We start from the raw sequence: 71,137 nt of genomic DNA, 5'->3' as shown, positions 1-71,137 counted from the left end.
CATCAACTGTCTTACTGGGTGTCCATCTCAGTAGATGAGAGAGAGAGAGAGAGAGAGAGAGAGAGAGAGAGAGAGAGAGAGAGAGAGAGAGAGAGAGAGAGAGAGAGAGAGAACATCTTCTATCTCTGTTTCCTCAGTGAACCCTGACTAACATCAGTGCTTGCTTAGAAAGACCTCCTAGCCCAGCGGTGGCAGAGGTAGGTGGATCTCTGTAAGTTCAAAGCCAGCCTGGTCTACAGAGCTAGTTCTAGGACAGTCAGGGCTGTAACACAGAGAAACTCTGTCTTGGGGGGAAAAAAAAGGAGAACTTCCTCTTTTGACTTTGCTAAAGTAACATTCTCTCCTCACTTCTTTTCATACCTGTGTTTTCAATAATTCAACACTCACTCATTTGCGATTTTAATTTACTTTATTTTTATTTGTGTGTGTGACCTTAGAGGCTAGAGGAAGATCTTGGATCCCCTGGAGTGGGAGTCACAGGTGGCTGTGAGCCACCCAGTGTGAGTTCTGGGAACAGAAGCACTCCTCTGGAAGAGCAGTGTGTGCTTTTAACTGCTGAGCCTTCTCCTCAGCCTCTGCTGATTTTTTGTTTTTTTAATGTTTTTTTTTTTATACATAACATATTAATAACATAACTTCTCAGTCTGGGAAATTTCTTCCCAGATTGAGAAATGCCATTTTGATTTGTAAATTTGGTAAATAAATAAATAAATAAATAAATAAATAAATAAATAAACAAAACAGACTCTTTTCATATGGTTTGTAAACTTGCTTCAAGAAGACTAAAAGCAATAGCTTAAAACCACTTTAGAGATTGCAAACATCTTTGGGGCAGTATTTTATTTCTCAGGGACTATTCGGAAGGACAAGATTCATTCAGAGTCTTAGAGTGTTTGCTTAGAACAGAAAACAAGAGCCGGAGAGACATCTCAGCAAGGAAAAGCACTTGCTGTATAATCCAGACACCTGAGCCGGATTCACAGAACCCACTTTGAAAAGGTGGATGTGCTGGTGCACATCTGTATCCTAGCTGGTGCACATCTGTAATCACAATGCTCCTGTGGTGAGACAGGAGATAAGGGAATCCGCCAGAGGCTTGCAAGGCAGCCAGGCTGGAGTTCACAGAACACCAGACACAGAGGAAATCTGCCTCAGCAACATGGAAAAGAAGGCAGGCCCCTGGATGCTTTCTATAGCCTCCACGTGTGCGCTGTGTCACACATCTGCACACCTACACATGTAATAGTGGATATTAAAATTGTAAAAAAGGAAAGAAAACCAGAAATGTAAGAGAATTGCTGTCCTGGCTAGTTTTACATCAACTTGACACAAGCTAGAGTCATCTGAAAGGAGGGAGCCCTAACTGAGGAAATGCCTCCATGAGATCTGGCCACCATGGGGTATTTTCTTAATTAGTTTTTGATGAGAGAAGGCCCAGCCCATTGTGGATGAGGCCATCCCTGGGCTGGTGGTCCTGTGATCTGTAAGAAAGCAGGCTGAGTCGGGCGGTGGCGCATGACTTTAATCCCAGCACTTGGAAGGCAGAGGCAGGTGGATCTCTGTGAGTTCGAAGCCAGCCTGGTCTACAGAGCAAGATCCAGGATAGCCAGGACTACACAGAGAAACCCTGTCTGCAAAATCTAAAAACCAAAACTGAAAGCAAAAAAAAAGAAAAAAGAAAAAAGAAAAAGAAAAGCAAGCAAGCAGGCTAAGCAAGCCCTGTTGAGCAAGCCAGTAAGCAGCACCCATCCATGACCTCTGCATCAGCTCCTGCCTCCGTTTCCTGCTCTTCTTGAGTTCCTGCCTTGGCTCCCCTTAATGGACTATGATTCTGGATATGTAAGCCACGTAAGCCCTTTCCTCCTCAACTTGCTTTTGGTCATGGTGTTTGTTCACAGCAATAATAATCCTAACTAGGACAGACACCTCATAGGTTAAGTGCACTGTCCTAATTAAATTCCTTAAAGGGCTCCTGTTCTCATCACTGATCTGGATGGGACTGGGGAAAGAATTTTGTCCATAAGCTTCAGGTATCACTGTGCAGCTTGTAATCTCTATTTTCTTGTTCTCCAGAGCAGTAAATCTATGGGTGGAACCAGCTGGGAACTTCACTGTCCATATTTAATTTTTTTCTCTTGCTTTATGAATCTTAACACATACAACAAAATGTCTTTCAGCAGCAACAGACTATAACCCACTGTGGTTGGGATCCACACGCTCTCTATAACCCACTGTGGTTGGGATCCACAGGCTCTCTATAACCCACTGTGGTTGGGATCTACACACTCTCTATAACCCACTGTGGTTGGGATCCACACACTCTATATAACCCACTGTGGTTGGGATCCACACTCTCTATAACCCATTGTGGTTGGGATCCACATGCTCTCTATAACCCACTGTGGTTGGGATCCACAAGCTCTCTATAACTCACTATGGTTGGGATCCACACGCTCTCTATAACCCACTGTCTGGTTAGGATCCACACGCTCTCTATAACCCACTGTGGTTGGGATCCACATGCTCTCTATAACCTACTGTGGTTGGGATCCACACACTCTCTATAACTCACTATGGTTGGGATCCACAAGCTCTCTATAACCCACTGTGGTTGGGATCCACATGCTCTCTATAACCTACTGTGGTTGGGATCCACAAGCTCTCTATAACCCACTGTGGTTGGGATCCACACTCTCTATAACCCACTGTGGTTGGGATCCACGAGCTGGGGTTTGAGGTGTGGTCTGTTCCCCATGTGAATTCTGCTGTCTTCAAGGTCTTTTGAAGACTGTGAATACTTAAACATTTGAACTGGTCTTCTTCACACCACAGAGTCCAAATAGGAGTCAAAATGGGTGAGAAACATCTCTCGCAGGCTCAGACATTTGACCACTTGGTCCGGTTGGTGGTGCTTTCGGGGAGCAGAGCAGCATTGCTGAGGAAGTACATCACTGTGGCAGCTTCTGAGAGTTCGTGGCCACACCCCACTTCCATTTGCTCTCTGCTCGGTGCTTGTGGTTGAGGATTGTGCTCTCAGCATCCTGCTCCAGCTGCCACGCCTCCCTACAATGGTGGACTCTTATCCCTCTGGAACTGTAAGCCAACAGAAACTCTTCTGTGAGTTGGTCATGGTGCTTTGTCACAGCAACAAAAAAGGAGCCAATCCAGAACCTAACTTTCCAGCCATGCCAAGAAGGGAGCATCAGAGCTTACAATAACTTACAGTAAGTTCATAGCAATTCAAAGTTAGTCTTTCTCAACAGGTATATATTCTCCACTAAACTAATGGATCAGGTCAAGCAAATTCTCAGACCATAAGAATTGAAAAAGAGTCAAATGTAAGCTGGATGTGGTGGTACACACCTTTAATTCCAGCACTCAGGAAGCAGAGGCAGGAGGATCTCTATGAGTTCGAGGCCAGCTTGGTATATGTAGTGAGTCACAGGACAAATGCTGTGGAATATTCCATTACACTGTGAGAATATATGTCGCTGTGATTGGTTTAATAAAGAAGGTGACTGACCAATGGCTGAACAGGATAAGGTTAGGCAGGAGAGCCAGGCTAGGAGAATGCTGGGAGGAAGAAGGGCAGAGTCTGGAGTTGCCAACTAGACACAGAGGGAGCAGAAGATGAACGTGCCATGCTAATAAAGGTACTACCATGTGGCAGAGTGTAAATAAGGAATATGGGTTAACTTCAAATGTAAGAGCTAGTTAGTAATAAGCTTGAGCTATTGGCTGGCATTTTTAATTATTATAAGCCTCTGTGTTTATCTGGGAGCTGCTGCTTCCATCTACAGACAACCAGTTCTACATATTAAGATCCTGTCTCAAAAAAAAGGAGAGATGGCTCAGTGGTAAGACCACTGGCTGCTCTTCCAGAGGACCCGAGTTTTATTCCCAGCGTCCACATGGCCTCTAACAACTGTCTGTAACTCGTTAGACAACCCTCACACACACAGACATGCAGGCAAAATACCAATCAATGTACATAAAATAAAAGTAAATAAAAGTAAATAAACAAATCATATTTTTTTAAAAAAGGAAAGAGAAGGAGCCAAATGTAGTTTGGACTGACTGAATAGAGCACATTTGCGAGAAGTGCCAGGTGTACAGAGTGAGCACTTTCGGTTTACAGTGGCTTGGCCCGTCATTTCAGTAAGACTTGGTGAGCGCACTCGTGTGTGTGTGTGTGTGTGTGTGTGTGTGTGTGTGTGTCTGTCTGTCTGTCTGTCTGTCTGTGTATCTGTGTGTGTGTCTGTCTGTCTGTGTATCTGTCTCTGTGTGTGTGTGTCTGTCTGTGTGTGTGTGTCTGTGTGTGTAGATGTAACCAACCATCTTATTAAATAAGAAACACAGAGCCGATTCAGAGAAGAAAGCCAAGCGATCAGAACTAAGAGCCTTACCCTTCCTGTTTCAGCCAAGAGAGCCCTCCGAAAAAAGGGGCCTACTTCCTGTGTGTATGTCTTTATATAGTCTAGCTGTTCTGCCTTCTCATTGGTTGTAAACCCAAACACGTGACTGCCTCGTCACTGCCTGTATGTACCGCCCTCCAGGTCCTTAAAGGCGTGCGCCACCGCCGCCACACACTTGCTATGGCTCTAATAGCTCTGACCCCCAGGCAACTTTATTTATTAACATACAATTAAAATCACATTTCAGTACAAGTAAAATACCACCACATGTGTGTGTATGTGTGTGTCTGTCTGTCTGTGTATCTGTCTGTGTGTGTGTCTGTCTGTCTATGTATCTGTCTGTGTGTGTGTGCGTGTGTGTGTGTCTGTCTGTCTGTCTGTGTATCTGTGTGTGTGTCTGTCTGTGTATCTGTCTCTGTGTGTGTGTGTCTGTCTGTCTGTGTGTGTCTGTGTGTGTGTATGTGTGCGTTTGTCTGTCTCTGTGTGTGTTTGTCTGTCTCTGTGTGTGTTTGTCTGTCTCTGTGTGTGTCTGTGTGTGTGTGTGTGTACGTGTGTGTGTCTGTCTGTGTGTGTCTGTCTGTGTGCATGTCTGTCTGTGTGTGTGTGTGTGTGTGTGTCTGTGTGTATGTGTGCACATGCACACAAGATAGCAAACCCAGAGCCTTGTGCTTTCGAGGTGAGCACTTCACGACTGAGTACACTCCTAGCCATTTATTTATATTTCTTTTTTAAGACAAGGTCTCACTAAGTGGCCAAGACCGGCCTTGAACTTTCAGTCCTCCTGCTCAGTAGTCAGTTCTATCTGCAGTGAAGTTTAGTGAGTACAGCACTATAAGAAAGTCTGAAAGGAGAGCTGGAGAGGAAGTGCTGGAGAGGTGGCCCAGTGGTTAGTGCACCAGCTGCTCTGGCAGAGGCCAGGGTTCAGTTCCCAGCACCACAACCATCTGTAACTCCAGTTCCAGGGGATCTGATGCCCTCTTATGGCTTCCTCAGACACTGCATGCAAGCAAGCACTCAGGCACAGAAATAAATACAATCTTTTTTAAAAGTCGATTTGAAAAACAGAGGGAGACTACATGCATGTAATTTCCAGTGTAGCATATTTTTAGTAAACTAACACATAGTATATGTTTACTGTTACAACTGTTCTGTCAGTCTGCTTAATTGATGAATTAAACTTTATCATAAGTATGTACTTAGAGTCAAATTGTAGTGTGTACAGAGTGCCGGACTATCTAGGCTCTCAGGTATCTACTAGGTGTCTCGGGTCACAGTCCTACCAATGAGGGTCCACTACTACTATTTCTTTCTTAACTAACATTTTACATGATAGAGTTTTTGAAGAAAAGGACTAGACATGTATCTAAACACCGAGGATCAAAGACTCTTGCCAGTCAGAAATAATCCCTGTTCGTGTGCGTAGAGCACTGTGTGCTTTCCTAAGAGATGGGCGCGTGCCGACAAGTTAGCCGGGTACTTCTGCATATGATGTGCATAGGCAGTCGGGCCATAGCTGGACTCTACTGTCTTGCCCCTCCTCTTTGGCATGTAAAACTGTAGCTATCTAACCAATATGTCAGCTCTTGAATGCATTTTTCAGGGTTTGCAATATCCTTGCATAATCCCTCCTCATAGATATTTCTAACTGTGCCTTGACAAATGCAAATTTCCTTTGCCTCACGTCTCTTTTATAGCCTTAGAAATGTGTTGTATTGTTACATGCGTTCCCTTCTTTAGAGGCTTCGGATGACTATTTTAAGCTTCTCCCACATAAAGAGCTCCGGGCTGATGTTTGTTTGGCTTTTCACTGCCTGTCTTTTCCGGTACAATTTCCCATTGCATCTTGTAGGAGGAGCTGTGCCTCCTCTCTCCCACCTGAGGATGTCGGGTGCTGACGGGAGGGAGTTCTACGATATACTTTAGATGGAGAGGAGAGGTTGGGGGTGCAGTTGGTTCAGTGGCAGACATTGGCTTCACATGGGCGAAGACATGGGCTTGATCCCAGCCCTGCAATCAGTGAATAAAGGAAATCGGAGCATGCTCACTCTGTGTCTAACCCACCTTTTCTGTTCAGTGGCATTTTAGCAACATTTTCCCATGTTACTCAAGATCTTTACCGTCACCTTGCTGTTCCAACCCACATTCCTGGTGTGCACCGAGCAGCATGCCTAGCTATATTAGGAAATAAAATTTTGTTGAAGAACACTGACCTAATTCAATGTTGAATCAGTCAAAACCACTAGATTTCTCTTGCCCCTGTTGAAACGTGGATGTTCAGGTTTCCTTTCTGTTGCTATGATAAAACACACTGACCAAAATCAACATAGGGGAGAAAAAGGCTTATCTGGCTTCCACCTTCAGATCATAACCTCCCTGGGGGAAGTCAGGGCAGGAACTTGAAGCAGAAACTGGAGGAACACTGCTTGCTGGCTCACTCACGGGTTTGTATTTAGCCAGCTTTCTTGTACAGCCCAGGACCGCCTGCCCAGGGAATGGTGCCACCAACAGTGGGCTGTGCTCTCTAAGATCAAGTAAGGATCAAGACAACCCCCACAGACAGCTCACAGGCCATCCAATGAGAGTATCCATCAGATGAGACTCCCTTCTCAGATAACCCTTGGTTGTGTTGACAGGTGACACTAACCAGGACAGTAAAGATGGTGGAGCTTGTGCTTGTCTACAGATCATGCTATGGTCCTATTAAAGATGGGATGGAGGAAGGCATGTAAGCATTCTACCAGAGAGAATGTGAGAGAATGCCTCAAGCTCTGATAAGATTAAGAATGAGACAGATGTCACAGAACGTTCACAGAGTCTTCGTCAGAGTCTTAGGGTGTCCTGGTTAGTTTTCTGTTCACTTGACTCAAACTAGAATCAAATGAAAAGAGCAGTATCAGTTGAGAAAACGCTCCCACCAGACTGGTATGCAAGCATGGGGGCATTTTTTGGATCTCTAATTGATAGGAGGGGGCCCAGCTCACTGTGGGAGGTGCCACCCCTGGGCAGGTGGGCCAGAAAGTGGGCTGAGAAAGCCATGAGGACCGAGCCAGTAAACGACACTCCTCCATGGCCTCTGCTCTCATTCCTGGACACGTTCCTTAAGTTCCTGGCCCGACCTCTCTCAGTGATGGAGTGTGATCAGGTCACATAAACTGAAAGAAACTCTTTCCTCCCCAGGTTACTTTTGGTCATGCTATTCTATCACAGCCCTAAGATGCCTATATTTAAAACATAATTTTAAAAGCCATATCCAATTATATTTGAAATTTCATCAATAGAAGATACATGGAAACCTATTCTCTTGCTATATTAATATATAAATGATATTCTCCAAGTTACCTATTGCCCAGTGTCTTAGTCCTGTGTCTATTACTGTGAAGAAACACCTTGTCCAAGGTAAATCTTATAAAAGAAAGCATTTAATTGGCTTACAGTTTCAGAGGGTGAATCCATTATCATCATGGCGAGTAGGCAAGGATGGTGCTGGAGCAGTAGCTGAGAGCTTTACAGCCTGATTCACGGACAGCAGACAGAGAAAGAGACGCTGGGCTTGGTGTGAGCTTCTGAAACCCCAAAACCCACCCCCAGCAATACGCCTCCTCTAACAAGGACCCACTGCCTAATCCTCCCCAAACAGTTCATCAACTGTGAACTGAGCATGTAAATGTATGAGCCTAGAGGGAATATTCTCGTTCAAACCACCACACCCAGTAATCAACAAATGGATCTCATGAAACTAAAATGCTTCTGTGTAGCAAAAGAAATTGTCAATCAAGTTAAGAGACAGCTTACAGAAGAGGGCACTATGTCTCACCCAGGTTTAGAACCTAGAATATACAAAAAATTCAAGAAACTACACATCAGGAAAACAAACAGCCCCATAAAGAGTGGGTTATGGGGCTGGAGAGATGACTCAGAGGTTGAGAGCACTGGCTGCTCTTCCTGAGGTCCTGAGTTCAATTCCTAGCAACCACATGGTGGTTCACAACCATCTGTAATGAGTTCTGGCGCCCTCTTCTGGCCTGCAGGCATATATGCAGGCAGAACACTACATACATAATAAATAAATAATTCAAAAAAAAAAAAAGAAAAGAGTGACTTATGGAACTCCACGGTGAGTTCTTTTTTTTTTTTTTCCTTAAGATTTATTTATTATGTATGCAGTGTTCTGCCTGCATGTTTGCCTACACACCAGAAGAGTCACTAGATCTCATAATAGATGGTTGTGAGCCACCATGTGGTTGCTGGGAACTGAACCCAGGTCCTCTGGAAGAGCAGCCTGTGCTCTTAACATCTGAGCCATCTCTCTAGCCCCCTACAGTGAGTTCTTAAGAGAACTACAAATAACTAATAAATATTTGAAAAGGTTTTTCAACAACATTGGCTATCAGGAAAATGCAGGTTACAGCTGCTTTGCGAATCCATCTCACCCAAGGTTAAATGGCTGTTGTAAAGAAAAAAAATGATAACAAATGCTGGAGAGGATGAGAAAGGGAATTGTTCAGCCACTGCTGGTGGACGCGCAAACGAGCACAGCCAATATGGAAACCAATGTGGAGGCTTCTAAAAATAGACCTACTATGCGGCCCAGCGTATCAGTTCCTTTCCTGTTGCTGTGATAAAACGCCATGACCAAAAGCAACTTAAGGAAGAGAGAGTTTGTTTTGGTTTATGGTTCCATCATGGCTAGGCAGGCACGGCATGAGCTGGAAGCTGACCAGTCACAGTTCATGGGCACACAGGAAGTAGAGAGGGAGAACAGGAAGTGGAGTGACACTATAAACCCTCAAAGCCCACCCCCAGTGACGTCCTTCCTCCAGCAAGGCTCCACCTCCTGAAGTTTCCGTAAACTTCCCACATGATGCCACCAATTGGAAATGAGTGTTCAAATACGTAAGCCTCTGAGGGACAGTTCTCATTCAAACTACCATGCCTAGCTGTACCACTCCTGGACACACACCCAAAGGATTCCATATCCCGCTGCAGAGATATTTACATATTCATGTTTGTAGCTGTTCTGCCCACAATAGCTAGGAAATGGACTAGATAACAGATAATGAAAAGGGGGTACATATATACAAAGGAATTTTATTCAACTAGAAGGAAAAATAAAATAATGAAAATTTCAGCAAATTCTGAATTTTTAAAAGAATGGGAAGTGGAAAATATTATACTAAGTGAGATAGCGCAGTCCCAGTCATGTTCTGTCGCTTCGGGTTTTTAGATTTTCGTGTTTAATTTGGAGTGTCTGTAGAGGTCAAGAAACTAGAAAGAACCATGTGGGAGCAAATGGAAGCCGTCTTATTGGGATGAAGGGACAGTAGAACTCAAGTGCTACAAAAGAAGGTGGGGAAACTCTGGGCTTTAAGTAGCGATGGGAGTGGGAGGGAGGAATGGGGGGTCGGATGGGTCAATCAAAACGGACTTATGGAAACTCACTGCTTTGTAAGCTAGTTAAAAAATATGTAGCTTGGGGCCAGTGAAATGGCTCAGCAGGTAAAGGCAGCTGCCAAGCCTGGCAGCCTGAACTTGATCCCCAGGACCTACACGATGGAAGGAGAGAACCGACTCCTACAAATTGTTTTCTGCTTTACACACACACACACACACACACACACACACACACACACACCACTAAATAAATGAAATTTAAGAAATAAAACACACAAATGTGTTGGTTAGGGAGGCCTCAGAGCCCCCAAGAAACACAGGCAATTGCTATTGCTTTTGGCTGCCCACCAGAACTAGATGGTAAGACACTGGTACTTAAGACCCAGCTAACTTGGTTTGCCAGACATAGAGAAATCAGGCTAGAACTGACCTGGAAACTTCCTGCTGGCTGGCCTCGATAGTGCAGGCCACTGATGGAGAGACATCGTCCGTCAGTGGCGGATCCTGGATGTACAGTATTGGCCTGTCTGCAAGACGTGTCCGTTGGTGTGATAGAGGCATGGCTCTTAGGGGTAACCAACTGTTTTATGCTTGGTCTCGGGGCCTGCTCCACAGGGGAGAATTCACGCCTGGTACGGTAAACCTAGCAAAAGACTATGAATGGAGAGGTCATAGGTCCTAGGGGACTGGATTGCCGTTGTTTTGCTGAGTGGAAATGTTGTCAAACTGCTTCCTAAGTATTTATGTTTACATCCATAAATTAGTTCTGTTCTCAGCGTCCATCCGAGTAGCTTCCTCTGCAGTGCGAGCATGCTGGCCAGAGGGCTAAGAATAAGGGACTTCTGAGTGCTCATCCCTCAAATGGAATAGCTACATAAACCTCTCACGCCTACCCCTACACCAAGACTTGGGGACTGTCATGGGAGGAGGGAGATCTAAGAAACAGAAGATGGAGAGGAGCCATGTGAAACGCTGTCTTCTGGACATGGACATGACATGGCCGTTATGTTCCTGAACTCACTTCAGCCATAGTTATTGGTACAGGCTCAAGCTAATCATCATCTCAGCATGGACAGGAGAGGGCTCATGAGGTTCCACCCCAAGCTGAGAAGCCGTTGACAGTTGGTGGCTGCTGGACAGGGGCGGCCATTTTTCTTTAGGGATGTGGCCACTGGTGAGTTGTCCACAGTCTGGGGGAGGATGGCCCATGCCCAGAGCATGCAGACAGCACTGACTGAATCCCGTGAATTATACAAAACAAATAAACGAACAAAGAAGGCAGAGGGCGTGGAGGTGGGCATCTGAAGGGCGTGGGAAGGTGGAGTTGAGTGGATATGGTCAAGATACTTTGTATACATTATAAAACTGTCAAAGGACAAATAAAAATACTCTTAAAAGAAAGACAGGGAGAAAGGAAGAATGAGAGTCCGACACAGAAAGCGGGTCTCTTGAGTTCTGAGTTCGAGTCCAGCTAGCTCTACAGAGCAAGTTCCAAGACAGCTAAGGTTTTATGGAGACATCTTGTCTCAAAAAAAAAAAAAAAAAAGGAAGGAAGGAAGGAAGGAAGGAAGAAAGAAAGAAAGAAAGAAAGAAAGAAAGAAAGAGGGAGAGAAGGGAGAGAAGGGAGAGAGGGGGAAGGAAAGAAGGAGAGAAAGAAAGAGGGGCAGAGGAAGGGAAGAAGAAGGGGAAAGACAAAATAGTAGTTCTAAAATAAGTGGAAGAGGGATTAGGTGCACTAGCAGATGTTAGCAGCTATCAGCGGGCATGTGTTGACAGACTGTGCCCATGCCCTGAGCTTGGCATTCCTGCCCTCCCTGACTCTCCAGACACTTCCTCTCCTGGTTCTCCCTACATCTGGTAATGGCCCTCCTTGATCCTGTCATGGGCTTTTCCTCTGCATCCACTATAATTCCCACAGTTACCCTCCCTGACTCCATCCTGATCCCTCCTCTCTTACCCCCGACCCCTCATCTCCCACCACTGCCCTCATCTTAGACAAACTCATTCACTCCAAAGTCTGGCTTCCAATCTTCCCCTAGGCTTCTGCTAAGTGTGCCCAGTGTCTCACACCTCAGCATGCTTCCTTCTGAATTCACCTAAAGCCTGGAGAAGAGCTTGGGGTGGGGAGTTCCTGGAGGGATCATTCTCCATGTCGAGGCTGCTAAGCACGGGTTCGGGGACAGGTGGGAACCTATCTGTCTGTTCCTTGTTGTATCTCTAGAGCTTTTTGGCGATTAACAAGGGCCAGATGCTAAAATTACTTCCTGAAAGGAAGAGAGAGAAAAGGAAAGGAAAGGAAAGGAAGAGAGAGAAAGGACAGGGACAAGAAGCTGACTTAAACCTCAGCTATTTACCAAACCAATGACCTTGAGCAAATAACTCAACCCTCCTGACTCCAATAGCCTCCTTGTCCTCAGATGCAGATCAAGGCATCCTCCCAGGGTCCTGAGGACTGAGCTGGACGACAGCTAAAAGCTTAGTTCAGGGTCTGGCCAGAAATGATGGCCCCTGTGTGGCACTGTCATTACCACTGAGAAGGACCATGGAGCCACTGAGGGGCAAGGGACAGGGCAGCTGAGACCTCTCACTCCGCCGCTGCTCCCACGGGTGGCCCTGTGTTTCCCCAGAAGCCCCCCTGGCACCCCAGGAGCTCCCAAGAAAGCACCCGTTTCTCCCCCTGAGGACTGCGACTCAGTTGCTGGAAGATGGCAGAAACCTCTTCAGCAGATTTCTGACACACACACACACACAGGAGCCAGCAGATCCATTAACACACGCGCAGTGTGTTCCGAACCTCCCGGAACTCAGCCTGAATCACCATCCTTGTCAACAGTGCCTCTCAGCAGCAGCGTCTGAAGATTCTGTCCTCAGCCTCGGGACCGACCGGCTTACTCAGGGGGCGGCAGGAAGCAGGAAGGAGCTTCGCTGCTGACCGAGCGTCCACTGTGTTAAGAACACTCAGTCACACAGATGGAGGGACACCAAAGACAGCTGATGGCAGCGTGTGGGACCGCTCAGACTTCAGGGGGAGGCTAGACATTTTAGCCTTAGCTCGAGACGCAGAGTGCTCGGTGGGCGGAGGGGCGGGGCAGGTGTCTCGGCTCGGCCGCTGTTAAGAAAGCATCATAGACTAGAGAGCTTAAATAATAGAACTTTTTCCTCCTATTTCTGGAGGCTGGGATGTCATTGATCAGATCATAAAGCAAATTTAGAATCTGGAGAGGGTCTGCTTCCTGGCTAATGGATGGTGCCTGCTATCTGTGTTCTCACGCGGCTGAAAGAGTGCTTCGAGACGGGGTGGTGATGCATGCCTGTAATCCCAGCACTCGGAGGTTGGAGAAGGAGGATGGTGACTTACTGAGTCTAGCTTGGACCACAGTAGCAAGACCCTGTACTATAATTTGAATATATAATGTCTCCCATAGGCTCATGATTTGAATACTTGGTCCTAACGGGGAGGAGGGGTCTAGATGAACTAAGAAGTTTCTTTGAGGCAGGTTCCAGGTGAGGGTACATTATCTCTGGTCACTTCCTGTCTCACTTCTGGCCCACCATGATGTGAGCCCAGCGTCTTTGCTGTATCTTGTCCATTGTGATGGACAGAACCCCCAAAACAGAGAGCCCAAATTGTTTCTCCCTTGTTGTTGACATGTATTTGGCTGTTGTGATTAAAAAGTAACTAATATTTGAGTGAGTGAGTAAGTGAGAGAGAGATTGCTCTCTGATGTTCTTTTATGAGACTAAAAATCCCTATATGAAGCCGAGAAGCGGTGGCGCACGCCTTTAATCCCAGCACTCAGGAGGCAGAGGCAGGAGGATCTCTGTGAGTTCCAGGCCAGCCTGGTCTACAGAGTGAGATCCAGGACAGGCACCAAAACTAGACAGAGAAACCCTGTCTCAAAAAAAACAAACAAACAAACAAAAATTCCTTCATGAGGGCCCCGTCCTATGGTCTCATCCAGTCTTAACCAGGTCTCAAAGCCCTCCCCTCCTGATGTCATCACACCAGGAAGTAGGGTTTGGTCCATGAGTTCAGGGTATGGAGGATACTGCAAGCTGCTGGGCACGTCTGTGTGTATGTGTGTGTGTGTGTGGGGGGGGGGGGGGTTCTTGATCAGATTATTTGTAGCACAAAGGCCCACCCTGAATGTGGGCAGTACAGAAGAAAGGACATGGAAGGAAGACATTTTGCTTTATTGCCTGCTTTTTTTTTTTTTTTTTTTTTTTTTTGTCTTGCTGGCAAGATCATCTATCCACTGCTGCAGCATTCCTTTGCCAGTATTAGAATCAGCTTCTTCAGACTTCCAGCGCAGACTGAAGACCAGCAGCTCTCCCGGGATCCTCCAGGGTCAGAGTGGGCCTGCTGAGCCATCCAGCCTCATGGACTGAGCAGCCGCTGCGTTCTCAGCCTCTCCAGTGTGAGACGGACGTTGTTGGACCATTCAGACCACGTCCTGTAAACCACTCTAGTTGTGCGTGCGTGCGTGCGTGCGTGCGTGCGTGCGTGTGTGTGCGTGTGTATGTTTGTGTGTGTGTGTGTGTGTGTGTGTGTGTGTGTGTGTGTTCTGCCAGTTCTGTGCCTTCAGAGAACTCTAACTAACATGGGCAGGGGTGGGGGTGGGGGTGAAGGAGTGATTTTACAAGTGTTCACTCCATATGTCAGGAAGCAACCTTTCTGACCTAAATACATGGTTTGGACCACAAAGGCCTCCTGGTGAGAGCCAATTACTGCAGAGTAGGGGGCCAGGCCTGGAGCAGGATCACATGAGCTTGAATTCTGATGGCTGTGTGCAGCTGGAAGTTTCTGTCCCACCAACAACTCCCAAATACCTAGCAGCTGCTTCCCAAATAACTGACTCAGAGGCTTAATATTACTTATAAATGCTCAGCTGGTAGCTCAGGCTTATTATTAACTGTTATGCCAGATCTCGGGGACCCCCAAAAGACCACCACAGAGACTGAATCCCATATATAAAAGCAAAGAGCCTTTATTTCAAGCTCTGAGCTTGGTCCCTCTGTCTGTCCAGCACAGCAGTGAGAGCAGAGAGCCCTGAGCTCAGGTGGAGTGGGGTTTTTATCATAGCAGAGGTTGGGGTGAGGGGATTTCCAGGGTTCAGGACCCTGATTGGCTGACATTTGTCTAGGGGTATAGGGAATGTTTGGAATGTCAGGTATTTTCCCTCCCCTGGGTGGATCCCTGGGTGGTGTCAGCTTATGGCTTTTCCTGGGTCCAGGTGTTGCCTTCCAGAAGCTGTGTCTGGTCCTCTAAGCCTGTCATGGCAGCTGTGTGGTCCAGCTGTTTTGGGGGCCCTCCATATTAACTAGCTCTTACACTTAGATTAACCCATAATTCTTATCTTTGTTTAGCCACATGGCTTGGTACCATTTCTCAGCACAACATTCCCATCTTGCTTCCTCTGCATCTGGCTGATGACTCCTGACTCCACCCTTCCTCTTCCCAGCATCCTTAGTTTGGTTGCCCCACCTAACACTTCCTGCCTGGCTACTGGCCAATCAGCATTTTATTAAATCAATTCAAGTGACAAATCTTTATAGTGTACAAGAGAATTATTCCACATCAGCTGTGCGACCTTGGGAGAGTTTAACTTCATGTGTTTCCATCTTCACACCTGTAAAATGGGAGTGATAATAAGCCCCTGCTTCACCTGTGTGTGCAATGCTAATGACATTACTGAAATGATAAACAGTGCTGGTGGAGGTGCTGGTTACCGGTGGAAAGGTCACAGTCACGACAGACCCCAGTATCAGTATTCAGAGCTTTATTAGGAGGAAAGGACAGGAGAGGAGAGAGGAGAGCCAGGCCTGGAGAGGAAAGAGAGAGAAATATTGTGGGGTGGGGGGAGAGGGAGCAGAGCAGAGAGAGGGAGGGTGGGGTCTGCATCTGGCTTTTTTAAAGTGCAGGTTGTGTGACCATGCCACACACACGTAGTCACCAGTGTACACTGATGATGTAAAATGTAAGAGCCTTTGCTTAACTCCTGAACTGTGCATGTGCAGTCATGTAGCTGGAGTAAGGGCAGAATTCTAACAATTACCTAGGACAGCGCCTAACACAAATAACCCCTGTGTCTGCATTACTAAAAAAACTAATTTAGTAACATTAGGAGGAGCCAGTGTAGAGGCTGGAGAGATGGCTCAGTGGTTAAGAGCACTGTCTAATCTTCCAGAGGACCCAGGATCAATTTCCAGCACCCACATGGCAGCTCACGACCACCTATAACTCAAGTTCCAAGGGATCCAATATCTGGCCTCCTTGAGCACCAGGCATGCAGACAGTGCACATATGTGTATTCAGGTTGAACACTCAAACATACAAAAAAAAAAATCTTAAACTAACCAGCCAATGGCACCAAGTTCTTGATGTTTACACAAGAGAGCGTGATGGAGTGAAGACAGCTGGAACATCAGTTGACAAAAGGCTTGTTCTGTTACCACTACTTCCTAGTTATTGACCCTGACTGTGGCTCCTTCTGAGCCTGAGATTCATCCTAAAAATGAAAGCAGTGTGGCTGGGTATGGTGGCCCAGGCTTTTTTAATCCCAGCACTCAGGAGGCAGAGGCAGGCAGATTTCTGTGAGTCTAGGCCAGCCTAGTCTACATATCAAGTTCCAGGATGGTCAGGGCTACACAGTCAGACCCTGTCTCATCACCAAAACCCAAACTAACAACAACCACAAGAAAGTGATACAACAATTGCCTAATTCCCAAAAAAATTTTAGATGACTGACAGATGATGTAACCATGAGAAATGGGTTTTGTTTTGTTTTGGTTTGGTTTTGGTTTTTGAGACAGTGTCTCAGCATATAGTCTGTGCTAGCATCAAACTGGCAATCCTCCTGTCTCGGCCTTCTAAGTGCACAAATGTGCACCACTACACCTTGTTTTTGTCTAAATCTCAATCATTTGATTTTACCAATAAAGATTCAGGACCCAGATGCTATCTCAGAGAGGCAGAGAAAGTACCCAGCTGACCTCGCTCCTCCACTGACATCCCAGAAGCCTCCCTCTTCTCTTACATCATCTCAAACAAGCCTCCTCAAACTGAATGTCCCTCCCTTCTACTTCCTGTGCATCTCTCTATCTGTCCTCCTGACTCCCCCCTACTCTCTAAGGTCTTTTTCTTGTTCACTTCCTGTCAACTAGTTGCTTGCTCCACCTCTTGACCTATGGTTGGCTTTAATCCTGTTTGCAATAAGCAGAAAGCTCTTGGATTTAAGGTATGTGCTAGGGCTAAGCCACACCACAACTAGAAACAGGTTTTCCCAGTAAATAATGCAATCTTGGGTGTTGGTTTTATGTGGCAGCACTGTGTTATTCATTAAGCAGTGCTGTTACTGCGCAAGAAAAGCCATGAGGCCAACAAAACCCACTATGAGAGTTTATTTGAAGGACGGGGGGACAGGAAAGGATGTGATCGGGCCTGTTTGAAAGACATGTGTGGAGAGAGAAGGAGGAGAAGGGGGAAGAAGAAGCGGGGAGGAGTCTGTGACCCGCTTTTTATGGATTTCCCCTGCACATGTGTGTATGGGCTCACAGGACTCCGCCACGCATGCGCATAGATTGCATGATCACGCTGCATGCAAATTACATGACCATGTAATGCAGAGATTACATAGGATGTAAAGCACCAGGCTTGGCTATTGAACAGAGCATGTGCAGTCACGTAGCAACATGGGGTTCACAGTGTGATCAAATATCCTGCAACAACACCTGGCACAAGAAGTGAGTGAATGTTCTAGAATGCAAAGAGCAAGTACCAATGTGAAACTCCTTCTGCATGGAGGGGTAGCCTATGCCAGGACAAATCAAGATCCTTCTGCATGGAGGGGTAGCCTATGCCAGGGTAAGCCGATGTTTCTGGGACTGTTAAATCTTGTCTCTTACATCATCTCATGTCCTCAAAAGTGTGCATGAGTATACATGAGCATTCATTCCACATGAGTGTACATGAGCATTTGTTCCGCAGTGAGGGGATGAGTCAACCAAGACAATGGTAGAGATGGTGGGGGCTGAGTAGGTGGAGTGAGAACATCACAAGTCTGCAGTTTTCTACGGAACACATAAATATGAAAGTAGGTGAGGATGTGCAGTTACTGCTTAATGGCATAACTCTTATGGCTGCTCTGTTAGGATCTAAGCCAGGAATATCCTTTGGGAATGGATATTTGTACCCTACAGAGGAGGTAACATGAGTGCATACTCTCCATAGCAACCCTGAATGAGGAATTCGTCTTCTAAACACCAGAAACCCATTGCCTCAGTTCTAGAGGCTGGAAGACAATGATGAAGGTGTCACAGAGCTCCTTCTGAGGTCTCTTTCCTTGGCTTGTTAGAGGGCTGTCTTCTCATGGGTTGTGGCAGCACATGCCTGTAATCCCTGCACTTGCTGGGCTGAGACAAGAGAATCTCCAACTTAAGAACAGCCTGGCCTATGCAGTGAGACCCTCTCTTAAAGAGAAGGGATGGAGCTGCAGCACTTGGGAGAGCATGCCCTGCACCTCACCTGGGCAAAACTGTAGAGCTGGCCCTGGTGGTGTGGGTGCAGGTCAGCCAGACACAAAAGTGTGAAAGCAGAACCGGCCCTGCTCCTTGCTGACTGCTGCATTGGGTGAGCTAGCGCGGCAGTACTGGAGAGCTCACCCTGGGGGTGTCGATGAGGGAAAGCTGGCAGGCTGGCCAACCCAACAACTACCCAGGCCCAGAACCAGGGCTATGAGTTAGCCCACCCTGACATCCACTGAGGGACTCCTTTTCCTCGGAGGTCATTGACCACCAGTCCACTAGAGCACAGGGAGCAGAAGCAGTGAGCAGGCTTTGGAAGGCCATGAGCATGACAGAAAGAACTTCCGGGAGTCAGCTTCAGAGCGACAACTCATTTGCTTGTTCCAGGGGTAAGGTATATAAGGGTTCTTAGGGTTATGGGCCGGAAGGGCTGATTGGTCATGACACAACACTTAATTATCATATGGGCAGGAGGAAAGAGCAGGACTTATGTGCTGAGTCATACAGGGTTTGCAGGGAGCTCTGTGCAGGGTCGTTCTCCAAATAAGGTCAGGCGTCTGAGCTTAGAGACACTCTCCAAATAAGGCTAGTGGAGAGGAGGAAGCCCCACTGAGAAAGGGGGTCCTCCATTTTGCACCAAGCTCAGAGAGCTATCCGGACATGGTGGACTGCAACCTTAAATGCAGGGTTCTCCCATACCTCCACCTGTTTTATTTTATAATGGAGAGGTGTCTTCATAGGCTTTGAGAGCCTTGTAACCTGTATCGGAGGGGTCCAGAGTCTGACAGTGGACCATAACTGGATTGGTGGTAATTCTAGCCGTGGTGGTAATCTGCCATCAGAGAAATTGTATAAGGCAGGGAGTAAGCATCACAATAAAAGAGCATAATTAAGGGGCGAGCAGGGAGTAGGAGCCAAGAAAACAAGGGGTTATCGAGCCTGCCTAATTGTTCATGGGTTGGAATGGTCTCAACACCATTTGATTCGTTTACCTGAACGCAACATTCTTCTCCCCATGTTCAGCAGTTATTAAATCTAGGGCCCCTTTGCTTTGCAGTACAACTCCCACTGGGAAGGTTATTTGTCATTGAAGAGACTCAAAGCTGTTTGTGGTTATGTCCAGTAGCCAGGCAAGCTCCTCCAGTTCTGTAGGTGGCCCCGGGGGATAATCATCACAGGGGTGCAAACACCTGGAAAGGGTGAGTTAAGGCAAGGGTTAATGGTTCCTTGACAAGAGAGAAAGGCATGGGAACTAGCACAGACTGGTTTAGTAACAGTGATGTTGGAAGAGCACCTGGGATGGGTTTAGGAGAGGGCCCCACAAGGCAGAGGGGGAGGTAGGTGTCAACAAAGGGGAGGTCATGGAGCTTTTGTAGAAGAGGGGGAAATTGAAGAATTATATTGTAAGGAGACGTTAATGGGAACAGCTGTAAGCAGGGGCTGAGAAAGTGAAGCAGAAAAGAAACACGGAGAAGCATTAGGGTGGGGGGGTGGGCAGCAGGGCAGCAGCATACTGCACATACTGTAGCCAGGGTGGGCCGAGCATTTCTAATGGTCTCCTGTTTAAAAGTGTTTTTATGGGCTAGAGTGGACTAGGAAGCCCACACCAACTGTCGAGAAATATGAATATCACAGCAGAACCTATGGGATATAGTCTTCCCATGACTCCTGCTCTCCATCTTTCATCCCAGGGGTCCTCTATAATGATGGTGAGATGGTTATTTAGGTTTTGAAACAGGCTGTTTCTTTGGGAACTGAGTTCAGTTTTGCAGGGCTAGTAACAGCAGCTGCCATAAGAGTCCTGATTTGCGAGGGGGCGTGCTTCTACTTTGCAACCCTTTTGTCCACAGGGGAAGCAGAGAAAGGGGTTGGGGGTCACAGAGGTGGAGTTAGGCTAGGCAGGAATAGAAATAGAGTTTTGGCATCTTTGGTTGGGGCAATCCACGGACCTGATCTCCTGGTTCTTGCCCTCATAGGTTTCCTGAAAACACAGTGGTGGGTGTTGGATTGAAAATTAGGAGGTTGAGGGCTGGAGAGGTGGCTCAGTGGATAAGAGCACTGGCTGTTCTTCCCGAGGTCCTGAGTTCAATTCCCAGCAACCACATGGTGGCTCACAACCACTTGTAATGAGATCTGGCGCCCTCTTCTGGCATGCAGGCAGAACACTGTGTACATAATAAATAAATCTTTAAAAAAAAAAAAAGAAAAAAGAAAATTAGGAGGTTGAACAATGGCAGGAGAGGCTTGTAATAAAACAAAGACCATCATTAAAACAGCAGAGAGGGAGGTTTGGGGGGAGGCACATGGCTTGGGCAGTGGCCACAGGACATGGAAGTCCTTCCAGGAGATCTTGTCACTCTGCAAGGGGTGGTCTTTCCTCCATCTCTTCTGTCCCTGACCCATCAGGGAGAGGTGGGCCATCTTTCTGGTTGGTGGGGTGATGTCAGACATTTCTGGCTGGGACCCAAATCAGCTTTGGTTGGTCCTGTGGGAAAACATAAGCAAAAACCCCTTCCCATTGTGAGGAGGGGGTTAGGTCCCTTTCATATTCCATCCAGGGGGTCGCTCCATCATACCAAGATGGGAGGGTTTGCTCCTGGTTTGTGCCAGTGGAGGGAAATGGAAGGATATTTGGAATCTTGTAGATACTGAATATATTTAGGGTGGTGAGGGCCATGGCCAATTGTATGCTAAAGTATAGATGCTTGTTTTTTGTCTTTTAAGTTGAGCCTTTAGAGTTTGATGTGTTTTTTTTTTTTGTTTGTTTGTTTTATGATTCCTTGACCCTGGGGATTGTAAGGAATTCTCGTGTGGTGGGCAGTCTCTCATTGTGAGCAGAAGGCCTTGAATTGGGAGCTAGTAAAGGTGGGACTATTATCAGTCTTTAAGATTTAGGGCAGGTTATGCCAGCCATACCCTGTAACAGGTAGGGACTGAGGGAAGTTGGGAGAACCTGGCAGCCAGGTCCAGCTTTGATGTGTTAAATAGGCATCTCAGCCATTTGTCCCAAGTTTGAAACAGGTATGTATTGGGGAGAGAAGGTAAAGTTAATTTTTTTTTAATTTAAGCAAGCTTAAATTAAAATTTTAAATATTGACCAAGATGGAAAAAAAAATATTGACCAAGATGGAATTTGGTCAGGACCACCATCTGGAAACTCTCCAGCTGTGTGGCCTCGAGATATGTGTTCTTGGGGCTTATATGGACAAAACCCATTGGCTACCGTACTATCCTATGAGGCTTTGTTGTTGTTTTCTAAGAACTACAGCTCCCAGCATTCCAGGAAGTTACCTGGTCTTTGGGCAGGTGGAGCTTACAGGTTAACTTTGGGTCTAGTATTCCCCCTGAAGTTGTACTCTGGTTCAAATCCTTGACTCTATGATGGGTACCAGTTTACATTTGGATCTAATAACTACCAGCTTAATGGTATACCTAGATAGGAATGATCATTCAGTTACTGTATGAGTGATGTAAGAGCCAACTGTAATGAGCAGGAAATAGGAGGGCCAAAGGCCCCATGATGGATAATATCTCTTTGTTTTGCATAAAGCAAGCCAAGTGTCCTATCGTACTGTAGAACCATTCTAGTTACTGAATCTACCTGTTGGTAAATCTGAGCCCATTTTTCCTGGTATATCAATTGGCATTATAGGTAGCCATTTTGTCCCCTGTGTCAGGGAGTTTCCTTTTGACTTAGCCTTTTTCAGCCCATTGTGGGAGCAAGGATGATATACTCTCTTCTGCAGCTGCTTCCAGCTGAAATGGGGTGTTGACTGTGAGGGCCCAGGAAGGCTGAAAGGCTAGTCAAAGGCTAGGCAGTGGGCATGTATCAGAAGCATCTGATTGGCTCATCCTGGATAAGGGACAGGGAGCCATCACAGCAGCTGGACTGGATATGAATCAGCTTTCAGTAAGTCCAGAGCTCAGCAGCTTGTAGTTTGCAGGTGCTCCCTGGGGAGTGTGTCTGTCAGCCAAGTGGAAATCTGCTGAGCTATCGACAAGGGACAGAAGTTAAAGTTCAGGAACTTAAGGAAAACCTTACATTTGGAACCTTTTCCTTTGACCTGTTGACGAGTGGATCTAAGCCTTATGACCTTTTTTGATTTCCTGAAGCTTATATAAATTTAGTTTACCAAAAGAGAGAGTAGTTTTAGATACACTAGCATAACCATTGTATTGAAATCCACATTGTAGAAAAAGGCAGTTAACTGGTGTTTGTAAAACAGCTGAAGTAGCCTGGTGGTGGTGGTGGTGGTGGTGGTGGTGGTGGTGGTGGTGGTGGTGGTGGTGGTGGTGGTGGTGGTGACACACGCCTTTAATCCCAGCACTCGGGAGGTAGAGCCAGGCGGATCTCTGTGAGTTCAAGGCCAGCCTGGTCTACAGACGAGATCCAGGACAGGCACCAAAACTACACAGCAAAACTGTTTCGACAAACAAAAACAAAAAAAAAAAAAAAACAAACCAACAGCTGAAATAGACTCATGTTCTTGAGTCCTAGCAAAGCTATAACTTTGGGTTAAAATGCATGAACATTTTTTTCTGTCTAGAGAGCCAGATGTAGATTTGACAGAGATGTCTTTAGTTCAGTGAAAAGCACCTTTAAGTCTATACTTAGAGGACAACCAAAAGGAATTTAAAATCTTGAATTTGTGACTATGACAACAGTAGTCAGTGTTTTACCAGAGCTACATTAATAGCTTGTCAGAACTCCATCAGTTACTGTTAAAACTCTGAACTTTTGAAGTCTTAATGTAACAATAGCACAGTGAGGGAAAGAAAAACCCTTTCTTATATATCTTAAGCCATCTTTTTATACCTTTGCAAATTGTATCCATCCACATACCTCAAAACACTTTCTCAGTTCCTCACAACCCAAGGCTTTATGTCCCCAGATCTCTGTAACCTACATCTACACACCTTACGTTACTTTCTTCATGTTCTCAGACATTTATACATACCCTAGAACACGTTCTTAGACTCTAAAACATTTTCTTCCATCCTCATAACTTAAGCTTTTGTATCCTCAGATCTTACATAAACTTTACACCTTTTTTATTTGATCATCATAAGAAATAGGTAGTTGATTACTGAGAGCAGTCATTGTAAAGAGTGTTCCTTTAAATAAGGGATAGTAAAAAGTTACACCGAAATCTGTTTTGAGAGTTTACCTCCTCTTTTGGAGTCTGGTAGTAAGGTAAACTGTGGTAAACTAGAAGTGGTAAACTGTGTCTAGACCCAGTAGTAGCTCTTAAGAAAGTGAGGCTTGTGACCTGCATTCTACACATGAAGAGAACTAAGAAAGAGCAGAAGCCTTGGGAAAGGAGCTGGGAGCTTGCTGCTGTTAAAGAGACCTATTTATCAAGACTGTATATTATATTAAAATGTTTTGTAAACTCAAAATGTTTCATAGCCTTATACAATTAAATATTTTTAAAAGCTGTTTCTTAAAACATATCAAGTATTTTTTGTAATTTAAATGTTTTCTAAAGTTCCCAAATTTTCTCTTAAAAAGGTTTAAAACCTCTCGGAAATAAAGTACCCCTTTTTACTTCAAGAGAGAAAAAACAGGGCACAATCATAATCCACACAAGGCAAAAACAAACTCTAATAGTGCAAACTATTTAGTATTTAATATCTGGCATTTATTTATAAACTTTGTTTTTAGGATAAGACAGGAATTGTTGCACAAAAATCTATTTTAATATAAAGTACCTTGGAGACCTATTGTTGCCTCCTTGGTAGGCACACTCCACGTGGTCACTGTGAATTAAGATGGCCATGAAGTCACATGGCATCCACCTTCTCCAACCCTAACAAAGATGGTGGCCAGTCACGTGACTGCCTAAGATGGTAACAAGCCACCTGTTGCTCACATCCCCAAACGGTTTCTTTAAGATTACCTATGCATAGATTTTTAACTACCAACCACATGTTATAAGTTTTAAGTTAACCTTCTTCATAGATTTTGTAGATTTTTAACTGTATCCAATAAAATGAATTTATAAATCTCGAGGTGTAGAATGTTCACATTAACCAGGTCTAATTCTTTGGCTGTTCTGCTTTGCTCTCGGCTCCAGGTGAATCAGCCTGACACAGGGAATAAGGAAGCTTTTAAACACGCTTGAATCTAGAGAGGGGTGAGCCAGAACCCAACACTACAGCCAGCTTTTCAATAAAATAGAATAGTATAAAAGAACTCTAATGTTATCCGCACCAAAAAGACATCGAAACTCCCGCTGACCTGAATCCAGGGACCAGAGAGCTCAGAGGTATGTTCTGAGGTCTGGCCACAAAAGCAGCCGCATCCTCACTGGCAGCTGGTGGCAGTAGAGACAACAAAAATATCTGACCTATTTTTGCCTCCTTGTCATATTTAAACATTTATGGACACACCCGAATGCAGACAGACAAACTTTCTAATGACACAGGCAGACACAACTTTCTCAGGGAATGGATGTACAAAACTCTCCATGGAAAACACACTTCGTTACGAATTGTATAAATTTTAAACCATGCCCGATGAGCAACTCACAAACACCAAAATAAGAGTTTACGGCATAATCTTAAGATACAGAACAGAGTACAAAGAAATCATAGGGATAAAAGGTTTTTTTGGGGGGCAGAACTAACGGGGACTATGGGGGTCCAGCACCTCGATAGTCCCCTCCCAGGGTTCGGGAAGAATCTACAACCAGCTGATAATCAATCTTTGATGAAAATAAATGAATCTATATACATGAAACTCCTTAGTTCAGACACTTTATTATTCTGTGATGGTTTTCTCTCTACACAGCTTCTATTCTGCTCTCATGCCTAGCTCCTTTCTTGCTTGATTTCTTTCTATATTTATCTATTGCTCCCTCTAAGTTCTATCTTAATTCTCTCGTCTTAATTCTGCCTCATCTAGGTCCTTTTCATCTTGTTCTTACCCAGCTAGGACTTCATCTGACTCTTCCTCATCCTCCATCTTGTCCACACGTTCTCTCTGGTCAAAATCCTCCTTATCCTTCTCCATTCTCCATCTCTCCATCCTCCCCAAGTCTCTCAGTTATAAACCCAAGCAATAGCAATCCCCTGGTCAAGCAAGGTCATGAGGCTTGAAACCTATGGGGTTATAAAGGTAGGTACGAATTTTCCTCAGGCAGTGACCACCAGGCTTTAAGGGTCAAATGGAGGGGTGATAAGAATCACATAGAGGGGCAGGAATTTTAATTATCATTTGCAACCCAGAAGGGAAGTGACTAATGAATTAACTAAAGGCTAAATTCAGGTAATAGCTAAGAAGAGGGATGTTATGTGCTTGACTATAGTCTTAAATGTGATTAGTAGAAAATGTTAAGAATCTATAAGTTGCTAGGTCAATGGGAGAAAATAAAACTGTCTTCTTTTTTCCTGTGGCTCCTATCTGTCCAAGCTATCTGCCATTTTTCTGCAGGGTGGGGGAAAGTGTGTTCAGTCACTAGGCAACCTGTGTACAGCTAGATGCCTCTGGTGATAGTTAAAAGGGAGATCTGGAACTAGAGGTAAGGTTTGGGAGATCTGGAACTAGAGGTAAGGTTTGGGAAAGGAGGAAGTAAGGCTTAATTGGCACATCCACCAGGCCTTCTCAAACAGGTAGCCTGGATGCTTAAGTCTGTTCTTAGAGAGTACAGAGGTATCTCTGATAAGGTACTTTCCTCCGTCTGGGGATGGACCCGGCTGGATGCTGTCAATGATGATAATTATAGGGAGGCTTGAACTGGGGTTCAGGCTGAGCATAGCTGTCAGTGCAGAAGGTTATCTAAATATTCCTGGAAGTGGTTAGGTAAGGAGTTAGAGGTCTATAAAGTTAGTAAGGCTGTAAGAAAGGAGGGTCCGAGCTAAATTGTGTAAAGCTATTACTTAACATCCACCTGACCTAGGTGGTGTCTCCTTGTGGAATTTATCTTAAATCAGGAACTAGCATGTGGACTGTTATTACTGTTAGTCTTTGAAAGTGGCTAAGGGAGATAGATCTGATTCCAGAGGAAGCCTTTCCTGAGGCTGTTCTCCAAATATCTTGAATGTATATGTCCAGAGAGTGATCCGTCCACACTGTAAGCCCTTCTTAGGGAAAAATCAATTGGGAAAACGATGAAGGCACACATGATTTTCATAACAGAAGACAGTTGATATATAACAAGCCAAGTAACACCAAAAGCTCCTTGGAATTTGGCTTCTTCTAAATTTGCCATAACCAGCTGAGTTCTTATGATATATTCCTGTGGCCCGCAGCACAGAACCTCAGAGGTAATGGACTTTGGAAATGTAGCAGAGCAAGTTTAGCTATAAAAAACTTGGAGACCATTTGTTTGCGGCAGTAACAGGTGTCAATGATTTGGGAGGATTTGGAAATCAAGTGCTCCAGTATGGGCCATTGATTTGTATTGAGGCCAAGTGATTATAATAAAATCTGAGTCTGTGGAGGAAGAGACGGGGTAGCAAAGCTAAAGACTGTGCGGGTGGGCGAGCTTCAGGACTGCAGGCAGGAACTGAGAGATAGCCTAATGGGTCTGCAGGCTGGCTGCAAGGCAAGAGAAAACCAGGAGGGAGCAGAAGAGAAAGGAGGAGTCCACACGGGTGCAGCAGGCTGCAGCGTTGAACCCACGTGGCAAGACCCCCAAGCAAGGCCACCACAGAGCCAATATTCGATGCAAAACACACAGGGGTATATTGATAACAAGCAAGCCTGAGCTTGATCTGTGCCAACACTCAACACAGCGGGTGGAGGAGGACGGCCCTGAGCTCTCAGGGGTGAGGGATTTTTAAAGGGAAAAACCGCAAACAGGGTGGTACAAGCCTTTGCATCATATGATTAGGTGAGGGTGTGTAACCTTTGAATTTACTGGTTAGAGGTAACAGTTTTCATTTTTGCGCAGGCCTGGACAAGTCCCAGGCTCTGTCCTTGAGCTGCCATGGAGGCTGGCTGGCCTCGCACGTTCACATTGACCCATGCACATAGCTCTAAGTTGGTGAGGGGTCCCAGACAGTAAACAACTGGCTGAACCTTGAGCAGTCAGAGTACGTTCAGAAAGGGAGCTACTGCAAGAACTATGTCTTTTGTTCACGGCCCTCCCAGAAACTGCTTGCTCAAGACTCAGGAAACTGAAATTGAGCCCTGATCTCTGAGAGGAGACTGACAGCCTGTTATGGTGTCTGCTTGGTTCTTTCAGCAGGAGCCAGACAAGCACGCATGTGCCCACGTGGAGGGTGACACAGGGCGACACAGGGCAGAGGGAAGGCAGCAGCTGAAGACCCGGACTCTAGAATTCGGAATCAGATTCACAGACAAATGATCCATACACACCTTATCGAGGGCTAGATCAGCAGATGCTGCAAGGGAGAACAGGCGTGTGCTGGGTGTGCTGCTGCTGACCTCTCCGGCTGACTGCCACATTGCAACAGACATATGGACAGGGCATTTACGCAGTTTAGGGTGGGAGAGCGGACAGAAACAAACAGGAAGAGTAGATCTGCTGCAGGTGGGGTGGCTGGGTAGGATTCCAGCGTGGCGAGACCAAACAAAGGCCAGGAGAGCCTAGTGAGTCTTTGGCACCCATGAAAAGACGAAGTGGATACCTTTCTACAAGCCTTGTCAAGTGTGCCACTAAGAGAACACACCACTCGCAGCAGAGTTAGTGCAAGAGGTTTATTGGGGGATGGGGAGGACTGCTGGACCTGCAAACCCAAAGCTGCAGGATCTCCACAACACAGGACAACAACAGGATGGATATCCAAGAAGAGTCTCAGTGAGGGCCCAGTGTGTGGGTGTAGCAGAAGCCAGAGGCCTCGAGCCAGACCAATGGTTCATTGCAATGAACACTTATAAATAAAGATGTATAGAGCCGGGTGGTGGTGGCACACACCTTTAATCCCAGCACTCAGGAGGTAGAGCCAGGTGGATCTCTGTGAGTTTGAGACCAGCCTGGTCTACAGAGTGAGATGCAGGACAGGTACCAAAACTACACAGAGAAACCCTGTCTTGAAAAAACCAAATAAGATAAAAATAAATTTAAAAAAAATGTATAGACTAAAGGTATACCATGTAACTCACTGTGTTACACTATGGCTTCCATAGTGAGACTTTTTTTTTTCTTTGTGTGTTAGTTTGGTTTTTTTGGGGGGGGTTTTGTCATTTTGTTTTTCTTTTAAATTTTATTTTATTTTGGGAGGAAAGTTGAAAGGACAGAGGGTGAATATGAAGGAATGGGGAGATGAATGGAATTGGAATGTATGATGTGAAACCCACAAAGAATCAATAACAATTTTTTTTTTTTTTTTTTTTGGTTTTTCGAGACAGGGTTTCTCTGTGTAGCTTTGCGCCTTTCCTGGAACTCACTTGGTAGCTCAGGCTGGCCTCGAATTCACAGAGATCTGCCGGCCTCTGCCTCCCGAGTGCTGGGATTAAAGGCGTGCACCACCACCGCCCGGTAATAACAAAAATTTTTTAAATTAAAAAAAAAAATGAGAGCCAGGCAGTGGTGGCACATGCCTTTAATCCCAGCACTCGGGAGGCAAAGGCAGGTGAATCTCCGTGAGTTCAAGGCCAGCCTGGTCTACAGAGAGAGAGTTCCAGGCCAGGCTCCAAAGCTACACAGCAAAACCCTGTCTTGAAAAACCAAGAGAGAGAGAGAGAGAGAGAGAGAGAGAGAGAGAGAGAGAGAAGAGTGGAGATAAGAGAAAATGTTGTCTTCTCATCACTTTTGCTTTGTTTGGTTTTTTGTTTTTGTTTTTTTTCAAGACAGGATTTCTCTGTGTTCCCCTGGCTGTCCTGGAACTCAGCTCTGTAGACCAGGCTGGCCTTGAGTTCAGAGATCCGCCTGCCTCTGCTTCCCGAGTGCTGCTATCCAAGGCATGTACCACTGCTGCCTGGCCACATTCATTTCTGTAAGGATGCTAGTCACACCAGGTTAAGGTCCATGCTAGGGGCTTGTTTTAACTTAATTACCTTGTTAAAGACCCAGAATCCAAATGCAGTCACATTCTGAGAGACTGTGGAATAAGACTGCACTTTAGGACCCCAGGGGACACACTCAGTCCATGACAAAAGGACACCATTTCAGGAGAGCAAACCCACGTGCAGCTATAGACACCAATGGGGTCGTCGAAGGCTGCAGAAATGGAAGCTAGTCATAAGGAAGCCCTTGGAAGTTTCTCTGTGCTCCAACCCAGCACCCTGCTCTGGGGACCAGGGACACAGCTGTAGGTGGTCTGGCCGTGCCAGGCCTTGGCTTCCTGGCACTTGACTTTGCCACCAGGCTCACAACACACTCACACGAAAGAAACCGACACAACCTTGACACTCACCGTTCCCATTTAAAACAGTAGTTTTTGAACACCAGACTTCTGGTTCCTGAACAAACTCCACTTCAGAAAGACCTTGTCCTCGTCTGCATGTGACAAGAGTCATAGCCAAAGTGGCCCTGAGGAGCATCACTTTGCCTCCAGCTTCCCAGCACAGACAGACTAGGAAAAGGAAGACTTCTAATTAATGATTTAGTCCAACCTCTGACAGCCATCAGCTCTCACCCGGGGAACTGGATGGACCCCGAGTCCACTAAGGCTCTAATATTTTGCTCTCATAAGACCTAGAATGAATGATTTAGGCAGTGAATGTTTTGCTCATTCCTTCTCTTACACGACAAACACATCTTTCTAAGTGCCTGTCATGTGCTGGAGCTCAGGGGAGGGGCGGAGATCAGAGGATCCTGTGTGGAGGACAGAGGTTTCAGATGACCCTTTCAGATCGGGTAAGCTTTTGATGGGGAAAGGAGTTCCGGCAGGAAGGGCATGAACAAAGGCCAGGAAACGGGAAGACAAACCATATTTAGGGTGTACAAGGAGCTGCCGTCTCACAGAATCAGAGAAAGGGCTGTGTCAGACCAGAGGGGGCTGCCATCTCCATGTGTAGGTTAGAATCATTCTGCCGGGGAGGGAGAACTCCATCACCCCCTCCTCTGCGTCGGCTTGAGGTAAAAGAAAGGGATGGAAGAATTAAACGGGTGTGTGTGTGTGTGTGTGTGTGTGTGTGTGTGTGTGTGTAGGTGGCGGAGAGATCTTCCTTCCGGGGGAAAGGATGCAGAGAGAGAGAAAGCGCCGATGATTGCGGCCGCTTTGCTGAACAAGCACACTGTGGGTAGAGTAACTGGAGCTCTTGATTCAGCTGGTGCGGTGGGCGGTTGGATTTGCATGTCAGAGTGGGAACAGTGACTTGGCTGAGGCCTATTTCTGAGCATCTAAATCAGTCACCCGATGAATGATTTTGTTTGTATGCCGTTCACAGGATAAGTCTTAGTGCTTAGGCAGATACTTCCGTTCAAGTAGGGGTAAGGGAGCCAACAGAAGCTGGCACTGTACCTTGTGACGGCCTGTAGGATTGGAGTTAGTACCTATTGCAAGATCCCCGAAACACAGTCGTAAGTGAACACCATGGCCTTCCCAAGGAGAGGGTCTGTGGCTGCCATCTCCATGTCCAGAGGACACTGTCTCCTGACAGCTGATCACTGCGGCCATCACGGGGACTCCTGCCCAGAACTGTCAGTCAGACACCAACATGTGTGAGATTCAATGAGTGAGCAACAAGGAAACAGCAAAGGGAAGCTTGAAAAAGCCACTTCCCTTCTGGAATACAGAGAGAAAGTCAGGAGTATGCTGTGATGTGCCAATAAAAGAGGCTGCCTCTCCAGAAATACCGATGGCATTCGGATGCACAGGAGGTCCAAAACACGATTGAACTATGTTCTTTTCTAAAATTGCATGTGCCTGTAAATGCTCAGCTAGATCAAAAGAGACTTAAAGACATGCCAAATAAATGTAAGCTTAGATCTCTCGCTGGAGAAGAAAAGGTGCCTTAAAGAAAGAGCATGACTAGGCAGGGGAGATGGCTCAGTGGGCAAAGTACTTGCTGTGCAAGTGTAAGGACCAGAGTTCAAGTCCCTGGAGCCCATTCCAATGCCAGTGGGGGGTGTCAGCCTACCTAGAACTCCAACCTCAGAAGGCAGAGGCAGGGCATCCTCAGGACAAGCTGGCTAGCCAGACTCATCATATTGGCTCTGGGTTCTCTCCTGAGAGACCCTGCCTCCACGAAACACGGGGAAGAGCAATTAATGATGATTCTCAAAATCAACCTTGGGCATCCACCCATGCACCCACGCACGTGTGCATACATACGGCATACCGTATGCACACCACATGAACATGTGGAAATGGTTTACAGAAAAAGAAGTCATTGGACAATGGGCCCTTATCGGATCCATTTGACACTACAAGGACAGACAAGAGCCAGTGCCGGTAAGGATGTGGGAAACGGGAACTTTCACGAGTTGCTGATGCAAACATAAGCTGGCAGAGCTGCCTTGGAGACCGGTTCCTCAAAAGGCGGAAGTTACCACACGATCTAGCAATCCCACTCCCGGGTATGAAAACAATCCAGACAAGAATTTGCATATGTATTCCTCTTCCTAACAGCAGTCGTAGTCACACACAAATGTCCATCAACTGACAAGTTGATAAGTAAATGCGTTACTGCCTGACACGGCACAGAAAACAAGCCATTAAGGGATGCAGAGGGCCAAGCGTGTTGGCACATACCTACAGCACATGAGAGGCTGAGGCAGGGTATCCACTCAAGGACAGCCAGGGCTGGAGAGTGAGACTGTATCTCCAAAACCAAAATAAACAAGAACACAGAAGAATCTTCTGTGCACACTGCTAAATGAAAGAAGCCGATACAAAAAGGCTACATGGTATGTGACTCCAACCACATTACATTTTAGAAGAGGCAAAATTATGGACATGGTAAATAGTGCAAAAATAAAAAGGGGGTGGGGGTGGACAGGTGGAGCCAAGGAGAATTTCAGGGCAGTGGGCTTGTTCTGTAGTGGTACTATAAAGATAGATGCGGGTCAACACCTGTTAGTCAGAACTGAAGGAGCTACCCCTACTGTCCACACGGGCTTTGGATGGTTAAGGTGTGTCAGGGGAGGTTTTTCGGTTGTGACAAACCACTCTTGTGCACAAACAGCATGGAAAGCTGATGGTGAGGAGTCTAACCGTGGACAGGGCTGGGACACATGGGTATTCTCTATACCTGCCACTCCAGTGCCTGCCAATCTAAACCTCACATACAAAATGATGTCTAAACATAAAAAAACGAGTGGAAGGAGACCCCAAGCCAAGGCACACAGAAAGCCCCTACGAACAGGGCCGACAAGGATGCAGGTTCTCCTAAGACTCCCCAGAGTACTGCAATCCTGCTCAGCCATTTTTTTTTTCTTTATGGTGCAGGGTGGGGCCCTGGGCCTGTAGCTGGCTAGTCAACCACAGTGCTACTATGTTACTGTCCAGGCCCCAAACACAGTGCTACTATGTTACTATCCAGACAGTAAGCACAGTGCTACTATGTTACTATCCAGAACCCAAGCACAGAGCTTCTATGTTACTGTCCAGCCCTAAGCACAGTGCTACTATGTTACTATCCAGACCCTAAGCACAGTGCTACTGTGTTACTATCAAGGCCCCAAGCACAGTGCTACTATGTTACTGTCCAAGCCCCAAGCACAGTGCTACTATGTTACTATCAAGGCCCCAAGCACAGTGCTACTATGTTACTGTCCAGACCCCAAGCATAGTGCTACTATGTTACTATCAAGGCCCTAAGCACAGTGCTACTATGTTACTATCCAAACCCCAAGCACAGTGTTACTATGTTACTATCCAGGCCCCAAGCACAGTGCTACTATGTTACTATAGAGGCCCTCTGCTCACATCCAAATCTGTGCTCACATCTGAATCTAAGACCAAGGAGACCTTACTTCTAGCTTCCATAATCCGAGGTAACATATTTGTGTTGACAGAATCGGCAAGCATTTGATAATTTATCCTAGCAGCCTTGGAAAACCATGCAAGGCTAGGCATGTTGGCAAAAAGTCTGTCATTCCAGTGCTTGGAAGCTGAAGCAGGAGGATTGTCATGAGTTAAGGCCAGATTGGGCTACATAGTGATTTCTAAGTTAATCTGGGCTACAGTGTGAAATAAACAGTCTCCAAAAAAAAAAAAAAAAAGGAAAGAAAGAAAGAAAAAGAAAAAGGAAAAGGAAAGAAAGAAAGAAAAGAAAGAAAAAGGAAGGAAGGCTAGGTAGCAGTGAAACACACCTTTAATCCCAGCACTTGGGAGGCAGAGGCAAGTGGATCTCTGAGTTCGAGGTCAGCCTGGTCTACACAGTGAGTTCTAGGACAGCCAGGACTGTTACACTGTTTACCCTGCCTCAAAAGACCCTGGAGAGAGGGAGGTGGGGAGGAAGAGGATAATTACCTGTAGATCCCAAAATTCAGGGCCACAGAGAAGATGAGCAGGCAGGATATAATCACGCTGTGCCACTTAATGAAGTGGCACCCAGCAAAGGCAGAATTACTATAAAATTAAAAATAGGGCCTGGGAAGATGACTCAGCAGGTGTGTGCTGCCTAAGCATGAGGACCTGAGTTCAGATCACCAGCATCCACGTAAAAGCCAGGCTGGTGATGTGCACCCGTAACCACCCAGCGCTGGAAGACAGACAGGTCCTGGGGGTTAGCGGTTTCAGTGGGAGCTCCAGATGCAGTGAGATCCTGTCTTAGAAATAGTAAGGTGGGGCTTGGAGACACGGCTCAGAGTCCTCAGAGTTGGAGAAGACTGCTTGCTCCTGCGGAGGACCCCGGTTCCCAGCACCCACATCAGGTGGCTCATAGCTATGTGTACCTCCAATTCTGGGGATCTGATCTTCTCAATGTCACAGGTTCCCAGCACACACACATGTACATGACTCTCTTAGGCACACACATAGACAAATAAAATAAATAAATAAATAAAAACAGTAATAAGATGGTATGAAATTCTCAAAGAATACATTTTAAAATATTGTATTTTTTTTTATAAAGAAAAGCAATAAGATGAAAGGTGGTAGAGGGAGACACTTACCAGCGACCTCTGCCCCCTTCCACGCACAGACCAGTGTACCTGCATACACAATACACACACATACAGAACACACACACAACACATACACAAACACACATGTACAACACATATATACATACACAGACACCACACACACCACACACATGTGCATACCCACATACACCATACACACACCTACAGCACATATACATATACTCACACATATAACACAAACATACATGCACACACACACATGTAAACCCACATACACCACACACAGACATGTACACACATTCACATGCATGTACCACACATACACACATGCACACACACAGATACCACACACACATGCAAACCCACGTACACTACACACAAAGACATGCACACCCACATACAGGGAGAAGGACCCCGTGTTAACTCAGAGCCCGTCTGCCCTTCGCCCTTCCGCACAGGGGAGCCGCGCTTCCTAAAGCCTCCACTCCGGGCCTTCAAAGCCCTGCGTCACAGACGCAGGACCCCGGGTCTCCCCGGCTGCAGATGCCAGGTCACGCCAACAACCTTCTGTCCCTCCTGCCTTTCCTGAGACTGCACTGTCAAATTCCTCCTCTGCGGAGCGCTGTTGGAGGACACGGGACATCCCACATCCTTGTCCTGTAGCTGCAGCCGGGCTCCCTTACCGACCCCACCTCCTTCCTGACTGCAGGACGTGGGGCAGCAGGACGTGGGGCTCCTCAAAGCTGCGGACTCGCCTGCCCTGGGCCATGGGCTTGTCAACCCGTCATCGCTGAACGGGCACTGAGCGGTCACTGAGCAGTCACTGAGCGGGCACTGAGTGGGCACTGAGCGGGCACTGAGAGGGCACTGAACGGGCGCTGAGCAGACATTGAGAGGGCACTGAGCAGACACGGCGGCCTTTGCGGTTTCCCTGCAGCTCTGTCTCCAAACGCTGTCTGCGGGGTCTGCACCTGGACGGTGCGGGCGACCCGCTGGACATGGCGACCTGTTCTCACCTTAGCTCCCCACCCCTCCTCAGTCTGTGACTCAACTGTCTTGCAGGAAGGTCACAGAACCATCCAGTCTTTCTATCCGCACAACATTCAGTGATGGGTTAGGACAGCGGAGAAGGTTCTGGAACTCTCACGTCACACAACGGAGCGGCCTCGACCACAGGAGCTCAGATTCCAGTATCAACTGTGCCACTTGCTGAGAGACCGTGAGAGAGTTCATCGACCTCTCTGGGCTTCCTTTCCTCGTCCATCAATAGGCAACAGCGTAAGTGTGGGGAAGCCAGGTGAAGGCTTCATGTCATGTAATGTGCATGTAACAGCTGTTGTCCACACCACAGACGGCCAGGCGCTAGACACTGGTCGGACATCAGCCGGGTTACCCGTGGGGCGGTTTGGGGAGGAGTGATGGAGTGAAGCAGGTCGCCCTCCCCGACGTGGGAGGGAGAAGTGTGACCTCAGCTTCCCGGGGCCCCAGCTTGCTGAACGCACAGCCTGTCCACTCGGTTGGTCCGGTGACTCCTGTCTACTCCGCTTCCCTGGAGAACCCAGGCGAATGTGCCATGATGCGTGAAATAATAGCTCACGCTAGTAACTATGGGAGCAGATAGTGTCCGGTATCTTATCACGGGCTATAAACGTGACCAGCATCACCTTAGCCCCTCATCTTGAGACACTCTTGGGCTTTTTTTAAAACTCTGATCCCGCCGGGCGGTGGTGGCGCACGCCTTTAATCCCAGCACTCGGGAGGCAGAGCCAGGCGGATCTCTGTGAGTTCGAGGCCAGCCTGGGCTACCAAGCGAGTCCCAGGAAAGGCGCAAAGCTACACAGAGAAACCCTGTCTCGAAAAACCAAAAAAAACAAAAACAAAAACAAAACAAAAAAAAAAAAAAAAAAAAAAAACTCTGATCCCACATACAGCATACATGCATATACATACTCAACACACACATACACATACAATATGCACACACATACTGACACACACAACTACAGCACACACATACACACACATACACGTATACACATGTACATACACACACAGAGACTCTGCAGACATACACATGGACCCACCCATGCACACACGAACGTGAACACATGCACACGGGCAGAGTCATATGTGCACACACATACACAGACTCACACATACACATATTTATGCATACACGAATGTATACATGCACTTGTACATACAAAAACTCACACATACACAAATGCACGCATACACTTGCACACATACAAACAGACCCATGCATACCCTAATGCACACACTCAGAGAAATCCGTGGATACACACATAACATATGCATGCATGCATACACATATGCATACATATGGTCAAGTTTGAGGCAGTTCCAGGCCTATTGGCAGGAAACAGGATATGCACTGTGAATTTCTGCCTCTGGTTCCCAGAGCCCCTGGGACTCTGAGGTTACATTCGGTCATGCTCCTCCCCCAAGTCCGCTGGGCTGTGTCCCCAGGGAAGGTGGCCTGAGTCGTGTGTGTGTGTGTGTGTGTGTGTGTGTGTGTGTAAGGGGCAGCTTCCCATGGCACCAGTCAGAGGAGCATGAAGCTTCCATGACCGCCTGTCATCTGGTCCCAGAGCGGCTCTGCTGGCCACCGAGGACCAGGCGGTGCTGGGGAGACCCAACCGCGGTCCTGCAGGGCGCCACTCCCGGCCCACAGCAGCCCACCGGGAGATTCCCCAACACGCCCAGCAAGGCTGCTGTGTCCCTTGGCAGCCAGCTCAGACCCGGGTGAGCAGGAAGCCTGAGCGAGTCAGCCGAGCCCTGCTGCATGTCAGTGTCAGCCTGATCACAGGCTCCTCCGCGCAGCTGTAACAGTGACCCCCGGAACAGGACTCCAGCGTCCCCCTGTGACAAACTTCCCACAGGCGCGCACAGAGGCGATAGCCCTCTTTCAGAGACTGTGCGCCCCTTCTGGGTTCTTGACTCGTGTGACTTTAGGTCATTGCCTGGCCTCTGTGGCCTCAATTTCCCCATCGGAAACATGGGAGTGACCAAGCCGCCTCAGTGGGTTATTGAGAACGTCAAAGCAACAGGTTTCAAAGTCCCCACATAGTTTCACAAAATGTGTGTTGAGCTCAAATCCCCAACAAGGAGGCCATCGAGGGTAGAAGCTGAACTGACTATCGCCAACGAGAGCTGGAGCTTCCTCGGGTATTTGAGTTCTAATACAGCCGTGAGAGGAGCCCTTAGGGTGGGCCCCTGACACAGTGGGGTTATAGGAAAAGGAAGGCCAGAGATATAACACCCAGCGTCACCCCCAGGCTCTTCAGAGTCCCCCCCTAGCAAGGAGCACCTCACCAAATGGAGCCACCTGATCTTAAACTTCCCAACCTTCCAACCCGTGTGCTAAAGGATGTTATTTTCTCTGTAATTACTCAGCCTGTGGCATTCGGTCACAGGAAAGCATCAGTGGCCCTTAGGATTATTATTGAAGGAATGCCTGCTCCCTGCAAAGCTTTCCTTCGGATATAGAATGAGGGAAAGAGGGGATGTATCTTTCTATGTGGGGACTGTGTCTTTTAGAGCACACACGCAGGCCCCCAGAGCACTGTTTCTCCAAATGGTTTTGCTATACACCCATGCTGTATGTGAGGTCAGGGGGATACTTTACTGAGTATCTGGCATGTCTGGTCCTACCAACAATTCCTCCCATGGTCAGTATTATTCCCATTTTAAGGTAAGAAAACTTCAATGTACCTTGTCAAGGTCACTGGCCCACCAATGGCAAAGCTGGGATTCGAACTCGGATCTCCATGTGGCACCCATGCTGTCCCTCTTCCACAATGCTATAAGAGTCATCTGGTTGCCAGCAGGGGCTCCTGACAAGCTCCTGTTTTTCCAGTTAGCGATTCATGTCTGTATTTCTAGGCAAAATCTGGCTGTAGAGGGAAGTCATGCAGTCACCACATTCTTCTGTGACTATTAGTAAGAAATGCTTATATATGCTTTGACGCATTAATCTTTACTGAGCAACAAGTCCCTAGGAAATCGTGTTTTATGACAATTTAAAACAAAATTTTATTTTGAGGTCTGTGGAGATGTCTTAGCCGCTAAGAGCATTTGCTGCTCTTAGAGAGGACCCAGGTTCAGTTCCCAGCACCCATATGGTGGCTCACAACTGTCTCTAACTCCAGTTCCAGAGATCTGATGCCCTCTTCTGCTGCCTTGGGCACTGCATGTATGTGGTGCACATACATTCACACAGGTTCACACATATACATATAAATAAAAATAACTGAATAAACCTCAAGTTTTTATTCTATTCTATTGTATAGAAGTTTGTTGAGTTGTATAGACTTCAAGTCCAGTTAAGTTTTATGTATGATACTTTTATTTATTTGCAAGTTTTTTTTATAATAAAGTTTATAAAATTTCAAAAAAGAACTTTTCTTAATTAAAAAATTTAAGAAATGTTTATTTACTTAGTGTGAGGAGGGTTCGAAGATACCTTGAGTCAGTCAGTTCTGCTTCCACTCTGCAGGTTCCAGGGCAAATGCCAGGTTGTCGGGTAAATGGCAAAGGCCTTCATTCACTGAGCCCTCTAGCTGGCCCCTCACATGTCACAGTTGGTAAAGTAAGAAGCAAAGGTGCTCTCTCATTCTCTAGGGATACCTCTCCTTCCCCACAGGCCTGGTCAACACCCCGAGATGAGGTCAGAATCCCCATCGTGTCTCTTCCACAGCATGCTGTGTCCCCCAGAACTCCTCTGCGCAGGGTTCCTGGGACAGAAATATCAACCCCAGCCACAGCGGCGCAGGCTTTGAATGAAGCAGGAGCTCTGGGAGTGTGGCTGGAATCCTGCCAATCACTATTGCCAATCACTATTGCCATGGCCTTTTTTTTTTTTAAGACAGGGTCAATGTAGCTCTGACTGCCTTGGAACACACTGTGTAAATCCACAGGCTGGCCTCGAACTCACAGAAACCCACCTACCTCTGCCTCCCAAGTGCTGGGATTAGAGTGTGCCTCCATGCCTCCACACAAGGCCTTTTTAAAGCTGAGGAGGAAATTGAAAACTTCCGTTTTGTTCGAGGTGCCCTTCTCTGAGAACGCTCGTTTCCATTTAGAGAAGGGGGTTGGAGAGATGGCTGCACAGTTGAGAGCACACACTGCTCTACCAGGGGACCAGAGTTCTGTGCCCGGCAACCACTCAGGCAACTGACAACCACCTACTGCCAACAACTCTTGCTCCATGGAGATCCAATTGCTCTGGCTTTGCAGGTACTCACGTGTGCGCGCACACACACACACACACACACACACTCACACACTCACACACACAGACACACATGAACATGAACACACAAACACACACGAACACACGAACACACAAACACACACGAACACATACATGAACACACACAATGCAAGGTAATAAAATAATTTTTTTTTTTTTTTTTTGGTTTTTCGAGACAGGGTTTCTCTGTGTAGCTTTGTGCCTTTCCTGGAACTCACTTGGTAGACCAGGCTGGCCTCAAACTCACAGAGATCCGCCTGCCTCTGCCTCCCAAGTGCTGGGATTAAAGGCGTGCACCACCACCGCCCGGCAAATAATTTTTTTTAAAGGAGGAGGAGAAGAAGAAAAAGAAGAACCCTAGCATGGTGGTGCACACTTTTAGTTCTAGCACTCAGGAGGCAGAGGCAGGTGGATCTCTGTGAGTTCGCGGCTAGCCTGGTCTACATAGAGATTTCCAAGACAGCCAGCACTATACAAAGAAACCCTGTCTCAAAATAAATAAAGAAAAAGAAAAGGAAAGGAAGAGAGCAGCTGGGACAGCGTAATGAGGAAATTCAGAATACACACACACACACCTGCGCTCACAAATGAGCCAGAACTAATCCTAGGTGCCTGTGCCAACCAGGCTCCCCTAAAGGAACAAAGCTGATGGGAAGATTATATATCCAAAGGGGATTTATTAGACAGTTTGCAGGGTGTGGTCTGAGCACTCAACAGTTGCTGTCTCACACCTGAGAGGCTGAGAACCCCGCGGGTGTTCAGTCTGTGGAGCTGGGTGTCTCAGCAGTCCCAATCTGGTGCTGGCTGGAGTCCTGCAGGATTCCTGGGTAGCTGCTGTCCTCAGTCTATGATAGAATCCTGAAAAGGTTGGATTTAGCTCCTACCAAAGCCACAGAGTAGATGAACTTCTCGGCCAGAGTGAGAGCAGGCAGCTGGGCGGTGGTGGTGCACGCCTTTAATCCCAGCACTTGGGAGGCAGAGCCAGGAGGATCTCTGTGAATTCGAGGCCAGCCTAGTCTACAGAGTGAGTTCCAAGACAGCCAGAGAAACCTATCTCAAAAACAAAACAAAACAAAAACAAGGGTTAGAGCAAGCAAAAGCTTCCTTCTTTTTCTTCTTCTTTTTTTTTTTGTTGGTTTTTTGAGACAGGGTTTCTCTGTGTAGCTTTGGTGCCTGTACTGGATCTCGTGCTGTAGACCAGGCTGGCCTTGAACTCACAGAGATCTGCCTGGCTCTACCTCCCGAGTGCTGGGATTAAAGGCGTGTGCCACCACCGCCCGGCTCCTTCTTCTTTTTTTGTGGGCTGCCACCGGAAGGTGCTGCCAGCGTTTAGGGTGGGTCCTCCTGTTTCTAATAGTCCAAATAAGAAACTCTCTCACGAGAGTGCCCAGTGACTTGATTCCAGATACAGTCAAGCTGACAACCAGGATGAGCCATCACTACACCCTGTAATTTTTCTAGTGTTCAGCTTTAGCAAATGTTTTCAAGGGTCTTGCCATGTATTTGGTGTTACAACAGGTACAGGGGTGACAAACGTGAATGACAGTCCACCCTAACTCCAATAGAGCTGATGTAGTGCAGAACCTGGGCAGAGGTGGTGGTGAGGGTGGGTAGGGGTGGAGTTCAGGCCCGACTGTGATGCCCACCAATGACAGGTAAATTTCTACTTTGTTATATTGAGAACTGCTCTGTTCTTACAACCAAATCATCCCATAGATCAAATTTATCACATTTAGGGGAAAAAAAAGAAAAGAAACCTGTTTTTTTTTTCTCATTATTGTGTCTTTCCATGTAGTTTAAAACTAATCTTAATGATCTTTCAAAGAGCCCACTATTTAGAAAGTGATGGCATAGAGGAACGGTTTAAATCAAAACAAAAGTCTTTACACTATAAATCAGAAACAACTGCATAACAAGAAGTGCAAATCATAGCCTGGCGGTGGTGGCGCACGCCTTTAGCCCAGCATTCAGGAGGCAGAGCCAGGCAGATCTCTGTGAGTTCGAGGCCAACCTGGTCTACAGAGTGAGTTCCAGGACAGCCAGGGCTACACAGAGAAATCCTGTCTCAAAAAAAAAAAAAAAAAAAAAAAGCAAATTACAACATCTACAAGGAACACAAAGCCCAGAATCAATGAGTCATCATCCTACCGCCCCACCCGCCCTTGCTGTTCACTACCTCCTTCCGCTGATATTTATCCTATTCATTTTTCTAAACAGATATTAATAAAGTTGAGGGCTTGCGTTGTGCTCTTTACCTCAACACAAGCAAAACAGATTTATCCTTTTCTGTTCAATTGACTTGTTTTTCTGTTATTCTGGTTTGCATTTCATGGGTTGCTCATGAAGTACTGCATGTCTACCAGATACACAATTTAGAACATTGGATTTTGGTCATTCCTCCAGGACGACACTGCTCTTGTTAATTTAGTCATCCTGCGGAGTTGGACGCTCGAATTAGCAATAAAGCATTGGCAAGAAGAGGATGCATAGGATGGGGATTTCAGTGACAGATCTTGGGGGCTGAGGTATAGCTCAGTGGCAGAGCACCTGCCTACCGTGTGTGAGGTCCTGGGTTCGGTCCTCAATACCAGAAATAAACTAATGAATAAATGAAGAAACAGCAGCTTACAACTGAGGCGGGAACAGGGAGGGGAAATGATGAAGGACTATGTTACTATGCTAACATACCTAAGATAAGAAGCACCATATAGGTGGGCAGTGGTGCCTCATGCCTTTGATCCCAGCACTTGGGAAGCAGAAGCAGGTGGATCTCTGAATTCAAGGCCAGCTTAGTCTACAGAGTGAGTTCTAGGACAGCCAGAGCTGCACAGAGAAACCCTGTCTCAAAAACAAAAATTTAAAAAAAAAGAAAAGAAGAAGAAGAAGCATATAAATAGAGTAGAGTCCTTAGGCTCATAACTCTAGAGGTTGCGGCCCATGGATACACATAAGATAAAATATTAAAAAGGAGTGGGAGGACCACTCCCTCTATCACCAGGAAGGGATGAGAATCAGATGATCTGACTCCCGCAATTCCCTTTGGAGGGCATGCCTCCAAAAACCTAGAGATCCCCCACTTCACCTCTCAAAGGTTCCACCTCCTCTCTCCAATAGCAACAAGATGGCGGGGTGACTCAGTCTTCAACACATGGGCCTAGGCGATAGATGCCAGATCCAAGCTGCTGCGGGACCATGGGCAGCTATGGTCTTACCCCATCGTAGGGATGCAGGTATATGACACCTCAGAGTACATAAGTCTGCGGATACTGTCCTCGGCACTCCCACCCACGTTGTCAACATCCTTCTGTGTTTCTGTCCAGAGTTCTGGGACTTCTACCCTGGAGGACAGATAACGGCATTTAAATCTTTTGTGCTTCACCCCCCCCTTCATTTTTGTGAGGTTGGCTTAGAGCAAGCTAACCCTTTGAATGGCTTCCTTGTTGCCCAACTGAGTCCAAATCCTCAGATTTTCTTCCTCACACACAAATCCAATGACTCTCCACTTCCTCATCACGAATGCTGTGCTTACATCCTCCATCTCCAAGACAACCATCCCAGGAGCTTCCTAGAGACTCTGTAAGCATTATGAGGCCCAGGGGACCATGCCACCAATCAGCAGGAGTCTGGAGCAGGGACAACAGGCCATTAAGCTCTGGAAGAGCAGCCAATCTGCTTCCCTGTTGAGCCATTTCTCGGGAAGCCTCGGGGTCCTGGGGATCTGCTATTTGTGATGCTGCGGACAGAAAAATACAGAATGTTACACCCTCCCCGTTAGCCCACCAGCCTGCCTGAGCCCACGGAGGCTAGAACTCTGCTTGAAACTGTCTTGGGACTCATCTTTTGAGCCCTGTGAACCGCCCCTGCTGCTCAGCATTTGTGATTAGGTGTCTGAACCTACATGGTTGCCTGCAGAAGGGGCCCTGACACCAGGCAGGGATCTGGGCACGCTCTAGTCACAGCAACGGTGGGCGACTCAGTTATTCTTGTGTCTACATGCACAAGCTAAGATACATACCCACTGGAAGAAGAAAGCCACTTTTCAAAAGATTATAGAATTCTAAATATTTTTCCCTATTTGGAACTTGTCCCCTCCCACTACGACGCATGCTGGGCAAACACTCTACAACTGAGCTGCATCCCCATTTTTTTTATGTTGAGACAGAGTCTTTACTAAGTTGCTCAGGCTGACCTTGAACTTACAATCCTCCTGCCTCAGCCTCCCTGGTAGCTGATATTATAGGTCTGTACCATGAGACCCTGCTTGTATACTCTTTAAAAAATTAATTGTTTGATTTTCTTAACTTTCTTTGATATTGCAGGTCTGGGTAGAGGCATCCTTGGGTTGAAGAGTAATGGTCTGTGTTATAGACTGATCTAGAATGTTCCTCTAAAGTCTCATGTCAAAGCCTTGGTTGCAGCCAGGCAGTGGTGGTACATGCCTTTAATCCCAGCACTTGGGAGGCAGAAGCAGGTGAATCTCTGTGAGTTTGAGACTAGCCTGGTCTACAGAGTGAGATCTAGGACAGCCAGGACTGTTACACAGAGAAACTCTGTCTCAAAAAAAAAAAAGCCTTGGTTGCAGCCTATGATGGAAACTGGGGTCTAACAGAGGGAAGTTAGGTCACTGGGGCCTAGAAAGGGATCATGGGACTCCAGCCCCTGATCTTCTCCCTCGCTGCTTCCAGCAACTACATGCCCCAAAGCTCTGCTGTCCTGAAGATTCTTACTGTGAGGTCCTGTCTCCACACGGGCCCAGGGAAACAGGCTAAGTGACCATGCAGTGAGAGCCCTGAACTGGTGACTGAAGTGAACCTCCCTTCCCTGTAAGCTGACTTTCTCTAGTGTTTTGTCACAGTGATGGAAAGCTGCCTGGGCTGCTGTCAGCTGTTCACTGTGACTGCTTAGTAAAAGTTTCTCAAAACACCTTCCGGCCTAATTTTGCAGATGTCACCATTTGTTCCATTATAATTTCCTATTATTTTCCTTTGGCACAAAAAAAAAAAAATAGAATGTTCATTCATCATATGTTTACCGGAAAATGATCATTCCTGACTGGGGAGGTACCTCAGTTGGTAGAGGGCTCTCTTAGCCCTGGGCTCAGTCTCCAGCATTGCATAAAACTGGGTGTGGTGGGGTGGTACATGCCTGTAACCCTAAATCATGACACAGAAACTTATTATTAATTATGAATGTTCAGCTTTAGCTTAGGCTCGTTTCTAGCTAATTTTTTTTCTTTAACTTAAATTAATCCATTTCTATTAATCTATGTGCTTCCCTGAAGCTTGTTTATCTCATCTACATGCTGTCCATCCTGCTTTCCTGTTTCCTCCGTGTCTGGTAGGCTGATCCCCAGCTGGCTGGCTAGGTGGTTCCCCTTTTCTCTCTATCCACCAGCCCCTCCTATCCCTCCTATCTCTTCTTTGTCTAGCTATTGGCTGGTCAGCTTTTTATTAGACCAATCAGGTGCCTTAGACAGGCAAGGTGAACCAGCAACACATGGTTACATAGTTAAACAAATGCAGCATAAACAAATGTAACACATCTTTACATAGTTAAACAAGTATTGTATTCCACAATATCCCAGCACTCTAGAGCTGTGGGCAGAAGGATCAAGGTACAAATGGAACTCAAGACTAGCTTGGGTTATAAGAGACCAAGTCACTGGGTGGTGGGGGTACACACCTTTAATCCCAGCACTCGGGAGGCAGAGGCAGGCAGATCTCTGTGAGTTGAGGCCACCGGGGTCTACAGAGCAAGATCCAGGACAGGCTCCAAAGCTACAGAGAAATCCTGTCTTGAAAAACAAAAAACAAAACAAAAAAACCAAGAGACCATGTCAAAACAAGACAAGACGAACTAAAGGAAACACCTGCTGGGCTGTGGGTGTTAGCTGAATGAAGCCGGCAGTAACAAAGTCATAAATACAGCTACTGCTGTCAGGGACATTCCTTCTAACTGTGTTTGCCATACCAGTGGGTTATACGGCATGGATAAAGAAACCCCAAAAAGGCCTCCCAGAGCGAATCTGGCACACAGCATGTGACTCGAGTCCTGGAAGGAAAGTTAGCAAGCTCTTCCTTAGGTAAGGACTAGGTGAATGTGTGTGAGACTTAGGGACAGTTTGTGCCCAGGTGGGGAGGCATGGAAGAGCCCGGAGTGTACTGAGAAAGGCAGACAGTTCTATTGTGTTGGCTGTGAGGTGGAGTGGGTGTCTGTCTGTGTGTGTCTGTGTGTGTGAGTGTATGTATGTATGTATATGTGTGGATGTGTGTATATGTGTGGATGTGTGTAGGTATGTATATGTGTGTATATGTGTATATATGTGTGTATATATGTATACGTGTGTATGTATGTATATGTGTGTATATATGTGTATGTATATGTGTATATGTATGTATATGTGTGTATATATGTGTGTATGTATATGTGTATATGTGTATATATGTATACATGTGTATGTATATGTGTTATGTGTGTATATATGTGTATGTATGTATATGTGTGTATGTATGTATATGTGTATATGTATGTATATGTGTGTGTGTGTATACATCTGTATGTGTGTTGGAGCGAGAAAATAACGAAACTAGAGAAGTGATAAATAATCTTTATGGTATTTCTCATTTATATTGTTTGCCATAGATAAGGGGAACCCAGTCAGGCGTTCAGTCGTGAAAAATCAAACAAGAGCTGCTGCTGGTGAGGAAAGTAGGCTTTTTTTTTTTTTTTTAATGTGTCTGGGTGTTTCTGTCTGCATTTAAGTCTGTTCCTGTACACGCAGTGCCTATGGAGGCCAGAAGAGGGCATCAGATAACCTCGGACTGGAGTTACAAACAGTCGTGAGCAACAGTATGGGTGCTGGGAATCGAACTCAGGTCCTCTGGAAGAGCAGCCAGTGAGCCTAACCGCTGAATCTACTCTCCAGCCCCTTCTCTGATTTTTGATGCCTGGTCTAGAGAAGACCTATAAAGTCCCTGATAGAGGCGTAACTGGACCTTTAGAGAAAAACAGAGCTAACAGACCCGGTGCCTTGAGAGGATGGTCTTCTCCCTCCAGCAAGGTTCCATGAGCCTTATCAGACTCCATATGTGAGTCAGTCAGTGTCCCACTTACTGGCCTCAACTACTGGATTTCAAAATATGTATACACTTGAGTTTACCTTGAGAGCTGAAGCTGCGGCCAGGCTATCCCTAACAGCATAGAGCTGAAGCTGTGGCCAGGCTATCCCTAACAGCATAGAGCTGAAGCTGCGGCCAGGCTATCCCTAACAGCATAGAGCTGAAGCTGCGGCCAGGCTATCCCTAACAGCATAGAGCTGAAGCTGTGGCCAGGCTATCCCTAACAGCATAGAGCTGAAGCTGTGGCCAGGCTATCCCTAACAGCGACGCAAGATGTACAGCTCAGGTTGCAACAATGTTGCGGTCTCCAAGCCCTCACCTTCAACACCTGCACCTCCCTCCTCATTCCTCTGGTGCCCATAGTGGTCATCAAGCCATAATGTCCCTAAAGGGCACACAAGTAAAGATATGCCTCAGAGGCTGGGGTGCAGCTCAGCACTAGAGTGTAAGGTCCTGGGTTCGATCCTCAAGACCTCCCCAAACAAGACATACCTCAACGTCAATTATACTCTCTTTTTTTCCCCAGAGGCTTCTACCCTGATGGTGAAGGAGATCCTACCCGGATGGTGAAGGAGATCCTACCCGGATGGTGAAGGAGACTCCAACAACCCTGGACCTTGCTCACCAGGCAGTCAATACCCCTCAGCCATGGAGTGTGCTCACTGTGAAGTGACGTCACATCACTCTCCCCTCTGCCGGTATTGTGAACCCAAGAAAGTCGTCTTTAGTTCATGAAATAATACTTGGATCATCTTATGTCCATATACAGCAAAGGGTCTGAGGTGCAGGAGGGAGGGAGAACAGAGGCCACTCCCAGATGGCAAAGCTCACTTACTGACAAAGAATCCTGGAAAAGGAGATTTTCTTTCCTCTTTGGACAGTGCTAGGGAATCAAACCAAGGACCTTGAGCACAGTGAGCATCCATTCTACCACTGAGCTCCATCCCCAGATGCTGGTTTTATGATGGAGTTTCCATACATGGCTGGGCAGGGGGTGGGGTGGGGGTGGGGTCTGACACTTGAGCTTCTGCCTCAGCCTTCTGAAGGCTACAATCACAGGCATGTGCCAGTCTCTAGCTGGGCTTTTGTTCTCTAAACTATTCTGTGGAGAGGCTACACTGGCATTTGGACAAATAAGTAAATAATAATGACAGTTTGTAGCATTTTAGCGTCAGTCTCCCACAAAGCAGGGTGCTGGAAAACCAGTACTAACTTCCTGACTGTGAAGAACTGCCCTAATTAAGGACATCCTGTAGCTAGTCAACCCCCTTGCCCTCCTCTGCATACCTCTCTCTCCCACAGCTGACTCCCTCCACATGACCCCTCCCTACTGCAGGACACCAATCAGAGTTCAGACTCAGGGCCAAGCACGGAGCACTTCTGGGCTCTGGTGCAAGCAAGATTTCTATAAAAAGACATTCAGAAAACAAGGAATAGATTGCCATTTTGCCTTTAATGGAAAAGTGGCCAACAGTTACAGTAAAAAAAAACAAACAAAACAAACAAAACTTCTAGTCAATCATTGTTTGAATTTTCAGAAATACACATCCACTTGAAAGCCAATAAAGTCATTATAAAAATAAACTCTCAATATGTTTTAAAGGGGAAAGGCCCAGTCTTTGTGGCTGCACAAATGCGTAATAATAATAGTAATAAAAGTCACCAGTCTGTCTGAGATGGGTCACCCCAGGGCGGAGGGGGCTTTTACTTTGGAGGACAGGGCCTGCCTGAAGCGCCTCTTCAGGTCCTGCATGTTGGGGGAGCGAGGCCGGGGGATGATGGAAGCCCTCCTCCGCTCCCCACTGAGACTGTGCAGCTTGCTCACTTCTTTGCAGAGATGTTGGAACACGTCACAGACGTCTTCATAGTTTTCACTAGTGGAAATTTCAAGGAAAAGACTGCCCAGCTCATTGGCTAGCTGAAGACCGTCGTGTGTCTGCACCTGCCGGGCATGCAGAAGGTCTCCTTTGTTGCCCACGATGACGACAGGGGCTTTTCCATCAGGGTGGACCTTCCGGATCTGCTGGTAAAGGGGCCGAATGGACTGGTAGCTCTCATAGTCTGTTATGGAATAGACCAGCAGAAAGCCCTCGGCCCACTGCACGCACTTGGACAGAGAATCCACTGTTGGGCTGGGGTTGTCTTGGGCCTGAGAAAGAACAAAATGGGACCTGATCAAAGGAAGCTCAAACGTGACACCGGAGTGACCCTTGAAGGAACACTGGATGGATGGAGACATCGCTAAATGTCGTCAGGCTCTACCTAGCTTCTGCAAGAGGCTTTTGACAGACAAAGCCTCGGACCAATGCTCACCCTGGATTCCTTTCTGAGCTGGTTGGATGAACACTTCTAACCCCCCTGCTCAACAGGCAGTCTCCAGCGAACTCTGATGACTTAAGAATAATTACAGACCGGAATGGCTTAGTTTTCAGGGAACTAATTCATAACAAACAAAACTCTGGAAACAATCCAACATAAATATCTATTCCCAAGCCCATAAAAAAATATTTTTAGCAGTCAACTTCTTGAGAACGTTACAGAAACGAATTCCTTTCTCTGCACTCTTCCACACGACCTCTCCTCCCTAGAAGGGCTGAGCAATTAATTAAGTTGCATTCCAGACTGATAGCCAAGAGGTTATCTGATTGCAATTACTGGCTTGGAGAAATAGCCCCTAACATTTTTGGCAGCCCTGGCCAGAAAGCAGGCCCTTTTCCTCTAGAATCCAACCTACTGCTTGCTTCTTTAATGTGGTGCTGGGAATGGAACCCTGAACCTTCGAGCAAGCGCTTACTAACTACTGAGCTACATACCCCCGCCCGTCCCCCCCAGCTCCCCCACCCTCACCTCCGCAAAGCACACCCCCCCTGTTGTTTTTAAATTGCTCCTGGTCTCTGAAAGTGTTGATACCCTGCCTAAGCAGCCCAGGCAATGACGGTCAGCCAGGGCTGCAGAGCAAGCCACAATCTTTAAAATAAATAAAGTAGTGTTTAAGAGCGAACCAGTTCTAATCAATCATGCCTTGGAGGGCATCCAGCATCCCGACCCTCAGCTCACCTGTGACAGACCGCCAATACCTACATCGAAATGCACATTAGACGTGCTGAGACATCTCACTCGGACCCCGAGGCAATCACCTCAAAGTTAGATGCAGCTGCACCACACACCCTCGTGACAGTCCTTACCTGGATGCCTCCCGGAGTGTCCTGGATCTGCAGGGATAGCTGATCCCCCTCCACATAAACGAGTCTCGAATACAGTTTGCCTGTACAACGAAGAGGAGTTTGCATTTGAGTTCCCACGCTCTGACCGGCAAAGGAAAAAGGAGGGGAGAGAGGACAGACAGAACTCGAGCCCAAAAGCCAAGGAGCATGAAACCATTCTAACCTGTGTTGGGTTCGTAGTCGCCGATGAATCTCTTCGTTAAGAAGCGCACAATCATGGCTGAAAAATGAAGTAAGAACGTCAGCTGAAGAAGTGGGTCAAGGTGGTCGCCCTCACGGGAACGGCGCGCGTTCCCCCGGGTCCCCGGGACAAAGTGGCTACCCCGCGGAATGTGACGGATGAGACCGGAGCGACCCTCAGCAGCCGCCAACCCGGTCCAGAGCTCAGGAGTGGACTGCCAGAGAAAACAGGCGGGGGTCTTCCCGCATCCCTGCGGGTGGGGACCCCTGCTGTCGTTGGGCTGGCGCGCTCCCTGGCCCCACTCACCGCTTTTGCCTACACGACCCGCGCCTAGCACCGCCAGTTTGATGTCCTTGGGCAGGAGGTAGTCGGAGGAGGACTCGGGAATGGGAGCCAGCAGAAAGTGCCCAGACATGGTTGGCGGACGCATGGGCGCGTCCCGCGACCGCGCTGCAGGATAGCGGGCTGGACAGGCGACAACACAGGGCGCCGGGATGCGGCGCGGCCAGCAGAGCTGTCCCGGCTCTCGGTTTTTAAAGAGTTCGGGGAGCGCGGTGGCCGCCTCTAGCGCCTCCTATTCCCCGCCCCTTCCTGGAGTGGTGGGGGCAGCGCGCGCGCAGGGGACTGTCACCCGCGGGCGGGCGTGCGCACCGCCGGGCTGCCTGACACGCTCTGCTCGCCCAGTTGCACGGGTCCCAGCCCCGTAGCGGCCAACCTGGGCCACTGCCTTGGAGCGTGAACATGAAGGTGGCACTGGGCCACCAGAAAGGGCAAAAGCTGCAGCTGGCTGGATGTTCCTGGGACAGTGGGAAGAAGGGATCCAATTTTTGCGCCTTTGATTGTCAGAGTGCTGATGGGTGAATTTGAGCTTCAGCATCCTGTAAATTGGGTGTGGTGGCACACCCAGTGGAGACAGGAGGGTTGGAAGGAAGTTCAAGGTCATCCTTGGTTACATCTAAGGTTTGAGTTCGAGGCCAGCTTGGCCTACATAAGACCCTGTCTCAAATGTACATATATACACACACACACACACACACACACACACACACACACACATATAAATAATCTAAAAGGGTACTGAGGAGTGACATCACTGTAGAAAAGGCTAGGACTGGGGCAAGGGCCCTAATTTACTAATTTAGTATAAATCAAGGAAATTGCCGTCACTTACCTATAAACTCCCTCAGGGGACAGCTGTTGCCTACTGCTGGGCATCCAAACCCAGGCAGCCCCTGCTCTGCTGTCGCAGAGTGAACTGACTGACTCACTCAAACTCAGGGCGCTTGCTTCTGGCCGGATTCCCCGTGGTAAATACCAGCCTGTGCACTTGGCTCCGGGATCTACTTCACTATTCAAACATTTCCTGGTAAGTACGTGGTGGAATTTAGGTTAGGGGGTGTGAGGAGGAGGAAGTGGGCACAGGAAGATAAACACGGCTGGTTCTTGGCAGAAGCCTCGCAATCTCCTGTGTAGTTCCGTGTCATCTGCCCCAACCACTAGACAGCCCTGCCCTCTTTCACTCCGGTTCTCTATCCAGTCTTATCGGTTAGCTTGCACGGCATGGCCAACCACACAGAACCTAATGGCTCAGCACAACATTCTCTTCTGTTCGTAATCCAGGCCAGGCTTGACAAGCTTGATGGAGCTCTCCGAGGCTGTAGCTGAGAACCTACGAGCCCTAGGGAAGCGATAGGCGGGCTTGCTCCACCAGACTCACTCAGGTCTGGCAGCTAACTGCTGCCTCGTCCAGGAAATTGGCAAGGCTTGTCCTCGAAGTGGCTGAGTGAGTGGAAGTGAGCAAGGCCTCTCTGGTGGCTCTAAGGCAGAAGCTATCACCTCTGGTGCATTCTGTCGGCCAAGGCAAACCTCGAGGCCAGCATGAATTCAAAAGATGGGGAAATCACGCTCCACCCCTTTAAGGACAGCAGCAAGCTGTAGTGGAGAGGGCTAGCGTAGGAAGAGACAGAGAACGGGGTCTGGCTTTGCTGTTGAAAATGCTAATGGACGTGCTTCCGTATAGCAAGTCGCCCAAGCCAGGTCCGTGACTCCTCCTGACCACTCAGTCACGTTACTGGCTAATTGCTCAGTTCCAGGATTCCCTCTGCTCACCTCTCTGGGTGTCTCCCTACCTGCCCCACTCCTCTTCTTTCTCAACTGAAGAACACAGACTGTTCCTCGTCAGCTAGAATAGATGGCATCTCCGCTTACTTGCCCTCCTCTTGCAGACACAGAGAAATCACTGCCAGCATTGCTGCCTCCATCTCAGCTTCTGGAGACCCCTTTGGTAGCCTCAGTCTCAACTGTCGTTACAGTTGGAGTGTTTGTTTGCTGTCCATTTCCACAGGGAAGGAGTCCTACCATGCAACTTTCCCCCCAGGAAGTGGGGATATCTAAAGGGGCAAGAAGCCCCCCAACACACACACACACACACACACACACACACACACACACACACACACACACACACACCATTTGGCTGACCATCTGAATGACTAGGAGGAGGATGTATGCTGACTCCACCGTATGGAGCCAAAAGTCCTGTTTACATCTGCTGTTGATGCTCTTGGAAAAAGATGTTCCGAGAGATGCTTGCGATGAACTGCCATAGTTAAGCAGTATGGATTTTAATCTTTTCACAAGGTGGTCATCTTCCACTAACTTTCAGTTTAATCGGAGAGATGTGAAGCAGGGCTTCCCTCCCTAAGTGGAGGAAAATCCTGGGCACCAAGACTACGAGACTCGTTTAAGGAGCCATGAGGACCTGCTGCTGCCCAGAGCCTGTTGGGAAGCTCTGTGGATCCTGGGCTGTTGTCTCGTGGAGTCTCTGGGCCTTTCCTTGATGGACATGAGATGATTTCTGTAGCATCAATTCCCCACCCAAACAGAGACGGAGAGGAGGACCACCTTGCTTTGCCTCTGTAACTACAAAATTAGACAGTACTTGGGGTGGGGACATAGCTCAGTGGCAGAGCATTTGCCCAGCACACCCTAGGGCTTGGGTTCTACCCTTAGCGCAGCATGTAGCACTCAGGAAATGAAGGCAGCAGGATCATAAATTCAAGGCTATCCTTGATTCCACAGTAAGTTAGGGGCCATCCTGGGCTATATGAGACCCCATCTAAAAGAAAAACCATCCATTATATCTTTTTTTTTTTTTTCCCCCGGAGCTGAGGACCGAACCCAGGGCCTTGTGCTTGCTAGGCAAGCACTCTACCACTGAGCTAAATCCCCAACCCCAAAGATTTATTTATTTATTATGTATACAGTATTCTGCCTGCATGTGTCCCTGCAGGCCAGAAGAGGGCACCAGATCTCATTACAAGTGGTTGTGAGCCACCATGCGGTTGCTGGGAATTTGAACTCAGGACCTCTGGACCTCTGGAAGAGCAGTCGGTGTTCTTAACCACTGAGCCATCTCTCCAGCCCCATTATATCTTAATAGCAAGAGCAGAAAAGATAAAACAAAGGAGAGCGATCCAAACAGCTGGCAAAGGATGGGATGGCCATGACGGGCCATGACAGCCATGACTGACTGGTGATCATGATTCCTCCTGGATAGAGACACTATTAACACCATGAAAACACATGGGACACAGAGAATGGCAGTTGAGCAGGGGCTAATGACATCCATCACAAACTCCCTTAGACAAAAATGCAGACTGTTCAAACTGCCTTTACTTAAACGTGAGGCTGTCACCTCACTCCATTTACTGTTTTCCACCCCTCAGTTTAAGGCAGTGGTTCTCAACCTTCCTAACGCTGCGACCCTTTAACACAGTTCCTCATGTTGTGGTGACCCCCAACCATAAAACTACTTTGTTGCTACTTCATCACTGTAATTTTACTACTGCTATAAATTATAATGTAAATATCTGATATGCAGGATATCTGATATGTGACTCCTGTGAAAGGGCCTTTTGACTTGCAAAGGGGTCACGACCCACAGGTTGAGAATCACTGGCTTAAGGTCATTCAATGAGGAAGATTCCACAGCCTGTTCTCTGCCTTGCCCTATGGTAATTAAGTTTCCGTTTGCATTTACAGTGCGCCTTGCTAGGAAGAACTTGAAGTGTCTCCATTCTCCTTGGGAAAGCTCTTCACATTTACAGATATACAAAATAAGCTGACCCTTTGGCGAAGACAGTGAGCCACCAAGCTGAAGAATTATAAATAGGCTCTCTTGAATCGAGAGATTCAAGCCTGGGCTCTATTTTGTTTCATACTTGTGTCTAGAGTTATGTAAAACTGGTAACGGCTTTAAGCCAATGTAACACAGGCGTGCTGAATGCTTTTTATAAAGATAATAGGAATGCGTGGGCATAAACACCACACAAATCTGTGGGTGTCTACAATGAGCGTGAAGGGCAGAATTTACAAATAGCAAATATCAGATTGGGCAAGTTATTAACTCTTTACCAGCCAAATGAGAACTTAAATTCTAGCCCTTCAGTGAGATTTGCCCAGGGGCCTACTCTAGTTCACAAACATTCCCACCCACCATCCATCTGTAGGGTCAACCAAGTCCTTGACTGCTGATTTTAAGGGAACCAGAGGCTCCACCTACAAGCTTCTCCCCAGAACAGGAATGAAGCTTCTGCCCTCTGCCAACTCCCTCCATTATTTCAACCTAACCATCAGAATAATTAAAAACCCAGTCTTTGCAAGGTCCTGTGGTGGGTGCTAGTACAGAACACAAAGGAACAGTTTAATCAGAGAATTGAGTATCAGATGTGCCTCATGCCTTCAGATACCGCTGGAGTGAAAGAATTAACTTAATTCATCAGCTATAAAATACTTGTGTTCACAAAAAAATGTTATTCTCTCTCTCTCTCTCTCTCTCTCTCTCTCTCTCTCTCTCTCTCTCTCTCTCTCTCTCGGCCAAAATTCAATCTCCAGCATTATTCCTTGTTGCTTTGGTTTTGTTTTTGAGACAGGGTCTCACTGTGTAGCCTTGGCTGTCCTGGAACTTACTCTAGACCAGGCTGGCCTCGATCTCAGAGATCCACCTACTTCTGCCTCCCGAGTGCTGGGACCAGATGCACGTGCCATGCCCTGTGTGGTCTGCGTTTTCAGCAGGTTCACGGGTGACGCTGGTGCTGGCAGCTAGAGAACCAAAGAAAGCAACACTTGGTGGGGCCTGGAGGAGCGGCGTCTGAGTGGAGGTGCAGAAGCCCCTGGAAAAGAAAACCGGTTGGCGCTGCCAAGTAACAGGGAGATAAAAAAATTAATTTGAAAAAAGCCTCTAAATGTGTTAATTAGCAAGATTTTGGCAACCTCCGAGGATAGTTGCATCAGCATGGAGGAGGTGGGAGCCAGATGTGTAGTGGGCAACCAGGAAATTTAGCTACAGAAGGGACTAGCAAGGCACGGGAAGGACTTGCTCGCCTGCAAGCTTCCCAGGCCTGGAGGCTGAAGTCGAGGAAGGAGCAAGGGACAAGATGCCGGAGACCCGAACACTCTGAGCACACAAGGGCAGAAAGCTGCAGGCAGCACCCCACTTCTGTCCAACCCACTGCCCTCTGACCGCACACTCAATAACTATGGGAGGCGGGCAGCCAGGAACAAGAGCCCTGCCACCAACTGCCCTTCGCGTCCTCCTTCAAGTTGCTAGTGCCCTCTGGCTTGTCTCACATAAGTACTTGTCTATCTTCCAGGTCGTCACCGTGTAGAGCAGGGCTGTGTGGCACTGTCTTCTTTGGCCTCCTTCCACAGCAGTAAAGTGTTCCTGACCCTAACAAGAAGCTGTAAATAATTCCGTGGATTAAAAACTCAGACTCCCCAACAAAAAGATATATTGGGTCATAAGTACTATAAAGAATAAAGGCACAAAAATGATAAAGGAGTTTGCTATTTTTATAGGCCATTAAAAGGCGGTCTGACAAAATCCGGGCAGAGGTTGATTATGGAAAGGGGACAAACCGCAGGCATCTCTGTAGGACAAGCTTTCCAGCAAAGGAAACACCAAGCACAGAAGCTTTGAAGAAGTGTGTGCCTGGCATAGCAAAGGCACAGCGAGGTGGGAAAACCAAACCAGGCCCTGGGCTAGGAGTCACACGAGGAAAAGGTCAGAAAGCCACAGCTCGGGTGGAGGGTTTTGTGGGCCAGGGTCACTGTCAGGATATGAATGATATTCAAAGCCATGAAACCTGCAGAATTAAGGTACTTCAATAATGGTCAGAAAGGCCGCCCCAAACTGCAAAGATGAAAGGAAACAGAATCCAAACTCAGTAACAAGGAAACACCACATTTCTCCTGCCAAATTTGCAAACTCTTAATAATTGATACTGGTAAAAGCCCTTAAGGGAAAGTGTCCTGGAACTAGCTCTATAGATCAGGCTGGCCTCAGAGAGATCTGCCTGCCCCTGCCTCCCCAGTGATGGTGTTGAATTAAAGGCATCAGCCACAACACCCTGGCTTGTGTGTGTGTGTGTGTGTGTGTGTGTGTGTGTGTGTGTGTGTGTGTACCACACATGTGCAGTACACGAAGTGGCCAGTGTGTGTGTGTGTGTGTGTGTGTGTGTGTGTGTGTGTGTGTACCACACATGTGCAGTACACGAAGTGGCCAGAAGAGGGCATTGGATCCCCTGGAACTAGACCTACGAATGGTCCTGAGCCACCATGTGCTCTGGCCAGTGCTCTGACTACTGAGCCATCTCTCTAGTCCCCTTGTTTTTCACTTGCCAAAATAATTCAAGCATCAGCAAATCGCATTCTTTTATCCAGAATTGTGAAGAAGCCTAAGGAGAGTGCACATATTCATAGGTAGGCCATTTGTGTTTTAGAAAATTCTTGTGCTGTACACCAAATGGAAAGAATTTTCTGAATAGGTGCCCTTAATAATGGCCCTAATCCAGTGGGTCGCAACCTCTGGGTCGCAACCCCCTGTGAGTTGACTGTCAGATATTTCTGATTCATAACAGTAGCAAAGAAGTAATGTTATGGTTGGGGGTCACCCCACACGAGGACCCGTATCAGAGGGCTGCAGCGTCAGGAAGGCTGACAGCCTCTGCCCATTTCTTCTGCTGGTAACTGTTCCTTTCCCCAAATGGAGGCTTCTCCTCAGGTCAGGGTAAATCATAAATCAGACTGTAAGCGCACAAGAGCCTTTTGGAATCCTTCATTCCGGCCCCTGTGCCATGTGACTGTCAAGGCAACAGAGGGTGAAGACAAGACTTTCTGGCAAAGAACAAAACACTGCCCTACGTCTCCCGACCTTTCCACATCACAGGAGGATCTAACAATCCCAAATGTTCATGAGCAAAGTGTTGACCAGACTTCAGAGAAACACTAGTTTTATAAAGCACAGCAGAAAGTAAGACCAAACATACAGAGATTAAGAGTCCCCAGTTTGGCCAGGTGGTGGCGCACACCTTTAATCTCAACACTCAGGAGGCAGATCTTTTTAAATTTGAGATCAGCCTGGCCTACAAAGTGGATTCCAGGACAGCCAGGACTACACAGAGAAACCGTCTCAAAAAAAAAACAAAAAACAAAAAACAAAAAACAAAAAACCAAAAGTCCTGTCTTTTTTTTTGAGACAAGGTTTCTCTTTGTAGTTTTGGTGCCTGTCCTGGATCTCGTTCTGTAGACCAGGCTGGCCTCAAACTCACAGAGATCTCCTGGTTCTGCCTCCCGAGCGCTGGGATTAAAGGCATGCGCCACCACCACCCAGCCCCAGTCTGTTATTTTTACAGGATAACGTTTCTTTTTTTCTTTTAAGATTTATTATATATACAGTGTTCTGTTTGCACACCAGAAGAAGGCACCAGATCTCATTACGAATGGTTGTGAGCCACCATGTGGTTGCTGGGTATTGAACTCAGGACCTCTGAAGGAGCAGCCAGTGCTCTTGACCTCTGAGCCATCTCTCCAGCCCTCCCAGCCTGTTATTTTTAAAAGACCACCCACTCATACATATTAGCTAACGGAGTCTAGCCTCCACACAGCAGTCAAGCTGTGGTGAAGGCCATTTTGGTGTGACACAGTGTCAAGGCTAAGCTCTGCCGGACTCTTGCAGTTTACTTACACATGAAACGTGGCAGTCCTCACATCTCAAAGCTGTCCATGATGAAACAGCATACCCTAACAGATCGCCAAGAACGTTAGTACTACTGTCAACACAAGAAAAAGGCAGATAACAGCAACTTTTCAGATGGTGGCGGCCTGACAGGAGGAAATGGTCCAGTCTCTGCCTTGCTCAGAGCTGCCAACCTGCGTTGCTAACATGCAGATGGCCACAACCTAGGAGCACTGCACCTCCCTACTTAACAGTAAACACAGCAACCAAGAACTCCATAGGCAGGGCAGTAGTGGTGCACGTCTTTAATCCCAGCACTCGGGAGGCAGAGCCAGGTGGATCTCTGTGAGTTCCAGGCCAGGCTGGTCTCCAGAGTGAGATCCAGGACAGGCACCACAACACAGAGAAACCATCTCAAAAAAACTAAACAAAAACAAAAACCCTACTACAGGGCTCTGGGTAAACCGTTATCTTTTGTGTTCCCACAACAGGAACCAAAGCCGTGGTTGGAAGAGGAAATGTTTGAGAACTCGAGTTTTTGTTTGGGAACAGGGCGTCACTATGCAGCCCTGGCTAGCCTTGGACTTAAAGTGATCTGCCTGCTTCTGTGTTACAGGAATTTAGCAGTCACTGTATCCTGGGTAGATATTAGAGTGGACAGCTATTCTTTAGAAGTACTTTGACCTTGAAGAATCCTTGTGGAAATCAGTGACTGTTTTCCGATTTGTAGAACCGTTTTACTGAAGGAGCACTGTAGCCATCCCAAGACTGCGTATAAACTTCATCTTGGAGTGCCTTCTCTCTTCACCCACCCATGCTGCACAGCGCACCCCGTAAGGTATGCAGGCGCCGCAGCAGCCAGCTGGGAACTGGATTTAAGTGTTTTGTTTAGATTTGGATGCTGGGGAGCTATTCTGCACTCAAAGAAAACAGTCAGTAGCTGACAACCCAAGGGCTCAGAAGTTTCTTAAGAAAAACAAGCCCCCCAAGTGTGACTCAGTACCCATAAGCCCAGGAGAAAAGCACCACAAGACCAGAGCAGAACCCTGTTTCCCAAGGCAGTAACCCTAGCAGTTGCTGGAACTTACCACTTGCTCTTAAAAACCATCACTAAGGGTTGAAGGTATAAATAATCCAGACAGAATCCCCACAACTAGGGACTGGGGTCCTCAGACAAGATGGAGGGTGGTGGTCCAATGAATCCAACCATGTATTTGACACATCATACCATGTGTTCACAGCTCACCATTAGCAGTTAATGAACTGTGATCACAAAGCAGCAAGAACAATGCTCGCTCCATTGCTTGTGGTTAGGAACGGGCACGTCACACATGGTTGAAAAGCAGCCCTGCTTCCAGAACAGATTTGAAGTTAGCCGTAACGAAGCAGTGGGTTTTATCTTACCTTCCTCTCCACTGTCCAGCTCCAATACATGCTGCCACACCAAGCACCAGCATAAACGCAATCAACCACGAGTATCTGGCAGTGCAGAGCCCACTCCAGATTTGCTGGGCTACAACATAAGCACTGCCCATACGGGCCTTAGAGAAAGGTGAACCTGGACATAACCCAGAGCAAAGAACAAACTGACCAGGCCTGTCAAGGGCCAGTAACATTTTTTCCAAAGATGGAGGCTGGGCCATTTCTAATATTTAAAACGGGGTCAATGACACACAACTCTTGATACTCATGAGCTGAATGCCATGGCTTTGATGTGAACCTTCAAAATCCATGCTGGACTCACTCCCCACTGTGAAGGACATGAGGCTTTGGGGGAGTCAGACCAGGGCTTTCTTCACCAACAGTACAACCTGTCTAGGGCCACACTTCCACCCCTCTCCTTCTGGCTTAAGCTTTGTCTACCCCCTTCGGAGGATACAGCTACAAGACAGATCTTCACCATCAGGGACTGACCACACCTGACTCGACCTCCCTGATACCCCCCACTTTGTATAGCATCATGCCATGTGCCCCAAGCTGTTCTTGAAGACCCTCCTGCCTCAACCTTCAAATGCAAGGATTAGAGTTGCACCACCAGGCCTGATCACTCACTAGTTTTTCTACGTCTTTCCCTCTGGTGATTTAGAACAACTATCTGGCCATTTTTCTAACCAAGAGTGGGTATTTTGCACACTAAGTTGTATCATTTAACAGGAAAAAGTTGAATATAAAAGACACAATGAGCTGGGTGGTGGTGACACACACCTTTAACCCAACACTTGGGAGGCAGAAGCAGGATTTCTGTGAGTTCGAGGCAAGCCTGGACTATAGAGTGAGACCCAGGAAAGACGCAAAAGCTACACAGAGAAACCCTATCTCAAAAAAAAAAAAAAAGAAAAAGAAAAGACACAACGAACCAGCACAATCAAAATCTGCTTCAACGTTTTCTTTCAGGAAGGAGACATGACACACTTCAACGTAAGAAAAGCCCTTTACAGTCCAGGTCCTTTATTTCTTTTTGTACATTAGGCCATGAATTCGTACGGAATGGGCTCCAGCAGCTCAGGCTCCTTCCCGTTAGTCCTCACAAAGTGTGCTTCTCTGGGTGGGGCGGGCTGGTAAAGAAAGAAAAGGATTATGAAAACCTTAAAGTGCTCTTTTTTTTTTTCCCGAGACAGGGTAGCTCTCTGTGTAGCTTTGGAGCCTGTCCTGGATCTCACTCTGTAGACCAGGCTGGCCTTGAACTCACAGAGATCCACCTGCCTCTGCCTCCTGAGTGTTGGGATTAAAGGCATGCGCCACCACCGCCTTAAAGTGCTCTTTGTAACTAATGAATACTCAATTCTCAAACTTAAAAAGTTAAGTGAGCAAAGTTTTCACCAATCCTCATGGTCAATAGCCATACACACTGCCTGGTCGGGCTCTCACCTGGCGCTTCAGCTGCACCCAGGTGCCCTTCTCCTTGGCTTCCTTTTTCTTCTGGTCGTTCTCCTTCACCCGCTTCAGGAAGCTGTCTCGGCTCTTAGAGTGCTTGATGTGCTCAATCCGCACATTGATTCTCTTGGCAAGGATCTTGCCCCTGGAAAGACCAATACATGTCCTAAATGCTTCATTCCAAACCCAACAGAAACGCACACCGTTCTGACAACATTATCTAGTAAGTTAACATTGCTCACGCTTACGTCAATCATCCTTACCCAAAGGAAGAGGCCCGAGAGCACACTTCAAAGCTACTTTTCTGATGAACACGGCCCTGAAACAATAGTAACTTAGCCAAACCCGGCTAATGAAGTTTGTAATGAACTTTTAATGCTACCAACACACAAGCACCAACCATTCCACCAGACTTCCCCGTGAACGTCAATGTTTCCCCTGACAGGTTACAAGACAAACACTTAAGTTTGCCTGAGTTTTAAAAGGTTATTTCCTTTGCCCCACTTGAATGGCCAATGAAGACATGAAGTCCAATTGGCAAAGTGAAAGGGGGTGTGTGACGACTACTTCATCGTATCTACAGCATTTCACTTACTTAACTTGCTTGTTTACAATGATGCCCACGGCATGCTGGGTGACATTGTAGACTCTTCCGGTTTTGCCATGGTAACACTTATGAGGCATTCCTTTTTGAACAGTGCCCATTCCCTAGGCAAGAGACAAAGTATTTACTATTCCAGCCAATTCCTCTTTCCAAATCCTTTTTAGTAACCAAGCTCCCTTTAAATGGCAACTCAAGAACTCTCAGAGCCGGTGAAATGTGGTTTTCACATTGCATCAAGCAATCAAATAGACAATCATCATTAAGTTCCAGAGTGCCAGAATATATTCAACTACCCCAAAGAGTGTAGCCTTCACTGGGGCTTTCATAAAAAGCAACTGCATCTTTAACTACACATTTTATATCTTTTGAGACAGGGTCTAACTGTACAGGTCCAGCTGGTCTTGCACTCAAGGGAATTCACCTGCCTCTTCACCCTGAGTGCTGAGATTAAAGCCAGCATTCTCGACTCTTGTTTTTTCAAGACAGAGTTTCTGTGTAGCCCTGGTTGTCCTCGAACTGGGCTCTGTAGACCAGACTGACCTCAAACCCACCACTGCCTCCCGAGTGCTGGGATTAAAGGTGTGCGCCACCAAGGCCTGGCTCCATTCTTGACTTTTAACAATTAATTTTAAAAGTTTCTTTTACCCCTCCCCCGTTTGTGCTATTAAATCATTAAATCAACATTCCTAACAGGTTTTCAAAACAGGTTTCTCCGTGACTGCCCTAGTGGAACTTGCTTTGTAGACTCAGAGATCTGCCTGCCTCTGCCTCCTGAGTGCTGGGATTAAAGTCGTGCACCACCAACATCCGGCTAGCACCTAACTTCTAATGCTGATCTTTCCTCCACTCTAATTTACCTTGATGTCTACAATATCACCTTTCTTGTAGATTCGCATGTAAGTAGCCAAAGGAACAACTCCTGCAAAAGAGAAAAAAAATCAAGACAATGTCTAGACCCACACGGTACTTTTATAACGGTACCAGTTTTCAACACTACGCACAAATCTTTGGCAGTTACATTAGGTATAATGGACAATTTCTCCTTATAAGCAAAGCCAGTCTAAGACTAAGTCTGACCCTTCTTTCCAGTGCTAAGCCTGCACGGACACTCAAGTTTTGAGACTATGAGATCCATGCTTTTGCTTATGGCACAGTACAGGTAAATGCTGTTAACCACAGATCAATAAAAACACATTATCAAGGAGGATCACGCCACTTACCATGTTTCCTAAAAGGCCTGGAGAACATATAGCGGGTCCCCCTCCTCTTTCCCTTTGTGTTCGTCATTTTGGCGAGTTACTGAAACCAGGAAAGTCAGCAATCAAATAACAAGTTTATTTAATGTTAGCAACTATCCCCTTAAAACCAACCAGGAAACAATATAAAAAGCTGGATCACCACATACACACACACACACAGACAGACACACACACGTCATCTTGTTACAGACCAGGCTCCCTCAAACTCAGCACCTTGCTGCTCAAGCCTCAAAGTGCTGGGATTGTAAACGGGTGCCCATGATTCCACTTAAAGACTTAAATAGAAAGCTATGTTTTTTTAAAAAGGAGTTTGGTGAGTTTAGAGACCAAATTCTGTCATTAAAACCAGCAGGACTGGTTGTTAAATTCAAACCAAAACACCTTCCTATCAGAATACAGAACACACCAACGTATACTACATCCTATCTACAAGTAGAATAGTCTAGATGCCAAGGACATTGCAACTCCCAACTTCAGGAAAACTTTGTGGTTGGGGACCACAGAACTCAGCCTGCACTTTGATGCTGTTAATTTTCTTTCATTATTAACCGAATTCTCTGTCAAATTAGCAAATGGAATCGTGGAGTTAAGAGACACTTCCATTTGCTAAGGTATTAGGAAGTGTGTAGAGAGAATCATTCCCTGGTAAATCTGATACAAGCCTCGACGATTCTTGCTACAAAGACCTACTTAAGCTGACATTCCTGCCTGTTAATGGCCTTTCCATTTTTATAAACAGCCGATGTAAAATCTACAATGAGGCCCCAGTGACTCTTGGCACAGGGAGACTACTCAATCGGCAGCTAATTTAGCACCATCTAAAGACTTACTGCTACAGGTATTTAGAACCAGAACTTGTTTTCCAACATACCAACAAGGTTTGGATCACTCCATCCATCCAGGGCAGGACTACCCCCCACTCCTGGCCACTACTCCGAACCACATGGGAACCCCTAAAGCATGGTGTTGTAAGTAACCACCTCGCTCCTATCTTAAGCATCGGTGTGGCGGCCTTAACGTTACCGTCCCTCCCTACGCTCGTCTTCTAGGGCCAAAATTTGCAAATTACGAACTGTTCCATGCATCCCGAAGAGGGATCTCCTTTACATCACTACCCAGGCTGACTCGGAGGGCACTCTCGTCGCCAGAGCCAAGTCCAGGCCTGCACACACCCAAGCCTCGTGAAGAACCAAGCCGACTTTTCAGATCTAGCCCGACAGCACATGCTCATGTTTGGGGCTAGGCGGACGCCCGGCTACGAGCACTAAGCCAGGCCCGGCCTCTCCGGATACAAGCCCCCGGCACCCACCGCCCAGGCCAGCGGCCTCTAGACAGTCTCCCCACGACCCTGACATGCAGTCTCCGCGGCCGGAGCCCCCCGTGCAGCGTGTAAAACGCGCCAGCCGCCAGAGCCACGCGCCCACCGACCTGGAAGATGGCTGCCGCGGCCAAAAGGAAGGGGGCGGGGCCGCGCGCTCTTACAAGGACCGCGGGCTGCCCGTGGCGCCGCCTGAAGACAAACGCCGGGCGGGCGAGGCTCCTCGAGAGAAGCGCGTTACTCTGATAACCGGGAGACCTTGTGAGGAGGCTCTCCTCTGCGCAGACTAAAGGCAGCCGGCTAACACAAACTCCTACAGGCATCGTGTTAGACAGCCCGGAAAAGGGCCCTCGCGGCAGTCCAGACGGACGCTACTTCCGTAGCGTGCCGACGCAAGGTGGTGCGTCATGTGACGTAGGAGGCGGAGGTTCTCCTCTTGCGTCCTGCGGTGCGGTGCTTCTTAACGTTTCTCGGGGCTGTTGTCGCGTAGGCAAGTAATTACGGGTGAACAAAAACTGTGTTTTCGAAGTTTTTCCCCTGATGTGAAAACAACACACCCATTGGTCAGCTAAAACTTTGGAAAGCCGGGCGTGCTGCGCATGCTCATAAGACCAGCCTTCCGGAGGCAGAAGCAGGAGCTTCAGACACTTGTCTCACAACACAACACAACCCAACGAAAACCTCACTTCGGTGTTCTTGCGGGGTTTGGGGAGAGAGAGATGGGGAGGGGGTTGAGGTGGAGCTCACCGGAACACATACCTGTAGTTTGAACTGTTTAGTGTATATTAATTGTGCAAAATACTAGGTTTCATTTTGACATCTTCAAGCAGGCATGTGTGGTAACATACTCTGGTCATTTTCACTCCCATCACCCTTACTGTTCCTCCCGTTCCTGACTACCTCCCTGGCTGTAGATGAAGGTGTTTAATCAGTCATTACACTGGAAGCAGTATTCCTAGTCATTAGATCAATCGATTTATTGTCATAGGCGAATTGGATCTTGAAAATATTCCAACAGTAGAGGAGGGCTTTGAGAGGTGGACATTGTTTTTGTAATTGCTATTCCGATCCATTCCTCCTACGCAATAACGCCTCACTTGATTTTGGAGATAATCATTCCCGTCCGTAGTATGCATTCTTGGGAAGGTTGTCCCCACCATCAGGAAAACAAGAAGCCAGACTCTCAGTGTGCTCCTACAGCCAGGAGGCTATAGATCTTTACTCTGGACTGAGGACTGTAGGGACAGCACAGCCATGCTCTCAGCCACTGTTGGCCTGACTGGAGTGGTCTCACTTCCCTCAGCTTCTGCTTGGTGCCAGATCTCATCCTTGAATATTTATGAACTGTGAAAACCACCATATCCTGCTAATAGATCCCAATAATAAACTCAGAAAAATCTAATGAATGACGTGATCAGCTAGGGTTAGGTTCGGTTGTTTGAAATCCCATTTATCCATGCTAGAAGATAAACATTTAACTCGAAGACATTGAGACCCTATCTCGGAGTGTGTGAAAAACGTGACTGATCTAGTTAGCTAGGGGTTTACTAAGAGACTTCAATAATTGAGCAAATTTTAATATCTGTGACCAAATTATGTACAGTTACTTTTAATTAACTTTTATCTTAGACATAGCAAAGTTTTATTCCCAAAGCAGTTTTTCTTTGATTTTGAGATAGAGTCTCATTCTTTTGCCATGGCTGGCCCGGAATTCACAGAGATGTGCCTGCTTCTACCTCCTGGGTGCTGAGGTTAAAGATGGCCACCACCACATCTGGCCCAATTTTTCTGTTTTTTAATATATTACTTACTTAAGTTGATTTAGTGTAACCAAAATGATACTAGTATTAGCTTAAGAGTTAATAAAAGTAGGAGGCTGGAGAGATGGCTCAGAGGCTAAGAGCACTGACTGCTCTTCCAGAGGACCTGGGTTCAATTCCCAGCACCCACATGGCAGCTCACAGCTGTTTGTGACTCCAGTTCCAGGAGACAAAACACCAATGCATGTTAGTGGAATTCAGTGTGTGTGTGCATGTTAGCATGCCTCTGTGTATATGCACGTATATAGATTGAGAGTTTCAAAAAATCCTTATGCTAGTGTGCAGACCCTAAGTGTACTAACACTAAGCTTTATAACCAATCCCTGCAGACAAGATACAGAATGTCCCCTCTCCCAAGATTCCTGGAACTTCCTTCTAGTTGATCCACTCTCCCTCCAGATTCGTGAAATATTCTAATGTCTTTTTCCTTTCTTTCTTTTGTCTCTTTCTTGTTTTTGTTTGTTTGTTTGTTTGTTTGTTTTTGTTGTTTTGGGGCTGAGGATCGAACCCAGGGCCTTGTGCTTGCTAGACAAGCGCTCTACCACTGAGCTAAATCCCCAACCCTGTCTTTCTTTCTTTAAACAAAACAAAAGTTCTGGGGAATTCAGTCCAATGCATGGTGTATGCTAGAGAAGTGGTCTAACGATAAACTATTACTCCACCACCTCCCCCCCCCCATCCCCATTCTCAGTAGCCTGATTTCTGTAAAAATATTGTTGTTTAATTGCAGGTAAGCAGCATCATACAATTTATGTGCTTTTTACCCCATGACTTTATTTTGCTTAGTGGTTTTTGAGATTCAAGCATGTTGCTTGTAGCTGTAGTTCTACACTATTTATTGCTAAATAGTATTCTGCTGTGTGGAATTCTTGGTCTCAGAATCAAACAAGAGCCGTGTCACCAGCTCCATTGTACAGATTTTAAAACCAAAGTTGTTTCCTGAGTTCCTCGTGATCAATTTGTCTGTAGTTTGAGGGGTCGTTAATACACAAAGGGGATGAGGAAAATGTTGAAACAGCTAAAGAATAGCCAGGCGATAGTGGTGCACATTTTTTTTTTTTTTTTTTGGTTTTTCGAGACAGGGTTTCTCTGTGTAGCTTTGCGCCTTTCCTGGAACTCACCGCCCGGCTTGTGGTGCACATCTTTAATCTCAGCACTCGGGAGGCAGAAGCCAACTTCTGAGTTCGAGGCCAACCTGGTCTACAGAGTGAGTTCCAGGACAGCCAGAATTACACAGAGAAACACTGTCTCATAAAACAAAAACAAACAAGCAAAAGAATGGGATCTGGGTGGTGGTGGCACACGCCTTTAATCCTAGCACTCAGGAGACAGAGGGAGGCTGATCTCTGTGAGTTCGAGGCCAGCCTGGTCTACAGAGTGAGTTCCAGGACAGGCACCAAAGATACAGCGAAACCCTGTCTCGGAAAACACAAAACAAAAAAAGAAATGTGAAATAAATGTAGTAAGTGGGAGAATTCACATTTTATTCACTATTTATGAGCATGTGGATTCAGTCAGGTACTGTACCAAGTAATGAGGTTATAAACTTGAAACGTGGTCCTAGCCCTCAAGGACCCACAGGGAGACTGGTAGGAAAGGAAAGTGAGCCCATACATTATGCCAGGTAACCGAAGAGAAGACCCTTGAGCACTGTGGGAGTTGTGCAAAGGAACCTGATGTTCCTGGACTGGAGGAAGTGGGCCAAACAGGAAGCTTCACACAGTGAGTCTAACCTAGCGAAAGATTGGCACTGGTCCAAAGACATGCAAGTAGAGTGCTTCAGGCAGGAGGAAAAGCTGGTGAATGGGCGGAGTGATAGATCAACTTGGACTCCGAGAAATGAAAATCACCCGATAGCTGTGGGAAGGAAGGTGAGCAGCAAGAAGGTGACTTCTCACAATGAGGAAGTGTACCATCTGCCTTGTGTAAAACACTAAACAAAACACAGCTTGGGCTGGGGAATGTAGCTCAGTGGGAGAAAACTTCCCTAGCATGGAAATCACCGTTCGTCCCAGCACGGAAAAACATAAAAACACTTTAGGGAATAAAGAGAAATTTGCATCTCTGTACATTTTTGTGTGTTTTTCTTATGAAGTACTCTCTAAAGAATTGTGTGTGTGTGTGTGTGTGTGTGTGTGTGTGTGCCTGAGTGTATGTATGTGTACCACGTGCATGCAATGCCCACAGAAGCCAGGACAGGTGTCACATCTGGAACTGGAGGAGAGATGATTGTGAGCCACCATACAGGGTCTGGGAATTAATTCCTTGGCAAGAGCAGTCAGTGCTCTTAACCACTGAGCCTTTTCTTTAACCCCAGAAGCGTTTTTTAAAAGTATGTTTGCATGCCGAGCATGGTGATGTAGGGCTTTAATCCCAGCACTCGGGAGGCAGAGCCAAGCGGATCTCTGTGAGTTCGAGGCCAGCCTGGTCTACAGAGTGAGTTCCAGGACAGCCAAGACTACACAGAGAAACCTTGCCTTGAAAAAGAAGAAGAAGAAAAAAAATACAAAGTCATACTCATCTACAAAGGAAGTCAAAGCCATCCTGGGCCACATGAGATCCTGTCACACGTGTACACACACAAAGAAGCAGGGAGAAGCTTCTGTTGTCTACACAGGATTATCATCTCCAGAAAAATGTCACTGAAATGATAGCAATGAGGAGAGTAAATAATGTGGATAACTGAAAAGTATATCATTAGGAATAATTTTTTTAAGTAATTAAATAAGCCAGACAGTGCCAGTGCATACCTTTAATCCCAGCACTCAGAAGGCAGAAAGGCAGGCAGATCTCTGAGTTCAAGACCAGCCTGGTCTACAAAGAGAGTTCCAGGACAGCCAGGGCCACAGAAAAACCCTGTCTCAAAAAAACAAAAACAAAAACAAACCCCAGACTCAGTACATCGTAAAGACTCAGGAAACTCTGAGGGGTGGCTTATTAAGACTCTGAAAGTGAACAACTCAAAAACCCCAGGAAGTCCCCAGAGCTGATCTGATGGACAAGGCCCCTTCCTCCCCAACACTGTGTGATCACTAAGGACTGCTCAGGAGACTCAGGGCAACTGATCTGCCTGGAAGAAATTTACTGGCCTGTTGAGCTGCCTGCAAGTTGTCCGGAGCGCTCTAGGTCCCGACTTTCACGAGCTGTTACTCACACCGGGACGGGCTCAGAGATGCGGCCGCCTTTGTGCCCTTCCTGCTTCCGTGACTAACCCCAATAACTCACTGCTTCACTAAACTGGACTTCGGTGGTATCGGTCCTTTGATCTGTTGTCCATCCCCTATCTAGAGTGAATAGACATTTTTGTTGTTTCTCCCCAGGAAAAATGTCGCAAGTAACATGTCTTCTTGGGGGAAAAAAAAAATCAATCTTTGTATGTGAGAAAAAAAGACAGGCCCACACTGGTTCCACATCCTTACTTGATGATGGAGCCTTGACTGGGAACTTTCTGAGGCTGATGCCAGGTTCACTGAGGGTCAAAGACTATAAATGTCTGACATGATCTCACTGGGAAGAAAAGCACATCCACAGGCCACACATACACACATGACCTATATTTCACTCAGGTGAAAGCCAGGATTATTGATTGATTGATTGATTGATTGATTGATTGATTGATTGAGACAAGGTTTCTCTGTGTAACAGTCCTGGCTGTCCTGGAACTTTCTTTGTAGACCAGGTTGGCCTCGAACTCACAGAGATCCACTTGCCTCTGCCTCCTAAATTCTGGGATTAAAGGCGTGCGCCACCACCTGGCTTGCTTATTTATTTATTTTAACAATTATGCTTTTTTGGGTGATTCTTTGACCCAAATATGCAAACTTCTTTAGTGATCTTAGATCTGCAAAAATTTTCAGCAGTGTGGATTTATAGACTCAATTTCATTTCTCTTTGTGAATTCTACATAGATTTAGTACAGCTTTGTTGAATTATCCCAAGCTGGAGGTTCAAGATTTTTTTTTAACTTGGATTTATCCTGTAAATGTGTTTTTGTTTGTTTGTTTTGTTTTGTTTTTTAACAGTGATTGTTCTTTTGAAAGAGTGTCATTCTGTGTCCCAAGTTGGCCTGAACTTGAGGTGCCCAGCTTCTACTTTCCAAGGGCCGGGACTAGAGGTGGAAAGGCATCATGTCTAGCTTGATTTTGCTGATTCTTTCATGGCTGTAGACATTTAGAAAAAGTGCTCATAATCCAACCTGCTCTCTTTAAGGAATGAGTTAGTGGTTAGCTAGGCTCTTTTAAACTTTATTTGGGGGACATTCTTCAAGAGAGAGCCTCAAAATTTTTCTCAAGGTTGTGTTTCCAGTTGTCAGTTGAAATGCTGAGCAGTTGGGATTGTGTCGTGACGCTAGGGGATTCCTGCAGATGGGCTCAACGCCTCATCTCTGCCACTCAGGGATGGGGCTGCATTTTCACAGAATAGGAAGGGTGTGTGGGAATTATTTTGACTGTCATACTTGCTGAGCAAAACCTAAAACTTTCCCATCCATTAGAGAAATCACTCTCGCTAACATTTGCTGTAATGCCAGGAAATTTTGAAATAGGCTGTTTTTGGAAACAGACAATCGTCATCATAATGGACCACAATGACATCAAAATATTTCTGTAAGATAATTGGTACCAAGCCCCTTGAGAATTGTGGCACTGGGATCTGTAACTGAGACGTAAAACAAAGAGTGGAAGCATTTGCCAGACGTCGATGCGGCTAATCTGTGCCAGGCTTTCAAATTCCGAGGGTGGAATGAGACTGCCAGCAATTTTCTCCAAACCAGCTTTAAAACGTGTGTGATGCTTAAATTCTGCTTCCTGCAGTGTCCTTGTGATGACTGCTCTCCGTTATCAGAGCCATGGGTTTGGGGTCACCTAGGAGACGTATGTTGGGTGTCTCTGTGTTTCTGTAAAGCTCTTACCGAGGAGAGAAGACCCATCCTGATCGCAGCGGTGCCGTCCTATGACCTGGGATCCCAGGCTGATGAAAAAGGGACAAAGGGGCTGGTGAGATGCCTCAGTGGGAAAAGTGCCGCCACACGGCATCAGTGACCTGAGTTCGATCCCTGAATCCCTTTTAAAAAGGGGAGGAGGAAACTGACTTCACAGACCTCTGACCTCCACGTGTGCAGCATGGCATGCATGTCCACAACACACACACACACACACACACACACACACACA

General features: G+C 46.8%; 2 protein-coding genes and 2 non-coding genes across 4 annotated transcripts; all 4 read right to left on the bottom strand.

Moving 5' to 3' along the window:
- Window positions 1-48,218: 48,218 nt before the first annotated feature.
- Rasl11a (RAS like family 11 member A) lies at window positions 48,219-50,598 on the bottom strand. Its single transcript, XM_059249518.1, has 4 exons — window positions 50,381-50,598; window positions 50,057-50,113; window positions 49,855-49,934; window positions 48,219-48,818 (listed from the first exon to the last, which is right to left on the bottom strand). Exons 1-4 carry the CDS (start codon window positions 50,502-50,504, stop codon window positions 48,351-48,353), a joined length of 729 nt encoding a protein of 242 aa, XP_059105501.1. The 5' UTR covers window positions 50,505-50,598; the 3' UTR covers window positions 48,219-48,350.
- Window positions 50,599-60,503: 9,905 nt separating this feature from the next.
- Window positions 60,504-64,097, bottom strand: Rpl21 (ribosomal protein L21). The gene is made up of 6 exons (XM_059249112.1): window positions 64,001-64,097; window positions 62,790-62,868; window positions 62,427-62,488; window positions 61,561-61,673; window positions 60,960-61,110; window positions 60,504-60,646 (listed from the first exon to the last, which is right to left on the bottom strand). The coding sequence occupies exons 2-6, from the start codon at window positions 62,854-62,856 to the stop codon at window positions 60,557-60,559; spliced, it is 483 nt and encodes a 160-aa protein (XP_059105095.1). The 5' UTR covers window positions 62,857-62,868; window positions 64,001-64,097; the 3' UTR covers window positions 60,504-60,556.
- On the bottom strand, window positions 61,393-61,521 carry LOC131898717 (small nucleolar RNA SNORA27). The gene has a single exon (XR_009376019.1). It is a non-coding gene; the product is annotated as a small nucleolar RNA SNORA27 (small nucleolar RNA).
- LOC131898713 (small nucleolar RNA SNORD102) lies at window positions 61,765-61,835 on the bottom strand. The gene has a single exon (XR_009376015.1). It is a non-coding gene; the product is annotated as a small nucleolar RNA SNORD102 (small nucleolar RNA).
- Window positions 64,098-71,137: the final 7,040 nt, after the last annotated feature.

The sequence above is a fragment of the Peromyscus eremicus genome, chromosome 23 (assembly GCF_949786415.1).
Source record: "Peromyscus eremicus chromosome 23, PerEre_H2_v1, whole genome shotgun sequence".
In the NCBI taxonomy this organism is placed as follows: Eukaryota; Metazoa; Chordata; class Mammalia; order Rodentia; family Cricetidae; genus Peromyscus; species Peromyscus eremicus.
The sequence above is the reverse complement of the archived record's forward strand: the minus strand, read 5'-3'. Positions and strand labels throughout refer to the sequence as shown.

Bases quoted from the DNA above. Each gene is read 5' to 3' on its own strand.
- Rpl21 (XM_059249112.1), bottom strand. From the start codon at position 62,856: ATGACGAACACAAAGGGAAAGAGGAGGGGGACCCGCTATATGTTCTCC. The intron at 61,111-61,560 runs GTAAGTGAAATG...TGGTCTTTCCAG, and splicing joins ATTGTAAACAAGCAAGTTAA to GGGCAAGATCCTTGCCAAGA. The intron at 60,647-60,959 runs GTGAGAGCCCGA...TTTCTTTACCAG, and splicing joins GGGTGCAGCTGAAGCGCCAG to CCCGCCCCACCCAGAGAAGC.
- Rasl11a (XM_059249518.1), bottom strand. From the start codon at position 50,504: ATGCGTCCGCCAACCATGTCTGGGCACTTTCTGCTGGCTCCCATTCCC. The intron at 49,935-50,056 runs GTTAGAATGGTT...TTCGTTGTACAG, and splicing joins CGACTACGAACCCAACACAG to GCAAACTGTATTCGAGACTC. The intron at 48,819-49,854 runs GTAAGGACTGTC...GTTCTTTCTCAG, and splicing joins ACACTCCGGGAGGCATCCAG to GCCCAAGACAACCCCAGCCC.